The following is a 72089-nucleotide window of genomic DNA, read 5'->3' as shown; positions in this document are numbered from 1 at the left end:
CAAGTTGTCCATAATCCGTTCTGTGGCCTCCAATCAATATTCTGTCACATTCGAGGCTATACCAGACACGCCCCTAAAGATCTCTGCTCCGTTAGCCTGAAGTCGTTCAGAAATAGATCCCCGAACTCCATTGCCCGTACTTGCCCCGGCAACCCTTTCCAGAACATGAAGCATTGTCTGTGACAGGGCATCATCCCCAGTACTGCGGTCATGAGACTCTACCTCTGTTGCAGGTGGTACCGGTGTATCCACCGCCGGTATATGTCTCGAAGACGAAGATCTCGCTCGAGCACTTCCTCAGCTTCGTCCACGGCCTCTTGTACTCATATCGTATTATCTTGATTACGAATCTTTATGCATTAATTAAAACTCCAGTGTTTATTACAGATGTTTTATGAATCGATAAGAGTTCGAGTTTGTTTTCGCAGAATCGAAATCTAGCTACGATTTCATCTCTTATCGATTTTCCTATGGTTTCAGATCATCCTATCTAGAGTATCCTAGCAGATTTCAAGATGATAGATAAGTCAGAAAAATATTCAGAAGAGTTCAGAGTAATACTTACAGGCTTGAGCCGGAGATTCGGAATGCCACCTTCTAAAGATCTAAATTTTGAAAATCGAGTTTTTCGCATTCTTTATAAAATTTTCGTTTTCAAAAATCTTTATTTTTGTAAACCCATTCCAAAGCCAAGTTGTTGCAACCTAGGCTCTGATACCACTAAATGTAACACCCTAAACCCGGCCCAGACGTTATGACCGGATCCGACATGCCACGTCGAAGCGTTCAAAACATTTTATATTGTTGATCTAGAAAAAAATTACTTAGTGTTTTAAAAGATAATTTCATTATAGGTTAAAATGAATGGAAGCTGTGCACCAGGTAGGAAACCGGAAAAGAGGTGGTGAGTCCATCGGACTGCTTAAGTACCAAGCTCCCTTCGGATCCAATCCTAGACATGCATACCGCCATTGCCACACCTTAACGTCATGGATATTTCTAGGAAACCGATTTTGATAAAGTCATTTTTAGGAAAAGTGATTAATTTTGGAAAATACTTTCATTGCAGAAGCTTTGTTTGTTGTTGTATTATTTTGAAATCAATTGTTGTTTTTGAAAACGCGCCCTAAAGCTTTCCAACTTCGACAGTTAAAATAAGTAATACTTATTTTAGTAACACATATTAATACCATAAAAAATAATTAAGCGGCCTTATTACATTTAAAAACCTAAAACTTCAAACGTAAAAAAGGATGTCCAGTTCACGGAAAAAAATCAAACTTTCGAGCAATGTGGCTACTCCGAATTCCTCACGACTCCAAGCCCACTATGGTTGGGGATTTCTGCGTGGATGAAAATAAAAGGGTGAGTTTGGGGAAACTCGGTGTAAGGAAAACCCATTCAAAGCCCAAGTCACTCAAGCCCATTGGGCCTAAGCCCATTCAGTAATAAGTGGTATCGGGCGAGCCCTTTTCAGATTACAATAAACTGGGCCTTAGCCCCTTATTCAGATAACAGTATGGCCCATAGGCCCATAGGCCCATTTAAAAATACATGCAACATCAGTAAACATATGCAAGCCCATTTGGGTAACAGTGGTACTGGGCCAGAGTCCTTTTCAGATTACAATAAACTGGGCCTTAGCCCCTTATTCAGATAATAGTATGGCCCATAGGCCCATTTCAAAATACATGCAACATCAGTAAACATATGCAAGCCCATTTGGGGAGACTACTCAACCCACCAACCACTACACTCCACCCGTACCAGCCATACACTCCATGTGGGGAATAGCTCAACCCACCCAGCCCAACACTCCACATTGCTTGCCTTTGCTTTCTCGATTAACGATAAATTGAGGCAAAGCCTCCAAGACGTGGACAAGCCACTTTCAAGACTTCCTCCGTCAATATCCCAATCCCATGCATCGATAATAACAACATGGCATGTAGTAAATAACAACATCAAACATGCATTTAAGTCAATTTAACCCAGGGGTATTTGGTAATTTATCTCCTAGGGGTAAACGTAAATTTTCCATTTTAAAGGTATTTCAGTAATTTATCTATTTTAGGGTTTTCATGCATATTCCTACCTTTCACGTACTAATGTAATCACGCATCGGGGTTTTTACGAATTGGGCCGTTGGCCTATCATTCCAATTTTGGCCCATTAAGCCCAAAAATATTGAGGACACGTAAATCATGCACTTTGCGGTCCAAATTTTGCAGCTTACCAAAAACATTAATCGATTTACCTCACGAGCATTCGCACACTCGCAAATCTACAAAATACGGTTTTCGGCATTTCGCTTTTCGACTTTTGCCGATCCGGACTAAGAAAGAGGGTGTTAGTTACACACTGCTTATGACGATATCTTGTGAGATCCACACACGAACGCCTACAATTGGATTATTAACACGTTAATCTAACTATTCAAATATGAACTAAGTATTAACCCCTTACAATATTCGGCCAACCACACCTACAGATCATAGTAAGCTTATAAGAAATCAATAAGCAACTCATTAACAAATTTTTGTCAATGTTTACCACATAATCATAATTTCACTGCAAGCTATCTTCCTGAGCAACAGTTACAAAATCATTTATAACTGGAGCTACGAAACTCCAAATCAAGTGCTATTAATTTTCTCTGAAAATAGACTCATATATCTTTTATCCATAAAATTTTCAGAATTTTTGGTATAGCCAATCAATACTAGATTTTTCTTAAAGTTTCTCATGTTTCACTATTTGACTAATCTGACCACTCTTCATTACGAATCAAATTTCTCATTGTACAGAATTCAAAATATGTTCTCGTTTATTCCATTTGAAACTAGACTCATTAAGCTTTAATTACATAATTTATGCAGCTTCTAACTCATCTCCCATAATTTATGGTGATTTTCCAAAGTCACGTTACTGCTGCTGTCCCAAGCAGATTTATTACCAAATCACTCTTTCACACCTAACTTGCATGCTTGTTATTTAAACATGTATATCACCAATCAATCATCACATATCTATGATTTTACTTAAGTATAATCTCCATTTCATCATTTTAAAGCACAACATGTTAGCCGATTTTTCCCTTAGCATCTAAGGCACATGCATGCTCATTTGTTTGGCTCAACTTCACCTATCTTCCATTTTTCATCAAAAGAACATGAAACAACAACCATTTCCTTCATTTTAATTCATGACTAAATGCTCACAACACAACTAAAACCAAAATATGCTTCAAGAGTTAAGGTAGAATCAAGAAGAACTCATGAACATCAAGATAGAAGCAAACTACCATGAACTTACCTTCAATTTTCTTCCCCAAGTGACCGAACATTCAAGAGCTTTCTCCTCTCCTTTCTCTTCTCTAACTTTAGGCTATGATGAACAAAGATGGACAAAACTTTGTTCTTTTCACCCCTTTTTCTTTTAATAAAATTTCATATTTCATCCATTTAATTCTTTAATACAAAAGACATGAAATGTCCATCATGGAACATTTACCTAAACCATTATCATGGAACATTTACCTAACCCATTATCATGGAATATTTACCTAATCCATTATCATAGAATATTTACCTAACCCATTATCACGGAATATTTACCTAATCCATTATCATGGAATATTTACCTAACCCATTATCAATTTGTACCATGAATTATGGATATCAAGTGCTCATATTGTCTACAACAACATGATGGCTGGCCACTTCATATAAAATGGGAGGTTTGTCATGCAAATACTCCTATTTTGCACTCCTATTTATTTGGCCACTTCAATTTAGCCTATAGCATTTTCAAACATTTTCATATAGGTCCTATTTCATAATTTCACTCACAAATGACAAAATTAAAGCATGAAATTTTGCCAACATTCATAGAATTCCCGAAAATTAGGCCGTTACACATTTAATAGAAATATAAGCTTCTCTAACTCTTTTACATATAAAAGCATCTATTCAAAAAACCACTTAATCAAATTTATCATTTGGATCAATTACACGAGTTTAGCCGAATGCAATTAGTGCTCAATACTAAAGTTCATTTCATCTATATTCAATCATTCTATACACATAATCGTTTCATATATATATATATATATATATATATATCAAAGTATCAAACATAATTCATCTTGCATAACTACACTACAAATAACATATATGCATAATACATTGCAACTAGTTTTAACTATTGCATTAATGTACCAACTAAATCCAAAGTGACGAGATACGCAACCAAAACCTATTCAATAACCATCTATCTGGCTAAATACATAAGAACATGTATAATTAGATTCTCGTTTTAAAAATAAGACATAGATTAAACATCCAACTCCAAAATTATAACATCCATAAAAGTGATCAAAACCTGAAATCGCATTTAACTAAATAGACAAGCCATATTCGCATGGCTTTTTACAAGTACTGGAACAAAATATAGCATCTCAAAATGTTATTCAACCTATACATGCCATAAGTTTAGCTTAAAACATAAAATACCAAATTAGTCGATAGTGTGACGAGATGCTGACGATTCCTGAGCTTTCAACTAATTTCAAAAATCTATAAAATAGAGAAACATAAAATTTAAAGTAAGCATTTCATATGCTTAGTAAGTCCTTAAGCTATGTTTTGTACTAAGTTTGAATAAATGATAGATATAAGAATCGAAATTGGATTATTAGAAATTTTTATGTCCTTGTCGAATGTGATTTCCATTCATTTACCCAATTCGTTCTTGCATCTAGAATCTTAGTTCAAAGTCCAACTCTATAATCAATATAATACCGAATAAACAACTCACATAATTTAAATAGAACAAATGTCACAAGTCACATATCTCAATTGGCCGAATATTTTTATAATTCATAACCATTTTCCATCAATGCGAAAGATAACTTAACAAATCACTCCCTTATGCATCTATAGTCAAATATTCAACTCCTAAATTTGTCAATACTTACGCTATGTCACCTTTTGCATACACATAAATAGCCAAATATTAAGAAGAAAGACTTTTGCATCACATACAGATTTTCACCTATACGAGCAAATATACGAATTCAAATAACCATCACATTTTTCATATCATCATGACTAAATGATCCATATCCAAAGTAACACCTTTTATAAACTACAATGTGACCGAACACATATAAAACCATAAGGTTGAATTTTTTTTTACTTACTTAAATTCCTCATCAAATTGAATTTAATTCACAGGCATCAACCTGCTAGGTATAAACCTGAATCTCACACCGGCACAAGGCCTGCTAAACCAAAGTCTGATATATGTTCACCAGCAATATGCTTGCTAGGCATAAGCCCGAATACATTCGATAGTAGTAACTTATTAGGCCATTAGCCTAATTTATTTTTCACCGGCCATAGGCCTGCTAGGCACGAGCCTGTATAGCTCAAACATGTAATTCATACAAACACTTAGATATCACATTATATTACTCCTTTGTTCATGCAAATTTTGATACTCTTACATACCCCAAAACATTAATAAACCACAACCAATATGTTTCCTTAATGTCTTATACATTCGGCTAACATAATTAACATAGATAGAAAGTTCAAAGATTTAAGCCACAATCAACAACTTATAAAACTATCATTTGAACAAATTATCCTTCAATCTTCATTCGGCATTTGCTTATATAACATCATATTTTTTGATTCAACAATTAAATTTATTTCTGCTTATAATCAAGTTCATTTTGTGACTTAAGAACTTACCTCGATAATTTCGTACGATTGTTTTGGCTACTCAACTAGCCTCATTTTTCCCCGATCCGAGTTAGGCCTCTTTTGATCTTGAGCTTAATTTAAAGATAAATTGAACTCATTTAATCAATTTATCCATTTAACTTACTAAACAAATAAAATAATATAATTAAGAAAATTTTACATTAACCCCTCTAAAACAAAATAATTCACAGTTTAGACTTAAATCACAAAAGCAATTAAAATCACAACCTAAAAGACGTTTATCCACCATACATACTTTAAATTTCTAACTTCCAGAACAAAATCTAACAACATCCCTTCATGGTCGAATGAACATATAGCTATCAATTCAAAAATTAACACTTGGGCTTTAAATGTAACTTAACAACCAACTCAAAATCACAAAATTTAATGAAAACTAAGTTGAAAACTCACCTTAATTTGCTTGGGAAATGACAGAGTATATGAAGCTTGTTTCTTTTTTTTTTTTTTCATTTTCTTTGTTAATCACAGCTTGAAGATGAACATGCAAAGTGGCTTTCTATTTTATTTTAATATAAATTCATTTATTTAACTATTAACTAATATTCCATATAAATATCAATTAATTTAATTGTTTTCAATAGCTAATGCCGTCCAACACTAAACTAAATGGCACAATTTCAACTTAACCACTCCCTAAAATTAAACAATCATAATTTGACCATTACACAATCAACCACAAAGTATTCGCTTTACGTGATTAAGTCCTATTTATTGGATCGGATACTCAAACGATGAAGTTTTAAAATGAAATTTTTCACACAACTAATTCACGCATTCAGAACACGAATAATATTTAATTATTTTTCTTACTCGGATTCGTGGTCCCCAAACCACCGTTCCGATTAGGGTCAAAATCAGGTTGTTACAACTCTCCCTTCTTTAGGGATTTTCGTCCCCGAAAATCTTACCGGTAAATAGATTTGGATAACGTTCTTTCATCGTATCCTCGAGTTCCCACGTTACTTCCTCGACTCCATGTTTATGCCAAAGCACTTTCACCAACGAAATTTTCTTAGTTCTCAATTCTTTCACCTCGTGAGCTAGAATACGAATCGGCTCCTCCTCATAACTCAAATCAGACTGAATCTCAATCTTAGACGGACAAATTATGTGTGAAGGGTCGGATCTGTATCGACGAAGCATCGAAACGTGAAAGACATTGTGAATCTTCTCTAGTTTAGGTGGCAACAACAATCTATGCGCAACTGGTCCGATACGTTCAATAACCTCAAATGGTCCGATGAATCTCGGACTTAGTTTGCCTTTACGACCGAAGCTGATCACTTTCTTCCACGGTGAAACCTTTAAAAACACTTTATCACCGATTTGAAATTCTATATCTTTACGTTTCAAATCCGCATACGATTTTTGACGATCTGATGGTGCTTTTAAACTTTCACGAATCACTTCCACTTTCTGCTCCGTTTCCTTGATTAAATCGACCCCGTGAATCTTACTTTCACTGAGCTCATTCCAATACAAAGGTGTACGACATTTATGACCTTACCAATCTTCGTAAGGTGCCATCTTGATACTCGACTGAAAACTATTATTGTAACAGGCCTATTTTGCCCTGCCCGAGCCCAAACCAATAAAAAAACAGAAATATAAAATAAAATCCAAAATTATTAAAGTCCATTTACAACATTAGAAACCCAAATAGCCCAAACTTCATTAAACCCGCTACACTAACCAATCACAACCAAACAGGCCCAACCTACAAATGGCCCAAACTAAACTTTAAATCCCTAACCCACTTGGCCCGATAGGCCCAATGCCCAAATCAGGTTTCAGCTAGCCGAAACCCTAGCTAAACCTAGCGTCGCATCCTCCTTCTGCCACCCACGTGCTCCGTTGACAAGGCCAACGCCCGAGGTTCGGCTTCCCTTTGTCTCGTTGCACCAAGATTGACATCTACGGCCTCGTTGACATTTGTGCACCTACAAAAGAGAGCAAAAAAAGGCAAGCAAAACAGGACTGTAGAGCAAAAGGGCGAAATAGAGCAAAATGAAGCAAAAACAAGCAGAACATAGAATAGCATAGATAAAAATCATTTGTATTTTCGGCTATAAAGCCAAAAAAAACAGAAACCAATTTTTTTTCTACACGAACAGAGCATTAAACAATCAAAAAAGAAAAAGGTTGAACTTCATTCTTTCGTTCTTTAATTTCCGTTTCTTTGTTTTATATCTTCTATTTTTATTTTCTTTTTAATTTTTTTAAATCAGTTTTAAAACAAAAGAGGAAAAGGAGGAAAGAAAGTTGATTACCCAAGCCTTGAACAGTCGGTATCGCCGGAGTTCTTCTCCGTTTGAATCAGATCCGACGAAAAGGGGAGACTTTCTTTTTGATTCTTCATGGAGGAAAATGGAGATCCTTGAATATGGATCTAAACAGGGCTAGAGGAGCCCCTTTTTCTCGCGTTGCCAACCATCGCCTGTGGTGGCTCCGTAGCACCGGCGGCCATGAGGGTTTCCAAACCTTAGCCGCAAGAAAAGAGGAAAGAGGGGAAGGAGGAGCTGTAGTTTTTTTTTCTTTTAAAAATAAAACCTAGGGCTAAATGAAATAAAACAAAAAAGGGACCTTTCATACACTTACTAAAACAACGCTGTTTGGGTAAAGGGAAAGGGACCATGCGCCTAAAATGGATAATTTATGTGGCTAGTCCCTTCCACTTTTCTAGGTTTTCATTCTAATCCCATTTTCCTTTTTATTTTTCTTCAAATTCTCCTCTTTAATTTTATTTCATTTTTAATTTAACCCAGGGCCTTGTTAGCCAAAACACAACGCATAAGGACTAGGGATATTATCTCATTTAGTCCCACTACTTTCAGCGCAACGCAATTCGGTCTTTGGATTTTATTTATTTCTATTTTTACCCCAAAACCCCATTTGACTTTTAAATTAGTCCATTTTGTTGGTTTACTCACTCATTCATCTATTTATTTGTTTATAAATATATTTTTCTATTATTCTTCTGCTTTTACTTGTTCATTTATTTATTGGTGAATATTATTCGCTTACATTATTGGAATCATTAATTCATAATTCTTTTATTTCTTTTCAATTTTATTTACTTTTGTTGTTGCTATTTTGTTATCTTTTATTATTTTATTATTCATTCATCTCACTCATTTTTATATATATTTTCTTTCATTAATTACTCATTTTATTTATTATCATCATCATCATCATCATCATCATTATTATTATTATTATTATTATTATTGTTACTTTTTATCACTATTGTCATTATTATATTATTACTATTAGTATTATATTTATATTCATGTTTATTTTATTTTTCTAACATTATTCTGCTTTCTCGATCTTATTTATTTATTTATGTTTCTATTATATTTCCATTCATGATACTTCTATTTATATTTATATAGTAATATTACGTTTATTTTCATATATACATATTTTATTCTTGCTATTATCATTTCATTTATTTATATCTTTTACATAGTTTTTAAACTTGATTTTTTATTTATATTATTTATGTCAAAATTCTTTTATGTATATTTTCATTCTAAAGTTCTCTTTCCACATATATTGTTTATTTTAAACTACCATACATATTATTATCTTGCGATTTTTATATATCTTTTAGTTTAAGTTATTTTATACATAACACGTATTTTAAAATTCCGTATGCATTATTTTATACTATCTTATACATCAATTGTTTTAAATTCCTTTCATTGTTACTTATTTTGAACTTTCTGTACATTGCTTACTTTAAAATATTTTATATACTCATTATCTTACATACATATCTATATACATAGTTCTGATAAAATCATTTTAATATATATTATTAATTTCACGTTATCTTATATATACGATTTGTTTTTTTCTTTTAAACCAATTTACATATATGTATGTACACATATACATTTCCATTCAAATCTATTATGTATATATTTAAAAGAAATTTTTTATATATTTTATTATTTAAAACTTTTCATATATCATTATCCCTTTCATATATTATTTATATTGGGCCTTTTATTGTATATATCATCTATTTTAAAGTTTCATATGCATTACTTGGTTTAAATTATTTTGTATATTATCCACTTTAAAATTCATTTACATCATTATTTTTATAAAGGAAAATTACTTTATACATTTCTTAACTCCAAATTCCAATTTTGAAATCGGTTAAATCCCAACTCATCATGTTTGGATTTCAAATGATTATACTTTTGTTACATCTGGTCTTATTTGTTCGCTTATCATACCCTTACATGTTTTATTTTCTAAATTCAGTACTTTACATTTTATATTCATTTATTCGCTTTACCATGTTATGTTATTTATCTATTCATTATTCATGTTATTTATATATTATTTCTATTTCGAAATATACATGCTTAATACTATATACGTTTAGCCTGCTCACCCATTCATTGAGTGGTCTATATGTTTCATATATTGATTCGTAAAGCTTTGTCATTCTAATCATGTCCAAACATTTTAACATTATGACCTTTTTATGGTACATTTTTGTTTCATCATTTTAATTATTTATCGTGATTTGTTTCCAAACGTATACCTCTTAAATACTTCACTAAAATTTTTAGATCCAAATTTAAAACAAAAGAAAATCTTGAAAATAAGGCCATGTTTCGCGTTTTAGGAACATCGAGGAACCGTGCCTTAACTTACGGGGTTTCAGTTCTCTCGTTGATTCTACAATAGCTAAATACCCTTTTGATTTTAATACATGGGATTCCAATTTAAATTAAAGGACGACCTTGTGCTTAGGAATTCATGGTATTGTGTCCTAACTTACGGGATGTGATACTCCGATATCTCGAGATAAGGAGATCTTTAAACAATCGATTCGAGCTAATTCAAGAATTTTAAAATCGATATTAACAAAAAGGATCGTATTTTACAATCCATTCCTGATTTTCAACTTTCGACATTAAGACATTAACTAATCAATTCGGTACCAACTTTTGGGCGTGTCGAGGGTGCTAATCCTTCCTCGCACGTAACCGACCCCCGAACCTATTCTCTTGGATTTCGTAGACCAAAATGCCGTTTTAGTAAACTAAAATTGTTTTATTAAAACAAAGGTGATCCGATCACACCAAATCAAGATCGGTGGCGACTCCCGTTTTAATTTTCATTTTCAAACAAAGTCGATTCCCTTTTTTTTCCAAAAAATGGTTTCGACAATTGTTGTGTGCAAATTCCACCAAAGGCAAATATCGATCCCATGAATATTTAAACTCGAGGATACAACACCTCAACATATCCTCAAGTACCTGAATAACACGTTTGGATTGACCGTCTATCTGGGGATGAAAAGCGGTGCAAAAATGTAGTCTAGTACCTAGCGCATCTTGCAGTTTCCTCCAAAACCGCGATGTAAATCTCGGATCCCTATCCGATATAATAAAAACAGGTACTCCATGCAACCGTACAATCTGAGAAATATACAATTCCGCTAGCTTATCGAGTGAGTAATTTGTACGGACCGAAATAAAATGAGCAGATTTTGACAATCTATCAGCAATAACCTAGATTGCATCCTTCTTGCTCGATGTCAACGGTAAACCCGATACAAAGTCCATCGTGACTCGATCCCATTTCCATTCAGGTATCATAATCGGCTGAAGTAATCCAGAAGGCACCTGATGCTCAGCTTTCACTTGTTGACATACTAAGCATTTTGAAACAAAGTCAGAAATGTCTCGTTTCATACCATGCCACCAATAATGCTGTTTCAAGTCATCATACATTTTTGTGCTTCCATGATGGACAGACAAACGACTACTATGTGCTTCTTTCACAATCGTCTAAATCAACTCTGAATTTCTCGGAACACATATTCGGCCTTTAAATTTTAAACAATCATTGGAATCAACTTGAAACACTGAATCAGGTTTTGAATCACATTGAGCTCGTCTTGTTAACATTTCATTATCAACTTTCTGAGCTTCGTAAATCTACTGCATAAACAATGGTCTCAGTTTCAACTTAGCTACAATTAAACCGTCATCAAATAGAGCCAACTGAGTATTTATTGCATGTAAAGTAAACAAAGATTTCTGGCTCAAGGCATCAGCAACAACATTAGCCTTCCCGGGATGATAATCAATCACAAGCTCGTAATATTTAAGTAATTCTAGCCACTGACGCTATCTCAAATTAAGATCCTTTTGAGACATAAAGTATTTGAGACTTTTGTGATCGGTATAGACGTGACATTTTTCACTGAACAAATAATGACACCAAATTTTTATCGCAAACACCATGGCTGCTAACTCTAAATCGTGCGTCGGGTAATTCTTTTTATGTGGCTTCAACTGTCTTAAGGCATAAGCTATATAACTTTGCCTTCTTGCAGCAAAACACAGCCTAGACCATTCAACGATGCATCACTAAAAACTGTGAATTCTTTACCTGACTTAGGCTGAACTAACACTGAAACTTTAATCAATAAAGCTTTTAACTGCTCAAAACTTTTTTGACATTTTTCTGACCATTCAAACTTGACGTCTTTCTGAAGTAACTTTTTCATCGGGTGCCAACTCAGTTAAGAAATTACTGAATATCTAATCATTTTATAAAATAACATATATATATATATATACGCTATTATTTTTTTATACTTTTATATAAAATCTAGAAATATATGCTCATGATGGAATTTGAAAGCCAAGACACCACGGTTTTTGATATTTTAAATTTAAAATTTGAGGCAAAATCTTATTTGGTTTTTATGTAAAATTTTATAAATATATTTGTTAAACAAATTTGTTTCACCTACACATAAATGTGTTATAATCTAGTATCTATAAATACTTAAAATCCTCATGGAAAATGATTAAAATCTGATTTTTTTACAAAGTAAATTATGTTACTTTAGTGTTTTTGTTCTTTTTTTAATTTTTTATACAAAATCAATAAAAACACACATAAGATGAGACTTGAACCTAGGACATAATTTTAAACAATCAATTTTACCATTTCAATCAAAATTTCATTTTATTTTTATATAAAATTTCAACAAACACATTTTTTACCCGAATCTTTTTTTTGAAGTGTAATAAGTACAATACAATTATAAATATAAGTCCGAGTAGCTATAAATATCAATTTGGAACCCGCATCTTGAATGTGTTATAATTTAATTATAATAAAAACCACTTAAAAGGATTATTTTATTGGGATAAATCTCATAGTTCTAGAAACATTTAAAGTAGTTTTTAATATAATATTAAAGCGAAGGATGAATGACTTCATGTCATTTAATTCTTTGGCAAAATTTGTACTTTTTTTTTTAATTATCAAATGGGCTTGAAGGCCATTACCTCATATTAACAAGCATTAACAAGTACAAGCTCATGGATATCGCTCGGATACTCCATGTTAAAAGGAAATGTACAACGCTTATTAACAACAAGTTTACAAAGGCAATCAGCCACTCTAACTCTATTGCTTAAAAGAGCGACCCACTCAATCTTTAAAATCGATGAAAGAATCCAAAAAATTGAAGATTTCGTTTAATCGAAAACTAAAAATCGAAATGTCCTCACGACGAGACTTAAATCAATTGTCTAAATCCATACAGTCGGTCTCGAAAAGAGCCATTGTGATGTTATTACGAGCTTAAATAATCCCTTTCCTCAAAGCTTCCGCTTCAGCCTATTCAACATCCATTTTATGGTCCAAAAAGACCACGCGACCACCTAACACCAAACCATTATGATCCACCGCAATGATCCTAATGCCACCACCGAGTCAAAAACTGCAACATCAACATTAATCTTAATGGCATCATTCGAAGGCTTGACCCACCTATAGGGCCTAGGGGGTCTGAGGTTCATCGGGGCATGCGAAAGATTAAAAATCTTGAAATTGTCCCCCAAAGTTCTCGCTTGTTCCCACATCAACTGAGTATCATCCTCCTTACCCCAAAATAATGCATTGTTACTACTGTTCCATACATTCAATAAAATCGTGATGAGATTCTCAAACACCTTAAGATCCGATAAGCGAGTAGCGTCCTCGAGCCAATCAATATAACTCTCATAAGAAGAATTAAGTAAACGTCTGTCAAGCTCTCTAAAAGAAAGAACTGCTCTGGCCTTAGGACAATCTCTAAAAGCATGGATAATAGTTTTATCCCGAAGCCTGCACCAGTGGCAAACCCAATCGGAGCCCTGAAAAATTGAAGCCATTTTGACATTAGTCGGAAGTAAGTTATGACTAACCTTTCACGCAAAGATACAGATTTTAGAAAGCACATGGTGTTTCCAAATAGTCCTCCAGAATAAACGATGCTGCGCATAACCCATCTTCTTGAGAATGAACCAAGAATAGCCAGATTTTGATAAATAGCACCTAGACTTGTTGTGAAACCAAACAATCCGATCTGGAAGACCATGCTGAACAATCGGTAAGGCACAGATATGATCACTTAGCCTATCCCCATAAAGCTCCTCCACCCAATCTTTATCCCATACATATGAGTTAGGCCTCCATAACTCACTCACCAAACTGTCACGAATGCCATTGAAGGAAGTCCTCAACAAATTGCCATCAAGACCCTCAAAGCCCCATTTATCAACCTTGAACCTAACAGTCATGCCATTACCTATTTTCCATCCAAACCCGGTCTCAAATGCTTTAACCGCATGCAGTATACTCGTCCAAAAGAATGAGAGCTTATCTATCCCCTTAGGCTGGAGCACATTTTCATTCGGAATGTACTTGGAGTATAGAACACGATAACATAAAGTATCATTATTGTTGATAAGCTACCACACTTGTCTCCCGATGAGCGCAATGTTGAAGAGCCTCAAGTACCTAATGTAACACCCTTTACCCGTATTTATCGCCAGAATAGGGTACAAGGCATTATAGGAGTTTACCAAATTAATTTTCCGTTATTACAAGTTAAATACTATTCATTTACTAAAACATGTCATGACGTCCTTTAGATGGGCCTCCAAAGCCCAAAACATACTTCGGGACCAAACCAGAATTAAATCCAAACCATAGGAAATTTTTCGCAAAATCCCAAAGTTTTTATTTTATTTTATTTTATTTATAAGCTCAATATAACCCCTTTATAAATATCTAACCTTCCTTGCAAATTTTAAAACCAAGACCAATCCAACCAACCAATTCATTTCAACCAATTTGATGCCAAATTATACTTCTATTATAATTATACCATTTAACATATTCATCATTCTTTACTTTAATGCATATTCATTAAACAAGTCTTAGCATTTATATAATCATCAAACCTTATACACGCCATATAAATCAAAAAGGAAATTTACAGTAGCTACCGGAGATAATCTGGATAGTATGATCCTCTGTGTTGATCCAATCCTCCGTATACTTCTACGTCAATCTACAAGAGACATTGAATACACTCAAGTAAGCTTATAGAAGCTTAGTAAGTTCATAGGCATAAAACATAAATCTTGCCAAATATTTATACACTTATACAATACACACAATTATTAAGTTCACCTGTCAACCAGTCATTGGTGAGTTCCCTTGTATAAACTTACTACTACTTAGCCATTTCTTTTAATTCTTTTGGGCCCATTTGTCACATATCATTCTTAATGAAATTAGGGAACGGTTACGGAAAATTGAGTACTTCACTTCCACTCTGCCATAGTATAACTATGGTCTTTCGTATGATCACTTATTACTTTTTGAAGTCATAGTCCTGCCACGGTCTTACACTGATCACATTTATCACTTGTCATTTGTCACTGATCAGATATGTGTAGCTAAAGCTATCACTTATCACTTATCACTTGTCACTGATCAGAAGTACTCAAATCTGACGTTCCGCTCAATTTGATCATTTATTCGATTTTCGGGTTATTATTTTATTCTCTATTCATCAATAAATATATCTCATCATACATTATATAATTCATAAAATTAACATTTAATCATTAAATTTCAACTATATGAACTTACCTGGGTCGATTTGCAAAAATTTGTGAAAGTTTAGGAACTAATCAACTACTTTTTCTTTTCGTCGACTTGCTTCGGGTTCTCGATCTATCATTGTAAAATCATTCACTTATCAGTGTTGACTTCATCTTCACTCTATTTCACATTCTTAATGCTTATAACCCGCTTGTAAGTAATATTATCTATAATTTCATTATTTACTTATGTATATTCTAATGCTGTACATCCGTGTCATAGTCACTAAATTATTTTTATCTTGAGCTACAGAACTCCAAATTAGGATTCGCTAATTTTCCCTAAAACTAGACTCACATATATTCTTATCATAAAATTTTCAGAATTTTTGGTTTAGCTAATAAATACATTTTATTCTTTAAAGTCACCCCTGTTCTGCTATCTGACAATTCCGCCCTTCTTCACTAAAAATTAATTATCTCCTCGTACGGAATTCGGATGATGTCTGTGTTTATTTTTCTTGAAAATAGACTCATTAAGGATTTTAAAAATATTAATTTAAGCTCATAATTATTTTTATCCAATTTTTTATGATTTTCCAAAGTCAGAACAGGGGAACCGGAAATCATTCTGACATTGTCTCACAAAATTATTATATCTCATGATCTATAATTCCGTTGCTTACACCGTTTCTTCTATAAGAAACTAGACTCAATAAGCTTTAATTTAATATTTTTTTCATTCTCTAATTAGATTTTTAAAGTTTTTTGTGATTTTTCAAAGTTAGACTACTGCTGCTGCTGTCCAAAACTGTTTTAGTGCAAATGTTAATTTCGATTTTTGCCCCAAATTTCACAGTTCATACAATTCAGTCCTTGCTCAATTAACCCCTCAATTAAGCTAATTTTTCCCAATTAATGCTTTACCTAGACATTATAAGTTATTTCACAATTATTTAAGTTTAGAATTTCCACATAAAACCCTAAGTTCAAACCCTTTCACTATTAGGTCCCAAACATTCACTTTCTATTCAATTCTTTCAATAAAATCAACATATAAACAATTTAAAGCTCTAATTCCATGCTAAATCATATACTTTCAGCACGTATTCATAGCAACTTTCAATTTCTTTCATAGAGTTAAAGACTAATGAATTCAACAAGTGGACCTAGTTGTAAAAGTCACAAAAACACAAAAATTTCAAGAAATAATCAAGAATTGAACTTACTTGCAGTAAAAATATGAAAAACCAGCTTAAGAAAACCCTTCTATGGTGTTTTTTCTGATGAGAATGCAGAAAAATAAAGAGAAATCTCGATAATTCCACTTTAGACCTAGCTTTATTAAGTAAATTTTGTTATATTCCAAATTTACCCTTAATTCTCCTTATTTTCTTGCTGATTTCATGCCTTTGCCGTCTATCCCAAATAGACATTGGGTCCATTTTCCTTTTAAACACTCTTTCTTTTTTCATTTAAGCTATTTAATCATTTTCTAAAATTTTACATTTGTTACAATTTAGTCCTTTTTAGTCCTTTTTATGGCTCAGTTTAAAATTTTCAAAGTCTAGATACCTCGTTTTTTATTATAATTATTTTAATATTTATTTCTAGTCCACTATTCGCTACTTAAAAAATTTTCCTAACTTCATATCTAACTTATATTCACTAAATTAATAATATTTTCTATTCATTTGTCGGATTTAGTGATGTCGAATCACTGTTCCGACACAACTGAAAATTTAGGCTATTACACCTAAAGTTGAGACCACCAATACCCTTAGTATACATGGAGAGCCCTATGCCATCATCGCCCAACCACGATCTTTGTTGTTTTTGCAACAAAATTTGTACTTAGATATATAAGTTGGGGATGTAATTTTTTTCTTATCTATTTTGATTTTTAATAAATGAATGTCTACTTAAAAGTTGGTTGATGTAGTTTATAGTGTTATATTGTCTCATAATTTGGTTTAATTAATAAGTATAAATTAATAGGTATATTGACAACATAAATAGTATACACTTAGTCAAAATTATTCATCAGCAGGTTAATCGGTTGTAATGAAATTTTTAAGTTGGAATGTTCAAAGTTTAGGGAAGCCTCTGACAAGTCATCTTCTCCATCATATACTGCAGGACATAAACCTCTTTGTAGTTTTTTTTTATTGAAACAAAGCTACAGAACTTGAGGATGGCTACTGTTTGAAAGGCGTGTGGGTTACACAATGGTTTAGATATTGTGCAGTTGGGCGTAGTGGTAGACTTTTGATTGGTTGGAAGAATACTTGTATTGCTTCTATTCGGTCATTTTCAGAAAGGCATATTGACTTTTTAATAGTTGATGATTCAAAAGGTAAGATATGGAGGTGTACAGGTTTCTAAGGGGCTTATGAGGAATGTAACAAAGGGGCTTATTGGAACATTCTAAGACAACTAAATGATTGTCCGAATATGGCTTGACTGGTCATTGGAGATTTTAATGAGATTATGTTTTCATCTAAGAAACAATGAGGGTTGTTATGAAGTGATCGGTAAATGGAAATTTTCCAAAATGCATTATCGGATTGTCTTTTAGAGGATCTGGGTTATAGTGGCACATGATTTACCTAGGAGAAGGGTCGTACTAAGGCGACTAACATTTGTGAGCCGCTTGATCATGGAGTTGCAAACAACCTTTGGTGGGACCTGTTTCTGTGTTTCAAAATTAAACATCTTACACACTCGTTCTCTTGCACACTCGTGGCACTTTAAGTTTAAGGCAACATGGTTAATTGAGGGCACCTGTGAGTTTGAGGTAAAACGTTTATAAGACGATTTAAGGGGTTCAATACTAGAAAGAGTAAAATTAGTTTGTTAGGGGATTAAGGTTTGGTTTATGAAAATTAAACGAGAGAAAAATATTATAGAGCATGACCTAAAAATTTACCTCGACTTATAAATTCATTGGCTCCAACAAATGCGATACTAGGAGAGATTGTGGATGCTAAGTTAGTTTTAAATCTGGCGGTCGATAAGGAAGAGTTGTTCTGGGAACAAAAAGTGATGGTGAATTGGATTAAGAGAAGACCAAAATACTACTTGTTTCCATAACTTCACCTTGTAATGACGCTGAACAAACCATATTGATGGATTGGTGGACAGTGATGGCAATTTCTTTGATGATGATGAGGTGTTAAGTCGGATTGTATAAAATTATTTTGTTTCTCTTTTAATGTCACATGGAGTGGGGAACTCAGTTGAATTTTTGAAAGGTATTTACAGTTGCATAACACAAGACATGATTTCTGAATTGATTAAAGACTTTTCCCATGAAAAGGTATATACCACTTTGAAGTCTATGATCCCTTTAAAAGCGCTTGGGGAAGATGGGCTTTGTATAGTCTTTTATTAACAGTTTTGGCATATTATCAACTCAGATGTCTTAGAATTTTGTATTGCTACGTTAAAAGAAGAAGTTCCATTGTCTGAGATTAATCATACTCGTATTATTTTAATTCTAAAGGTTAGTAATCCTAGAAGTACGTCTCAATTTCAACTCATTAGCTTATACAATATGTTATATAAAATTGCATAAAAATGCTAGCAAATATATTTCAATTTTTTCTTTACTTATGTATTGATGAGGCGCAGAGCGTGTTTGTCATTGGAAGACTTATTATCGATAACATACTGGCTACGTATAAAGTGCTTCATTCGTTTTAAAATAGGCGAGTTAGTCACCATGGCTCCTTTGCTCTTAAACTTGATATGAGTAAAGCTTACGATAGGGTGGAATGGCAATTTATTGAGACTTTATTATGAAAAATGAGCTTTTCGAATAGATGGATTCAGTGCATTATAGGGTGTGTTATGTCGGTGTTCTACTTGGTAGTCTTAAATGGGGTGGTAGGTGAAAACTGTCTGCCTTTTCATGGATTACGACGGAGTGACCCCTTAAGTCTATATTTATTTTTGATTTGTAGTGAAGGGCTTTAATCTCTTCTCATATTAGCATCTCTTAGTGAAAGGTTAATGTGAGCTAGAATCGCTAGAGGTGTATTGCTAATCACGCATCTGTTTTTTGTAGATTACAGTATTATCTTTGGTGAGTCTAATTGTAACACTTAATTATTACTACCAACCCAAAATTTAAGGAAGTTAGGGTTAAATTGGAAGGATTAGCAAAATTTTAAACTCTACTAGGGACTTCAAAAAATTCAAGAGTTGAATTGCGAATTGTTTTATTTCAATTTTGGTTCGATTAGAATGGAACTGGCTCATTCCATAGTGGGAGACAAAATGATTAAGGATGAATGGATGTGGGAAATATTGAAGATTGTGCCAAATGAATATATATACATAGGTGTGTGTGAGTATGGAGTAAAATTTCTCAATTTTGCTCGCACATTTTCCTTCTTGTAGCACCACCTTCTCTAATTGCTCTAAAAAATGAGAGGATTTAGCTAAATGTAACTCTGCATACCACAACAGTCTTGTGATAAAAGTCTGGTAGTAGAGAAATTAGGGAATTGGTAAGTTTCCTTACCTCTCTGTACTTATAGATTAAAGAAAGAGATAGGATAAGAACTCTTAAATGCTTTTTACAATAATAAATTTTGGGGTTTTAAGGTTTGAATGCCTTTAAGATAACCGATAAGTGGTTGTTATGTTTAGTTGCCAGGAAAATGGAGGCTCTAGCGTTTGGATAAAACTGAGCTATTAAGAATAAGGAAGCAATGTGAGTTTCTACACTTCTTTTCTGGAATTCTTTGTTTTAACGTTGTGATAAGTGTTGGGATGACAAATGATAAGCTTGTATGAAATTTGTTTGATGAATAGGTATCTGCCAAAGTAGTTCGATATATGTATCATGTTTTAAATGATAGCATACTCTTTGCTGGTATGTAAGTAAAATGCATGTATTGTATGATTAACGATGGAGAATAATGATGGGTTAGACAAAGTTAGGATTGGGACAAGGTGATTTTGTTAGATATCGTTATACGTTGTTGCCGAGTGCACTCATGATGTGCGAAGCTTTGGGCCTTTGGAAGGGGACACTGCAGTGTTTAAGCATTAAGGTTAGGAATGGTGAAATGAAGGAATGAGAGGATGAATAGGAAAATTGGAATTTCGTTAAGATTCCACCATCCAAGATTATAAGGAGCAAACCGCAATGTGCGAAGCTCTAGGCATTGTGAGGAAGATATTTCGGTGTTCGAGCATTAAGGTACATCTGAGATAGATTAATATCGATAGCATAATATTCCATAGAGCATTACTGTGATGATGTTCAGCAGACTCTATGTGGCTACACCGCAAAGGCAGTAGGTCTTTTGGGGCAACACCTCAAATAGTTATAAGGTATAATACCATAGCTCGGTTCTGGCAACCAATATAGTTCGTCGGGAAAATAAACACGTAGTAGTCTCCATGATAGTAAACATGTGATTATACTGGAAAAAATCATGGATCAACACACTAGTAAATAATCCACCAAAGAAGATAACAAGAGTGGATCAGAGAACGTCTTAAATTAACAAAGGTAAAAAAAGGAAGTGACTTCTCAGATAGGAAGGTATACGTATTGTGTTCAGTTTGAGTCCATCAAGAAAGGTGCAAATCCTACATTGTTGAGGGAAATAAGGAATTGGGCTAGATAATAGGTCAACCACCAAGTAAACTTGAGTTTAGGAAAAACCTACCAGAGTCTTCAGGAAAGAAAGTGCCAGCCTAAGGCTAAATGACTAGCGGAGCCTGCCAAAGGCTAGTGATGGGTGAGAGTTCGACAGGACCATGAAAAGTGATAATGATCCTAATGTTCTACCCCAGGCAGGGGCAACAGGTCCACATAAACACCCTTGATAAATGGACTGAAAGAGTGAGTATTGTAGAGGTTACACTACAAGCATCACTGTTCCGAGGAGAAGGGAATGTTATATATAGAGATAGTTTTCTAATAAAGACCCACATTTTAGTTGTAACGGCCCAAATTTCAGTGATATCGGAATAGTAATTTGAGATAACTAAATCCGACATATGAGTCTAGATATTAGTAAGTAATAGTTAAATGTGGTTTTAGAAATATTTTCAAATTAGTGAAATTATGAATTAACGAAAATTTGTAGATTAAATGAGATAAAAATGAGGTATCGAGACTTTGAATTCATAAATCGAGCCATAAATATTTTTAGAAATATTTATGGAGTGTTAATAAGTTAGTATTAAAGGTTCATTAAGAAATTTTAACATTTCGGTTATTAATTAAAGAAAAAAGGACTGAATTGAAAAAAGTACAAAACTATAAAATATGATTAAATAGCTTAAAAGATTATCAAAGAAGGAGTTAAAAGGTAAATAGACCCAAATTACATGGATTGACAGCATGGGTCTGTAGGAAAAATAAAAATCAAGTGTGACCCAGGGCAAAATTGGAAATAGCATAAAGGTTAGTAGTTAAAAATGAATTAATTGAAAATTCTAGATATTTTCTTCATCTTCTCTAGCCAAAAATAGCCATTAAAGAGTTCTTAGAGCTGGTTCTCATATTTACTACATGTAAGCTCAATTCTTGATTATTTCTTGTAATTTTTGTGATTTTGAGACTTTTACAACTAGGTCCTATTATCTAATCCATTAGTTTTTGCTTTTATGAATGATTAAGAAAGTTTCCATGAGTAAGGGATGAAAGTTTATGATGATTTAGTATGGAATTGGGGTTCTAATTTTATTATATGATGATTCTAAGAAGAGATTTTTATAGGAATTTATTTTTAGGACCTAATTGTGAAAGTTGTTGTAATTAGGGTTTTATATTGAAATTTTGTGTGTCAAAGACTGTGAAATAGATTATAATGTTTAAATAAAGTGTTATTTGAGAGAAATTAGTTCAATTGATGAATAAATTGAGTAGTTACTAAATTGTAAAAATTTAAAAAGTTTGGGGTAAAAGTGTAATTTTGATATTAAAGGGTATGAATTGTGAAATAGAATAGAATTGAATTAGATGCTAATGAGGGAATGATTTTATAAATATAGATCAAGAATACGAAGTGAATCGTGGAAAGAAAAAATTACATGAATAACCCTTGAAAATTCTACGACTTTTGCAAATCAGCCTAGGTAAGTTCATATGGCAAAGTTTAATGTTTTATCATGAAAACCTTATGATTACTAAGGTATCTTATTGTAGATGAACACTATCAAATTTTATTAATTACAAATGATATTTAATTAAAAGTGCAAATTAGTTGGAATAATGGTTTTGAGTGCTTTCATTCAATGAACATTATAAATTGACGGAATAGATGTGATAAGTGTACCTGTATAAGACCATAGCTGGGCTATGGCATCGGTGAATTGTGATATGTATTCCCGTATAAGACCATGGCTGGGCTATGGCATCGGTATGATGTGATAATATGCCTCAATATAAGACCATATTTGGGATATGGCATCGGTATGATATATGATCCATGTAAGACCATGGCAAGCTTATGGATTCGATGTGTGATAAGTGACTATGTGCAAGTCCATGGTTTACTATGGCAATGTGATAATGAAGCACTCAATTCCATTATTGTTCCCTAATTTGACAATGGAAGTAAGTGAGAAATGGGCCCAAAGAAGTTAAATCCGTGAATAGCAACATGGAAATTATTCAAATGAGCTTATTAATGAATTTGCGATTTACAGGATAAATTAGTTAAATTAAAAGATAAATGATTGTATACAATGTTCGGTAAGATTTATATTTTATGCCTTTGATCTTACTAAGCTTTTATAAGCTTACTTGTGTGTGTTATTTTTTTTGTAGATTGACTTATATACATACTGAGGATCGGATCTACATCAATGATCACACTATCCAAATTTATTTCGGTAGATTTTGTTAAACAACTTTTTAGTTTATATGGCATGTATAAATATTTGGTTGGATAAAGTTATAGATGGTTAAAGTTTGTAAAAGGGATGGCATATGTGTATGAAACTTAGTTTGATGGTTAAGTAGTAGAGTGTTAATATAAAATGCATATTACGGGCATAAATAGGTTGGTTGATTATAATTTTTACATAATTGTGTTTAAGTGCAGGTAATGGATGAAAATGTGAGAAAAGTGGCCTAAAACGGCCTATTTTTGTCCACATGGTTAGACACACGGGCATGTGTCTAGGCCGTGTATGACAAACGGTAAGCACACGGGCGTGTGATATGACTGTGTGTGCCCTGCATCCTTAAATATGAAATCAGGATAGTACACGGGCCAAAGACACGACCATGTGTCTTGGTCGTGTGAAGGACACGGGTTTCAAGCATGGTCGTGCGTCAAAATCATGTGAAAATGGGTTTAAAATGGTGAAAAATCAGTTTACCACGCGGCCTAGCCACATGGGCGTGTGCCTAGGCCGTGTGGCTCTTTGATACTTAAGAAATTGCAAGTCAGAATTCCACACAGGCTGGCCACAAGGCCATGGGATCTCCACGAGCTGGCCACACGGCCATGTCCTAAGCCACACGGGCGTGTGCCCCTATCTTCAAGATAAAATTTCCAAAGTTACCGATTTAGTCTCAAACCACTTCCAAAGCATGTATTGGGCCCCGTAGGCCCATATTAGGGACTTTATCGTAAAATTTGAAAAGATTTAATTTAGAATGTAAATTTTAGACTTGGTTTTATACGAATGCTAGTGTATAAGTCCGGTAATGCTTCGTAACCCTGTTCTGATAAAGGATACGGGTTAGGGCTATTATATTTAGTGGCATCCTAGCTTCAGTTTAGCCGATTCTCAGAATATGTATAATGTAAAAAGTGTCTAGAATTGCATGCCATATAAATCTGTGATAGTGTGATGTGTATGATCTGATCTAATCCTTGTTTTTTATTATAGATTATCTTCGATTTGAAAAGATGTCAGATAGACCAGAACTAATTGAGTAAGAAGAAGTTAATAGTTGAGTACAAACCTCTGAACAAGGAACAAATAGTGAAGTTCTAATTTCATTGATAAGAGAACAAGAACTCAAAAATATGATTTATGGATTTATAAATCAGTGGTATAATGAGAATATGCAAGAAAGAAATCAGACTCAGCAACCTCCTCTCCCTATTTCAACATCGGTAGTACCCCCAGTTGCTCCTCCACCTCCTCTGACAACAGAATTCAGTAAATGTTCTCTGTTTGAAAAGCTCAGAAAACATGAGGCTGAAGAATTTCGGGGAAGAATAGATGATGACCCTGTCAAAGCTGAGTATTGGTTGTAAAGTATAATGAGGGTTTTTAAGCAAATGGCATGCTCACCAGATGATTACTTAATATGTGTTGTGTCATTATTGAAAGAAGAAGCTTATAACTGGTGGGAAATAATAGAAGCTGTAGTACCGGTTGAGAAAATCACTTGGGAATTTTTCCAAAATGAATTTAAGAAGAAATATGTTGGTAGAAGATATTTAGATAAGAAGAAAAGAGAATTTTTCGACTTTTGGTAGGGAAACAAGTCAGTGGCTGAATATGTGATAAATCGTAATTTATACATATTTTTACCTCATGATTAGTATATTTTTGGATGAATTATCCTTAGATTTGGTGAATTCGATACTCCTAATCCTTTGATTTCATGTTTTATACTTAGGTGAGAAGAGGAGAGTAAAAAAAGTGACAAACAGTCTGAAAACGGAGAAAATGGACCAACATGTGAAATCAACACGGCCTGGACTTCCGTACACGGGCAGACCACACGCCCGTGTCCTTTTAGTAGAATCGAGCACAACTTACACGGGTAGACCACACGCCCGTGTCTATTTAACAGACTCAAACACGATTTGAAGTAATCGCACACAAGCGTGTCACACGGGTATGTCCCTGTCGAGCCCAAGTCTAGTCCTATTCGGAAAAGGCCACTCTTGAGGGTTTAAAAGCATTATAAAGCTTATATAAACACCCCAGGAGGTACCAAAAATGCACACACGAAGTAGGAGGCAAGGAATTACTGGAAGAAAGCTGATTGATCCATCTCAGAAGTCGGATTCACCTTCAAGACTGAAGATCTCCCTTCAATTCCCTTCAAGAGTTCTTGGGTTCTCTTTATGTTTTGTTATCATTATTCTTTTGAGATGTTTTCTTTCATAAATATGAACTATCCCCTAAATACCTAAAGGGAATGAAACCTAAGACGGATCTTGTTATTATGTTCTGAATTATATGATAAATATTTGACTTGTTCTTAATTATGAGTTCTTAATTCTTTCTTTAATATTCCAGGATATTGATTCAAGTATTGACGTGCTTATTCAGAGGAGTAAAAGTCCCTGTTTAAGAGTAGATCTAACATAATTAAGCGGAGTTAATTGCACGCCTAGAGATAGGGTGACAAGATTTTCCGGATTAGGGTGAAACCTAATAAGGGAATCTATAGATCGAGTTAATGTAATACTAGGGAGTCAATTAGAAAGAGATTTCAATTAATCAACCTAGGGTTAAACATTCTTAGTCTCGAGAGAGATAATAATATAAATTAGGAATTTTTACGGATCAAGTCAAGTGAATAAATCGTCTGATTTAGAGTCAATAACAAGTGAAGTCTAGGTGGATTTTTCCCTTAGGTATTTTCCAAATCATTCAGTTTTCCCAAAAAGTTATTTCTCCAATTTACTTTCTGTGCATTCTTAGTTTAGTAATTAGTTTAGATAAAACAAACCCCCTTTATTTTTAGGCTAGATAATAAAAAGAAAGTTAATACTAGTACTTTTAGTTCCTTTGGGTTCGACATCCCGGTCTTGCGATAAGCTATACTACTGTTCGATAAGGTGCGTTTGCCTTTGTCGTGATAATAGTTAGTTTTCAAGAACGGACATTCATAAATTATAAAACTTATCACGATTCACATCACGATCAATATGAAAGAGAATTTGTTTATCTGAGCAAATTTGCACGAGATATTGTACTCAATAAGGAAGAAATGTACATCAGATTCGAAGAAGGGCTAAATGATGAGATCAAAATGATGATAGGGGGCACTGAGATACGATAATTCGTTGTACTATCAGAGCGTGCTCAGAAACTTGAAGAAGTATATAATAGAAAGATGTAACGAGATAGAAGGAGCAAAGAATTTTTCAAAAGAAGTGTATCTAAGTCAGTTTCAGCTTTACCGGTGAAGAAATCTAAATAAGAATTTAGTCGAGCCACTTCAGCACCAGAAAGATCGGTAAAGAGTAGACCAAGACAATCTGAATACAAGGCATCTGATAGACCTGCGGTTAGCGTGGGTAGTGTGCAAAATACCCAAAGGCCTTAATGCCAACATTGTGGAAAAATTCATCTCGGTGAATGTAGAAGTAAGTTAGGGGTTTGTTATAATTGTGGGGCCACTGATCACTTTATTCATGATTGTCCCCAACTACAAGTAGAAGAAGTGGAACAGAAGGAGAAACTAAAAATTTCTTCTCAAAAAGGAAGATGTTCTGGTCAGAGCAGTGCTACAGGGGTTACTCATTCGAGTATGAAAGGTACTGCTAGTTGATCAGAAGTTAGGGCCCCTACTCGTACTTATGCCATTTGAGCAAAGAAGAAACGATAGCTCCAGACGTAATTGCTGGTACTTTCTATCTTTATGATGTTCCTGTGTATGCTTTAATAGACCCTGGGTCTATGCATTCATATATTTGTACTATGTTAGCATCTGAAAAGAATTTATTTGTTGAGCCTATGATGTATAAGTTACAAATCTGTTAGGCCAAAGTGTGGTAGTGATGTACAAGTTACAAATGTGTTAGGCCAAAGTGTGGTAGTTAATCTAATATGTCATAACTATCCACTAAAAGTTAAGGGCTATGATTTTTCCGCTGATTTGATGTTGTTACCCTTTTGAGAATTTGCTATTATCTTGGGTATGGACTGGTTAAAGAAACATGATGCGGTAGTGAATTGTCGAGAAAAATGAATCAGTTTGAAATGTCAGACAGGTGATATTATTTTGGTTGAGTCTGGAAATTTGGGTGATACTGTTAGAATGATTTTATCTATTTCTGCGTAGAAATTGTTGCGTAAAGGAAATGAGACATATTTAGCCTATATTCTTGATACTCGGAGTTCTCAATCAAAGTTAGAACAATTATCTGTTGTGAATGAATTCATGGATGTATTTCCTGAAGAATTACCAGGTTTACCATCTAAAGAGAGGTTGATTTTGTGATAGATGTGCTTCTGGGACAACTCTCATATCAGTAACACCATTTAGAATGGCTCCAGCAAAATTAAAAGAGTTGAAGACACAGTTACAAGAGTTGTTGGACAAAGGGTTTATTAGACCGAGCATGTCGCCATGGGGTGCACCTGTCTTATTTGTGGAAAAGAAGGACAATTCATTAAGGTTGTTTATAGATTACAGGCAGTTGAATAAGTTAATGATTAAAAATAAATATCTTTTGCCTCGTATTGATGATTTATTTGATCAGCTTAAGGTTGCTGCGGTGTTTTCGAAAATAGACCTTAGATCTGGGCATTATCAGTTAAAGGTAAAGGAATGTGATGTACCGAAATTACCTTTTAGAACTCAATATGGTTATTATGAGTTCTTAGTTATGCCATTCGGTTTGACAAATACTCCTACTGCTTTTATGGACTTAATGAATTGAATTTTTCAATCTTACCTGGATAGATTTGTGGTTGTATTTATTGACGATATACTGATATATTCAAAGACAGAATCCGAGCATGCTCAACATTTGAGAATTGTACTACAGATTTTAAGGGAAAATAGTTATATGCAAAATTTAGCAAATGTGAATTTTGGCTTCATGAAGTGGGATTTTTGGGTCACATTGTGTCGGCTGATGGTATACGAGTAGATCCGAATAAGGTGGCAGCGGTGATTAATTGGAAAACTCTGAAGAATGTTACAGAAGTACAAAGTTTTCTAGGGTTAGCCAATTATTACCATCGATTTGTGAAAGACTTTTCAATGATTGCTTCTCTGATGACCCGGTTACTACAGAAGAATGTTGAATTTATATGGTCTGATGAGTGTCAACAAAGTTTTGATTAGTCGAAAAAAATGTTGACAGAGGCTCCAGTGTTAACTCAGCCTGAATCAGGTGTACCGTATATGGTATATAGTGATACATCTTTGAATGGTTTAGGCTGTATATTGATGCAGTCAGGAAAAGTTGTAGCATATGCTTCTCGGCAATTGAAATTACATGAGAAGAACTACCCCACACACGATCTTGAGTTAGCTGCTATTGTATTTGCTTTAAAAATCTGGAGACACTACCTATATGGGGAGAGATGTTATGTATATATAGACCATAAAAGTCTAAAGTATTTAATGTTGCAGAAAGAGCAGAACTTGAGACAGAGACGATGGCTAGAGCTATTGAAAGATTACGATCTTGTCATTGACTACCATCCGGAAAAGGCAAATGTAGTGGCAGATGCACTTAGTCAAAAATCGTCATTATTGACTCTTCAAGCGTTGAATGCTCATTTTTCTGTTAATGAAGATGGTTCTGTGTTAGCTGAATTAAAGGCAAAACCAGTATTCTTTCCACAAATTCGGGAGTTGCAAGATGAAGATCCGAAGTTAGTGTTGAAACGACAGATGGTTCAAGACAACTTGAACTTAGAATACTCTATTGATGATAGTAGTATGTTATACTATCACAATAGAATTTGTGTTCCGAATAATTCAGATTTGAAAAATGACATTTTATCAGAAGCTCATAGTAGCATGTATTCGATTCATCCGGGTACTACAAAGATGCATTGTGATTTGAAGCAAATGTATTGGTGGCCTGGTATGAAGTGAGAAATTTGTGAATTTGTAGTAAAATGCTTGATTTGTCAGCAGATAAAAGCAGAACATTAAGTGCCTACGAGTTTGTTACAACCTGTAATGATTCCAGAATGGAAGTGGGAACATGTGACGATAGATTTTGTATCTGGGTTACCTGTGACTCCAAAGAAGAAAGATTCAATTTGGGTGATAGCGGACAGATTGACTAAGTCAGCGCATTTTATTCCGGTTAGAACAGATTTTCCATGTGAAAAATTAGCGAAATTATATGTGTCAGAAATTGTAAGATTACATGGAGTGCCAACGTCAATTATTTCTGATCGAGATCTGAGGTTTACTTCGAGATTTTGGAGTAAACTACAGGAAGCTTTAGGTACTAAGTTAAAATTTAGTACAACTTTTCATCCTCAGACCGACGGGCAATCAGAGCGAGTGATTCAAATCTTGGAAGATATGTTAAGATGTTGCATACTTGAGTTTGGCGGTAGCTGGGAAATGTATTTACCTTTAGTTGAATTTGCTTATAATAATAGCTATCAAGCTAGTATCAAAATGGCACCGTTTGAAGCTCTGTATGGGAGAAAATGTAAAACCCCGTTGTATTGGTCAGAATTAAGTAAATAGAAATTAGTGGGAGTGGATTTAATTCTGGAAACTGAAGAGAAAGTTCGGATTATTCGAGAAAGTTTGAAAGCTACTTCCGATCGTCAGAAGTCATATACAGATTTGAAAAGAAGAGATATAGAGTTTAATGTGGGTGATTGTGTGTTCTTGAAAGTTTCCTCTGGAAGAAAGTTCTACAGTGTGGTAGAAAGAGAAAGCTTAGTCTACGATTTATAGGGCCGTATGAGGTCATTGAGAGGATTGGTCCAGTAACTTATAGATTGGCCTTGACTCCGGAACTTGAGAAAATCCATAATGTATTTCATGTATCTATATTGAGACGGTACAGATCAGACCCTTCACATGTGATTCCTCATACTAAGATAGAGCTACAATTAGATATGACTTATTCAAAGGAACCGATAAAAATATTAGCTAGGGAAGTTAAAGAGCTACGGAATAAACGAGTACCATTAGTAAAAGTGTTATGGCATCGACATGGATTGGAGGAGGCAACCTGGGAGACGGAAGAAGCAATGAGATCACAGTATCCGCATTTGTTTTCAAATACGAAATTTCGAGGACGAAATTTCCTGAGAGGGGAGAGTTGTAACGGCCAAAATTTCAGTGATATCGGAATAGTGATTTGAGATAACTAAAGCCGACATATGAGTCTAGATATTAGTAAGTAATAGTTAAATGTGCTTTTAGAAATATTTTCGAATTAGTGAAATTATGAATTAAAGGAAATTTGTAAATTAAATGAGATAAAAATGAGGTTTTGAGACCTCAAATTCATAAATCGAGCCATAAATATTTTTAAAAATATTTATGGAGTGTTAATAAGTTAGTATTAAAGTTTCGTTAAGAAATTTTAACATTTCGGTTATTAACTGAAGAAAAAGGACTGAATTGAATAAACTACAAAACTATAAAATATGATTAAATAGCTTAAGAGATTATCAAAGAAGGAATTAAAAGGTAAATAGACCCAAATTAGATGGGTTGACAGCATGAGTGTGCAGGAAAAATAAAAATCAAGTGTGAACAAAGGGCAAAATTGGAAATAGCATAAATGTTAGTAGTTAAAAATGATGTAATTGAAAAATCTAGATATTTTCTTCATCTTCTACAGAAAAAAACAGCCATTAAAGATTTCTTAGAGATGGTTCTCGTATTTACTACATGTAAGCTCAATTCTTGATTATTTCTTGTAATTTTTGTGATTTTGAGACTTTTACAACTAGGTCCTATTATCTAATCCATTAGTTTTTGCTTTTATGAATGATTAAGAAAGTTTCCATGAGTAAGGGCTAAAATTTTATGATGATTTAGTATGGATTTGGGGTTCTAATTTTATTCTATGATGATTTGAAGAAGAGATTTCTATAGGAATTGATTTTTAGGACCCAATTGTAAAGTTGTTGTAATTAGGGTTTTATATTGAAATTTTGTGTTTCAAAGACTGTGAAATAGATTATAATGTTTAAATAAAGTGTTATTTGAGAAAAATTAGTTCAATTGATGAATAAATTGAGCAAAGACTAAATTGTAATAATTTAGAAAGTTTGGGGTAAAAGTATAATTTTGATATTAAAGGGCATAAATTGTGAAATAGAATATAATTGAATCAGACGATAGTGAGGGAATGATTTTATAATTATAGATCAAGAATACGAAGTGAATCGTGGAAAGGAGAAATTACAATAATAGTCCTTGAAAATTCTACAACTTTTGCAAATCAGCCCAGGTAAGTTCGTATGGAAAAGTTTAATGTTTTATCATGAAAACCTTATAATTACTAAGGTATCTTACTGTAGATGAACACTATCAAATTGTATTAATTACCAAATGATATTTAATGAAAAGTGTAAATTAGTTGGAACAATGGTTTTGAGTGCTTTCATTCAATGAACATTATAAATTGACAGAATAGATGTGAGAAGTGTGCTCGTATAAGACCATAGTTGGGCTATGGCATCAATGAAGTGTGATATGTACTCCTGTATATGACCATGGCTGGGCTATGGCATCTGTATGATGTGATAATGTGCTCCATATAAGACCATATATGAGATATGGCATCGGTATGATATGTGATCCGTGTAAGATCTTGGCAGGGCTATGGCTTTAGTGTGTCATATGTGACTATGTGCAAGTCCATGGTTTACTATGGCAATGTGATAATGAAACACTCAATTCTATTATTGTTCCCTAATTTGACAATGGAAGCAAATGAGAAATGGGCCCAAAGAAGTTAAATCCGTGAATAGCAACATGGAAATTATTCAAATGAGCTTATTAATGAATTTGTGATTTACAGGATAAATTAGTTAAATTAAAAGATATATGATTGTATACAATGTTAGGTAAGATTTATATTTTATGCTTATGAGCTTACTAAGCTTCTATAAGCTTACTTGTACGTTATTTTTTTTGTAGATTGACTACATACGGAGGATCGGATCTACATCAATGATCACACTATCCAGATTTATTCCGGTAGATTTTGTTAAACAACTTTTTGATTTATATGGCATGTATAAGTATTTGGTTGGATAAAGTTATAGATGGTTAAAGTTTGTAAAAGGGATGGCATATGTGTATGAAACTTAGTTTAATGGTTAAGTAGTAGAGTGTTAATATAAAATGCATATTATGGGCATAAATTGGTTGGTTGATTGTAATTTATATATAACTGTGTTTAAGTGCAGGTAATGGATGAAAGGGTGAGAAAAGTGGCCTAAAACGACCTATTTTCATCCACATGGTTAGACACACGGGTGTGTGTCTAGGCTGTGTGTGACACATAGTAAGCCCACGGGTGTGTGATATGACCGTGTGTCCCCTGCATCCTTAAATATGAAGTCAGGATAGTACACAGGCCAAAGACAGGGCTGTGTGTCTTGGTCGTGTGAATGACACAGGTTTCAAGCATGGTCGTTGTAACGGCCTAGTTTTCAGTGGTGTCGGAAATGGTGATTTGAGATCACTAAATTCGACAAATAAGATTGAACAAGATAGTAATTTAATATTTATGAGTCAAGTAAGAATTTAGAAGAATTTGTGAAATGGTGAAATTAGTGAATTAAAAGAATTTATTAGGTCAAACGGGTCAAAAATGAGGTATCGAGACCTCAAAGTTGAAAATCGAGCTATAAATATTTTTATAAATATTTATAGAGTGTCATTGAGTTAGTATTAAAGTTTCGCTAGAAAATTTTAACGTTTGGATGGCTAATTAATTAAAAAGGACTAAATTGAAAATAGCGCAAAATTTGTTAAATTGTGAGTAAATAGCTTAAGTATTTAAAAAGATGGATTTAAAGAGCAATTAGACCCAAAGGTTAATGGCTGGACGGTTTGGGTATGAAATAAGCAAGAAAACAATGTGAACAAGGGGCAAAATTGGAAATAGCATAAAAGTTAATAGTTAAATAATGATGTAATTGAAAAATCTAGACATTTCTTCATATTTTCTCAGCTAAAACGCCATAGAAGGTCTGGAGAAAGCTGGTTTTCATATTTTACATCATGTGAGTTTAATTCTTACTTTTCTTGATAATTTTATGTTTTTATGACTTTTACAATTAGGTCCACTTGTAGAATTCATTAGTTTTTGATTTTATGGGTGAAATTGGAAGTTACCCTGGATGGATAAGGGAATTTTATGATGAATTATTATGAAATTTAAGTTCTAATTTTATATTAAGGTGGTTTTATTAAGTGATTTTGATAGGAAATGATATTTAGGACCTAATTGTGAAAAAGTTGTGAATTGAAGGTTTCTGTTGAAATTAAGAATATAAAAGGTTTTGAAATAGTTTATAATGATAAAATAAAGTGTTAATTGAGAAAAATTAGTTCAATTGATGGGTGAATTGAGAAGGACTAAATTGTGAAAATTGTAAATTTTGGGGTAAAAGTGCAATTTCGAAATTTGAACAGCATAAATTGTGAAGTGAAATAGAATTGAAATGGATGCTAATGAAGGAATGATTTTATAATTATAGATCAAGAAAACGAATCGAATCGTGGAAAGGAGAAAATTCAAGAATAGTCCCTAATTTCTCGACTTTTACAAATTAGTCCGTAAGTTCATATGGCAAAGTTCAATGTTTTGATATGAAAATATTATGATTGTTAAAGTATTTTATTGTTGATGAATACTATCAATTTGCATTAACTAATGAATAATGTGTAACTAAAAGTACAAATTAGTAGGAACAATGGATTTGAGTGCTTCTATTCGTGACCTCGATGAGTTGATTGAAACATATGTGACAAGTGTGTTTGTTTAAGACCATAGCTGGGCTATGGCATCGGTGCAATGTGATAATGTGACTCAGATAAGACCATAGTCGGGCTATGGCATCGGATAATGTGATAATGTGATTCCGTATAAGACCATGTCCGGATATGGCTTCAGTATGATATGTGAACCGTGTAAGACCATGGCAAGGCTATGGCTTCGTGTGTGATGCGATCAATGTGAAAGTCCATGGTTTACTATGGCAATGTGATAATGAAGCACTCAATTCCTTATTGTTCCCTACTTTGACAATGAAGTAAATGAGAAATGGGCCTAAGGGAGTTAAATTGTGAGTTGCCATATGGAAATTATTCCAATGAGTTATTAATGAAATTGTGATTTGGAGGATGAAATAGTTAAACTAATAGATATATGATTGTGTATGATATTTGATATGATTTGTGTTTATATGCCTATGAGCTTACTAAGCTTCAATAAGCTTACTTGTGTGTGTTTAATATTTTTATGTAGATTGACTTGAAGTGAAGTGGGTAGATCGGATCAACACAACAGGGCACACTATTCAGATCAATTCCGGTAGTTTTTGTTTTATGTTTAAAGATTTATATGGCATGTATAGAGTTTGAATGAATTGAAGTAAAGATGTTATAAACTAGTTAACAATATTTGTACTAAAACAGTTTTCGGTAAGTAGCAGTAGTTTGACTTTGAAAAATCACTAAAAATAGTAGAAATGGAATTAAATAATGAATAAATTATGGAATCGAATATTGATGAGTCTATTTTCATATGGAAGAAGCAAAATAGGTATATGAGCTATATTTTATGAGATGTTTAAATTTTTGTGAAACAGGGCCAGAGCGATTTCTGGATCCCCTGTTCTGACTTTGGAAATTCACCATAAATTTTACAAAGATAATTAGAAGTCATAATTTATATTTACAGATTCCTTATTGAGTCTAGTTTTATTAGAGACAAATGGCATAGTCATTTAAGCTCTGTACAGAGAGATATCTGATTCGTAATACACAAAGGTCAGAGTAGTCAAACCCTGAAACAGGGGAGATTTTAAATAATAAACTGTACTAATTGGCTTGACCAAAAATTCTAGAAAAAAATTGTAAGTAGATATATGAGTATAAATTCAGAGAAAATTTACGGATTTGGATTTCAAGTTTTATAACTCGAGATATGAATTATTTAGCAACTATGACACAGTTGGACAGCTTGTCTGAAAAGTATTATATAAATTATCTAAATTTGGTTAAGTGCTCAAATAAGTTTAGTAGTGCCTTGTGCTCGACTCCGGCAACGGTCTCGGGTAAGGGGCGTTACAGTCGTGTATCAAAATTGTGTGAAAATGGCTTAAAAATGGTGAAAAATCAGTTTACCACACGGCCTAGTCAGATGGGCGTGTGCCCAGGCCGTGTGCCCCTTTGATACTTAAGAAATTGCAAGTCAGAATTCCACACGGGCTGGCCACACAGCCATGAGATCTCTACGGGCTGGCCACACGGCCATGTCCTTGGCCACACAGGCGTGTGCCGCTATCTTCAAGATAAAATTTCCAAAGTTGCCAATTTAGTCCCGAACCACTTCCAAAGCACTTATTGGGCCCCGTAGGCCCATATTAGGGACTTTATCATAAAATTTGAAAATATTTAATTTAGAATGTAAATTTTAGACTTGGTTGTATACGAATGCTAGTGTATAAGTTCGGTAATGCCTCGTAACCCTGTTTCGGTAACGGATACGGGTTAGGGGTGCTACATTAGTAGTTATCGAAAAAGAAAGCTGAGCATCGCTAGCCTAGAATATTAAATATGAGTATCAAGGATCCTATTCGCCAATGAATGGCTTAGGGTAGTGAAGGCATTAGTTTTGCCAACTGAGTTGTCAAATTCTCTTACAAAAATAGAGAGTTTGACTTTAAGCAAGATGCCTTATTTTTACAAGATCTATGCAGATATATATACAAGTTATGTGTTGATCTCACTGAGTTCATTTGAACTTATGAAATTATTTTTTGAATGTAGGATTAGGTAAAGATATGGGTATCACGAGGGACCAAGCAAGTTTTTACCGGAACAAGTGTCGCGTTGTAGCTGTTCACGTATATACAGAGGCATTCATAGCAGCCTTGCCTCAGGATTCAAGCTGATTAGGTTCATATTTGAGTATAACTCCAAAGTTTCTAATTAGATGTTAGAATTAAGGTCATAAGGATTACCCATTAGTTGAGAGTGAGATTTGTATTATTTAGACTCCCTAAAAAATAAAATAAAATAACATTTGAGTTATTAAAGTATGTAATTAAATATAAAACAGAATTACCATTTAAGTTATTCGGTTTGGTGTATCATCTAGTGCCTAGATCTGGCGATCGGGTTGGGTATAGGGTGTTACATTAATGCTTTGGGTACGGCTAATTTGAAGAGTTTGTTGGGAAAATATGTAGAGTCTCTGAGTAATTTCAACAAGGCTGGAGTGTTTTTCAATTCAAATTGGATTAAAGTAAATAGAATGGATATGTGTCAGATTCTAAGGGTGGTTAGTAACAATAATCCAAAAAAATATTTGGGTTTTCCAGCTATAGTAAAGTGCTATAAAAATTGGGCTTTCTTGAATCTTCGGGACAAATATAATAAACAAACCTACATTTGGAGCTCGAAACTATTGTCTTTGGGTGGTAGGGAGGTTTATCAAATTGATTTTCTAGGCAATTCTGATGCATGCAATGTCATGTTTTCTCTTACCTAATACCTTTTGTAAAAAACTTGATGCTTTAACTGTACGATATTGGCGGAAAAAATCTGCTAGGAAGAGGGGCATTCACTGGTGCTCTTGGTCGAATCTTTGTTGTTTTAAAGAAGACAGAGGACTAGATTTTTGGGATTTAGCAAAATTTAACATTGCGTTATTAGCTAAACAAGGATGATGTTTACTTGTTAATCCTGGATTGTTAATTGCTCAAGTGCTACAAGACAAATATTACCCAAACTCTAATTTTCTTAAGGCATTAATTGGCTCTAATACATTTCTAACATGGGTAGCATTTAGTGCTCTAGAGGGTTGTTGGAATCTGGTTTACAATAGAGAATTGGGTCGGGTTCATTAATTTCTATATGGAATGATTTTTGGTTGCCTAAGGTTCCTTTGCGCATGGTGGAATAACTGAGAAGTGATGGACTTGATTTGGTTTCGGATTTAATTATTCCGGGTACAAATAAATGGAACTTGGAGCTTATAGTTTCAATTTTTACTAAAGATGAAGCTAATTGCATCATGAATATTCCTTTGCGGTGGAGATGACTGACTGGTTTAGAGTGGTGAACATTCCGGCTTATACACCGTTAGAAACAGATATCGCTTGCTAATCAATCCCCCTGTCTTAAACTTGACTATGCGTAACGTTTACAAACAACTTTGGCAATTGCAGTGCCCGTCCAAGGTAAAAATGTTAGTTTGGAAGTTTATGTGTAATTATGTCCCTACAAAGCACAATTTATTTATAAAGAGAGTTGCTACAGATGCCTTATGTCCTCAGTTTTTTTTTTTTAATATCGAAACTTTTAATCATGTAAGTAGAGACTATGTGTGTGCATGTGGAGTTTGGGATAAATTGGGAATTAAATGGCCATCGGGTATATCACAACTAGACTTTACCGACTGGATAACATGACTCTATGTATAATTTACAGGTGCAAAGAAAATTGAGATCGCAATAACAGTGTGGGCAATTAGGAATGCAAGAACTAAATTTCATATGGAAGGTTCCAATCAAAAGGTTGAGGAACTTATCACCTTTTTTCGAGGGTATTGTACTTAGTTGGATGTTATAGCGTTGCAAATGAAGTATCCAAAGCCACAGGTTGAGGTCCTCTAGTCTCCATTGATATCATCGTATGTCAAAGTTAATGTAGATACAAGCTTTGCCCCTAGAAACAAACATTTATGCTTAGAAGTGAATACTCAAGATAATAAGGGCTAAATTTTAGGCTTTTGCTAGAGAAACAACTATTGTATTTGTTCCACCTTTGTAGTAGAGGCATTAGCAATGGTGCATTGGCTACAGTTTACAACTGACTTAGGCTTTCGACATGTGATAATAGAAAGTGATCCATTATCAGTAATTTTGAAGCTAAACTAGTAGGAAATTGACTTATCGGAGATAAACTTGTTTACCTGAGATGCGAAAAACTCTTGTAAAGCTTCATTTCCTGTTGATTTGCGTTCATCACCAGAAATGGTAACCAAATTACACACGCAATGGCATTAGAGGGGATGCTTAGGCAAGGGGAGGCTTTTTGCGTAGAAGATGCACCACCACCGGCCTTGACTCGTGCTGCAACCGATCGTCGATGTATGGACCCACCTTGACGATCAATGGTGCATACGAAGTTTTTGGGGAATCATATTTAATCTGTTTTTCCCGTTTCTTTTTTGGTTTTCTTCAACGTTTTATGATGCTTTGTTAAGGAGATTAGTGTCGGTTGAGCTCAAGTTTTGTTAAAGAAAGGGGATGGTTGGTTCATTTCTTTAATATTTTCTTCTGTTCTTGAATGTTGTTTTACTTTTCGGTCTTTTAAGGATATGTTTCCAAAGACTTTAAATTTGTTTTGTACCCCTCTCTTTTCATCAATAAATTCAGTCAGCTATTATTATTAAAAAGACTTATACGAAAATAAATCTAGATAGATTTTGCCTATAATAAAACTTAAACCAGAATAAATATAAAGCGAACTCAAGCATAGTTTCACTTATCATTAAGCCAGACCTCATTACTTTAGATAACGCCATCAATCTTGTCTCAAATTTGAAAATCCTATTCGATTAACTTGAATTTAAATAGGATCCAATCTTATTTTATAAAAGGTCAGTACTTTGAATTTGCTCAATTCGAACTTGAAATCACAAATACGGATTAGATCAAATCAAGATATCTATTAAATTATAAAAATATTTTTTTTCATTTACAATTCAACTCCAAACAAAATTTTTAACCTACATAATCATAAAAAGCTTTCAAAATATAACTTTGTTAAATAATAAAGGTTAACACTGTTAAAATTTGACTTTATTTTATTATCTTTAATAATATAATAATTAAATTGATCTATTTAATAATAGAGAAATTTGATCCAATATCTATAACGACCAACCTATCAAATACTTTTACAAATACTTTTACAAATACTTATTACATCCCTATTTCATTTTTACTTAATAACTATTTCATTTTAGCTAACCAAACGTACGATTGATCAAATCCAAACCCAATTTTATCATACTCAAGTGAGAAGCAAAAGAGTGAGTAGATCCCACATTCTATATGAAACGTGTAATCCACGGTATGAGCAAGAGCGTGGGATAAGTAATTTATTGCTTATTTAAGTAGTGGCGAAAAGGTTGCTCAAGTGAAAATTGCTTGGGAAGATTGGAAGAGGGAAAGGCCGAGAAAGCAGGGAGCATATGACATGTAATTATTTTTGTTTATTTATTTAATTGTATTAATTTTACGAAAATATCATATTTTTAAATAATTTTGTTATTTTAATAACTAAAAAATTATAATAAAAAAAGTATATTTTGATAAAATGCTTTTCCATCATTCTCCTCTTTGTCTTTCGGTCTACTTTTAATTTCATCCTTACACTTTACAAAAATTAAGAAATTAGTCCTTATATTTTAACTGGTTAGAATCTAGTTCTTATAAAAAATTGAGAAGTTAATCAAGTTATTGGTAAACACATGAATTTGAAATATCGATATCTATTAATTTATTGCATATGTATTATCAAACTTATTTTGTTGCTAATTCCTCACATATAAATTATTAATTTATTAATTTTTAGATTAAAATTTTAACAATGTTATCCAATTTGACTAGCTTTTCAATTTTTATGAAGTACTATTATGATCAATTTTAAGAAATTAAAATAAATGAATTAACATATCAATTTTCGTGAAGTGTAATTCATTTATTAAATCTAAATATACAAAATGATTTATTATTAGACAAATTATGGATTTTTTTCTCTTTACTTTAGTGTTTTAATATTTATAATTTAATATTTCTAATATTATTACTAATCAGTAAAGATTTTGTGAATTAATTATTGCAATTTTCTTTTTTACCTAAAACTTAAATTTCTTTATCTAATTAAAAGGTGAGATTATGATTATCAAAATATTCTATTTTTCATTCCAACAATTTTAGTTCAATCTCTTAATTAAAATTTACCTTTTTAATAAAGATGTTAATGTGTTCAACTATTACTATTACAACTAATAATAAAACCAAATTACAAGAAATTAAAATATAAAATTAAATGAATAAAATATATGTGGTTAATGTTTGTGTTTTTTTTTACATTTGTTAGGTCTTCTATTTTTATTTATATAATTTAGTAATTGTATTTTTTAAATTTAAAATTTAAGTTTAATTATTAATATAATTTAAAATTTTATGTAAATTTTTAATATAATATTTTAAAATAAAAATTCACTTGATAATGATGAAATATAAGAAGATTGTTGCAATGAACTTGAATTCAACATAAGAATTTTAGCGGTGTTAATAATTGTACTTGCATCTTAACCAAATTAAATCCCTAAGTTGAATTAGCAATAACGCAATATTTAGCCCATGAACTCAACAACTTCTCACAATTTAGTCTTTAAAATTTTTTTGTTCATATTAGTCTAAAAATTAGCAACTTTTTCAAGTTTTGATCCATATGCTCACGCGAGGTGATGACATGTCATAATCTTAAAATGTAATGTTATCACATAGACCAAAAATAAGGAAAGTTGTGAGTTCCAAAATTAATGTGGACAAAAAAAAATTTAGGGATTAAGTCGAAAAATTTTGTAAAGCTCGGGGCTAAATGTTGCCTTATTCCTTGAATATAGTACAAGGACTAAAACCAAAATTTCACCGTTTTATTATTTAATACACAGTAAACTTTATATTATAACTGTCGAGGGTGTCGGAGCAAAATATAAATAGCGTTTGTTTTGGTTCTTCTCCATAGCCCCAGCTTTAATGGCGTGAAGAGAGTAGAAAGGGGGAGTGTATGTATATAAATTTCTACGGTTCTTAAAAAGTAACCGTATGTGATGTGATCTCCTTCAATCTTTGCATGCTTCACCAACTCTTCAAACAAAGAGAAAACCCAAAAATTAAATTCATTTTTCATATCACTGAAACTGCAATTCGTGTAATTCATATTGTTCTTCACTCAAAGAAAACCAACCCCAATTTTTTTTTTTTTTCTTTCGAAATCTGAGCAAAACCCGGACGATAAGAAGTGGTAATTGATTCTGGGTATTTGTTATTTAAGTCTTTTTCGATTTGTATCTGATGTGGGTATTTTGATTTTCTTTTTTGTTTTTCTGTTGTTGTTGGAAGCCATAGCTGAGATTTTGGTGAAGAAGCAGAAGAAGAAAGATAGAGGAAACATGAAGGATGATGAGGAGTTTGAAATGTTGTTAGATGAGATCCCTCATGCAACATCACATCATCATCACCATCATCTTCATCTGCAAAAAAAACATGATGATAATAATATTCATCACCATGTGAATGGGTCATTTCATGGCATGTATGGTCTTATGTATGATGGTACATCAAGTCATTATCATAAGCATACATGTGTTTCTCCTGTAAGCGGTTTCTCTTTACACTCAGATGGTTCTTCCTCGAGTCTGTTTTCTAATGATGGACAGCAGTCTTTGTCTGAAAATGGATCACCAACTCCACCGGCATTAGAAGACCTTAAGCCACACTTGCCTAATGCACTGCTGATGGATTCAGCTGTTAGGAACAAGGGTGGCAGTGAGGGTGGCTTGATTGGTGAATTGGGTCTTTGTAGAAACCGTAGTAAAATGTATATTAGCAACGATCAAGAAAAAGTTGATCCCAGTTTTAGAGATTTTGTGGGAATTCAACCCACTGTTCCAATGAGTGTTCCATTGAATTTCAATTGTGGGTTTAATATGGCATTTTCCAACGATGCTTTGGGTCCTCACCAGGGAATGAGTTGTTTGAATGGTGCAATGAGATCTCCATGGCAGAAAGGTGATTCTGTATTGAATTTAAGCACTTCTTTGAGTAAACTTTCAGTGAATGATGCTTTGGTCCATGGTTCTCCCAGGTTGATTCAAGCAACCCCTCATGTAAGTGTTGAAAATCTGCTACATCATGGGCTACCATCACCATCCAATGGGATGGTTAGAGCACATTCTCATGCTAGAATCCCACAAGAAGGTCTTGAGGCTTTTGCTACTGAGGATAGTTTCATTATCCAAGGAAAGGGTTTAAATTACATGATCAATAAGGGAATTGATTGTTGTTCAAGGGAGCAAAACAAAGGTTCTCTGCAGGAGGTTGGTGCGAATAAGCATCAAGAAAGAAGGTCATTATCGTCACAGCTCGATGGTTGGTCTCAAATTGCAGCCGTTTGTGGAAATGTTAAGAATGCTAAGTTATATAGCCATTTCTCTTTGCCACCTAAGTGTAACTCTTTGGCAGAAGCTCGCGGATACATATACTTAATAGCGAAAGACCAACATGGCTGTAGGTTCTTACAACGGGTATTCGATGAGGGTTCCCAACTGGATGTGCAAATAATATTTAAGGAGATCATTGATCATGTGGTTGAACTTATGATGAACCCTTTTGGGAATTACCTCATGCAGAAGTTATTGGAAGTGTGTAATGAAGAACAGAGAATGCAGATTCTGTTAATGGTTACAGAAGAACCAGGGCAACTTGTTAGAATATCTCTCAACACTCATGGGTATTTCTGACACCCTGCAATATATTTATGTATGCATTCTTATCTGCAGGTTCTAACATAGTTTTTCATTCTTCCAGCACTCGTGTAGTTCAAAAGTTGATCGAGACTCTCAAAACCAGGCAGCAAATTTCACTGGTTATATCAGTACTTGAGCCTGGGTTTCTATCTCTCATCAAGGACCTGAACGGAAATCATGTCGTGCAGCGTTGCTTGCAATGTCTTAGCAGTGAAGATAACAAGGTAAGCCTTCCATCTGCTGAATTGTTGTGCATTAACATATGAAATGTTATTTTTTTGTATAAGCTATGGACCATGACATCTTTTTTCGGGGTCTACATAAGGACAAGAGGTAAATGATATTTGATAGTATCCCTTTAGTCCCTAATAGATTGAGCCTTTAGTCACATTCCATGTGCTTCATAACTGCAAGCCATATGAGCTGTTCAGTGGATGTCATATTCTTTGGTTAATCATCAATTGGTGTCTGAACTCCAAAGTCCAAACATGATGCGTCTTTTATAATACCAGAGTATGCTTTTTCTTTTTCTGATAAAGGGTTAGATGTCTTAAGTTTAAGCAGGCAGAAAATTAATCAGCCATATAATGACCTAGTATCTCTTTGGAACTATGAAAAGTAGTGTAAACTTGATGCAAAATAGTGCTGTGTTTAACCACATCTTTGCTGTCAATATACGACATGCTGTCTGTTAGCTATTTTGTGCAGATGTTGCAGTTGGCAGTGAACTACTTGATTTAGTAGGGTGGCATTTTACGTATCTCGATGGTTTTATTTAAAATTCTGTTAAGATAACGAATGCATAAGTACTTGTCGAATATCATTCAGCTTTTTTCCTGAGTCATTATTCTCCTCCATAGATATCTCACATTTTTATTTTCAAACCGCTTTACAGTTTATCTTTGTAGCTGCCGCAAAGTATTGCGTTGATATTGCAACTCATCAGCACGGCTGTTGCGTTTTGCAACGATGTATTAGCCATTCAACTGGTGAGTATCGAGAAAAGTTGGTTGAAGAAATATCCACCAATGGGCTTCTACTAGCACAGGATGCATATGGGTAAGTATTGATACGATATTATTAGTCTATAATTGATTAATTGTTAACCACCACTCGGCCTTTTTTTTTTTTTGGGGGGGCGGGGGGGTGGAGCTTTGTTATAAGAGAAATGTAGTTTTACCAATGACTTAGCTCTCATCTTGAATTTTTCTAGAAAAAAGAAAAAGAAAATCTCGAAGTACATAACTTGATATATAGAAGTGTATGTAATTATAAGAATTTCGAATTTGCTGAATAGCCTAACTTCTTGGTCGACTGGAAATACAGAAGGCATGGGAAGCAGAAAATCTTCTTGGCATATGGGGATGGTATTAGACCCTCGGTGTTTAGTCCTTATGTGATACTAGTGATACTAGAATGTGGTGACAATTGCATGAAGTAAATTAATGGCTTGTTATGCGTTATGTATTCAATTCTGGCATGAAACATGCTGAATATCCTCATACCTGTCTACTCAGTTGTTCCTGTTGGAAAATAACTGTTTGTCTTCACTAGGTCCTTCAATGTTCATAAGGCTGAATTTACAGCCAGGTCTCTGAGACTGATCTCTTATCAATTCTTACATGAAAACTTCATGAAGTTTGCTTAACATATGACCTCTTATACACATGATCATGCTGGGAAATTCAAATATAACTTCTTTCTTTCCTTCTCTTTTAGACATCCAGTGGCCCAAACTGTTTGTTTGGTATACTGGAGTCATCTTTTGCCTCTTTACGTTAGAAAAAAATGGCAAAAAGAAGTCTTTGAAATGGTGAAAGCTTTGTATATTTGGAATACTTTGTCATGAGACCGGTTAGTCCATTCTCTCCAATTGGGGACCAGTGGACCCTGCAATGAAGTTAATGATAGATACTCTTTTCTTTTATGATATAAAATTAATTATATTCTTGTTCACTGCAGATTTTTGTTTTTTCATTTTGCAGAAATTATGTTGTTCAGTTTATCTTGGAGTTAAAAATCCCATCTGCCACTTCAACTTTGGTTTCTCAATTTCAAGGGAACTATGTACACCTCTCATCGCAAAAGTTCAGCAGTCATGTGGTTGAAAAGTGTCTCGCGGTATTAAATGACGAGAGCCGGTCAAGAATCATCCGTGAATTGCTCTCTGCAACTCACTTCGAACGGTTGCTACAAGATCCTCATGCAAACTATGTTGTGCAAACTGCTCTCCGTGTTTCTGAGGTTCTAAAGTCAATTACTTTCCTTTTATCAATGAAGCCCCCAATCCCTTAACAAACACTCTCCCTCATGTCTCTGGTTCAAAAAGCACAGATATAATACCTACTACATGTATGGCCCATAGTTTTGGTCGAAAATACATGCTAATACGAGAAGGAAAACTTAATGATCTCACGTTAGGATCAAATTGTTTGGACCAAAACCCTCTTTCTCATCCGAATTACACACTCTGGTTTCTTACTAATTTATTTACATTTTACAATATTGCCATCGGTTTCTTGTGGCTTCTTTGTTGATGTTTGTGGTTCTTGTTTTCTATGTCAGGGACCTCTGCACAACTCTCTCATCGAAGCAATCGAGTCCCGTAAGGCAATCTCGCGCAACAGCCCATATTCCAAGAGGATTTTCTCTCAGAAGCTTCTGAAGAAGTAATGTAAATTCTCCTTGTCTATGCAAGAAGCAATGTTCTGTTTTTTTGTTTTTTTGTCCTACTGGATTTAACCATAAAAGGCTCATCATTGCCTATAACTAAAGCAAGAGTTTTTATCTTCTCAAAGTTCATGGAATTGCCTTTCCATGCACTCTGGAAAGAGTGTAACAAATAAAGCAATTTTCGCTTCAAAAAGTTGCTTTAAATTTTGAACATTGTATTATCCTGTTGTCTTTTGGTTATCTCTATGCATTGCATATCAAATATCTTTGTTTACTTTGCAATTCTCACTGTATGAAATTGTACACTGTTTACAAGCCTTGGGGATTTTTATGGTTCCTCATATGTGAATGCTGCCATTTTGAATTATATGCAGAAGGATAGACGATGCATTAGATTTTACTCTTAATTCTTTTTGGGGTTAATTGCATGAGGGATCTCGAATTATAGATGTTAGCTTAGGTCGATGCCATCTTTAATAACATGCACGAGGATAGATGATCCATTAGAGTTTACTGTTCATTTTTTGGGGGTTAATTCAAAAGTGGTGCTCGAATTATAGTCCAGATTCTAAATTAGTCTTTAAACTTTTAAACATTCTAATTAAGTTCTCAAAGTATCTAACATGTACTTCTACCAATTTAATGTCAACTTAATGCTAGCTTGGGCGTTAAATGTCATGTCGACGTTTTAGGGTTTTTATGGTTTATTCATTGGATGCCATTTTTAATAATGTACATGAGGATAGACTTAATTTTTAGGGGTTAATTGCCCAAGAGGTCCTTGGGCACAGATGTGGATGTCATTTTTATAATATGCAGGAGCACAAATGCTGCATTTGATTTTACTCCCATCTTTTTTGGGAGTTAATTGCACGAGAGGTTCTCGAGCTATAATCCAGATTTTAAATTAGTCTTTAAGCTTTTAAATATTTTAATTGAGTTTTCAAACTTCTAATTTTAATTTAAGCGTTAAATGTGGGGTCGACTATGATGCATAGCATATTTAAAACTTGTTGAAATATGGGTATACCAAGTCAAGTTTTTCATGCCTAAATACAATTGTGTTTAAAATTAATCCATGTGCTTTAAATTTGTTTTATGTTCAATCCAAGCTAACATTTGACTAAATTGACAGAAGGACTTAATAGTAGTTAAGTAAAATATTTTAAACTTTGAAGTTAAATTTAAATTTTAAATAATAATTGAACAATGTTTAATTAATTCGGTCCAGTTCAAACAATAATTAAGTTGTTTCGAAGTAGTAACTTTAGAGCTTAATTTAAAATTTAAATAATAATTTAACAACGTTTAATCAATTCTTGATCTGATTGATCAATTCGGTCTAGTTCAAACAATAATTAATATGTTCCCAAGTGGTAAGACGTTGTCAACAATGTAGCTTAAGAACGACACTCTTCGGAAGTCCTATGCTGGGAATACAACTACCTTGCAGTATGACTGTCAAAATAATTTGTAACAAAAAAAAAAAGAAAAAAAAAACAAGTGTCTATAGTTGTTGATATCAATATCGATTTATATAGAAAGAACGATTTAAAATTTTGATATTTAAATTAATTTTAGTGTTTTTAAATAATTTTAATTTTTTATAATTACATTAGAAAATATATAATCATCAAATTAAGTTATTGAACTTAAATAATAATTTTAAAATTTACATTTGTATTAAATGTATTTTTAGGCATATCTTTTATTAATAAACTAGAAATTATATTATAAATATATATTAAAAGTATTGATAAATCAAATTTCATTCATATATGATTGATAATTTTACTATGGACCAAATTAATTTGAGTTCTAGACTTTGACTTAAATAACAAAATAAATTAATTTAGAATAAATTTAAAATATATAAATAAATAAAACTTTTAGATCGAGTCATATCAATTTTGAATTTAGATTTAGAGATGTTAAATGAAATTGTGGATTTAGATAATATTCAGATTCATATTTTAAAATTACTATCTTGAATATGTGATGCGGATAAACATCCTGAATATTCATTATTAAATTTGTATTATTTATTCAAATAATGATATAGATTTGAATTTCAAATCCACTAATTTCAAAATTCTATAAATTTTGATTATATATATAATGAATTTTATAGGATTCAAATTTAGATTTTGTGGATTTAAATATCCCAAAAGTAATTGAAAATTTTGAGTCTAATTATTTTCTATTTTAGACATCTTTTAGATAATAATATTTAATTTAAATTTAAATTTAGATAATAATATTTGGATAAATTATAAATAATAAATAAGTTATATTTTTAGAAAAATTTATGATTTAGAAGGTTAAATTAGTCATATATGTAAAAAAAGTTTATTGACTAAATAAGTCGATTTTTGAATATTTGAGGAAACAATTCTTTTTTGAAGAGAGAGTGGAAAAACATGCCGAGCTAGACACGCTTGTCCTTCAAGTTGTATTTTCTAACTTTTTAATATAATTAGTTTGTTTGGTCATATAATTAAATGTTAGTGATTTTGTTTCAAGCTTTTTTAATTAGTAATTATTTTTAAAAATATTTTATTTTTAATTAATTTTTAATTAACAACTCTTTTATTCATAAAATCAAATAATTATTAAAAATATGATAATTTTAGTAAATATAATTTTTATATGCGTAATATTTATTTTTCAATCCATATCATGAGTGTAGTAAATTTTAGTATTATATATTTAGAATATTTCACATATAAACATAATGATATTTGAAATAATTAATTGAAATATTTCACATATAAATATATTTGAAATATCATGTCCACAATGTAGATGAAAAATAATTATCTTTGAAATATTTTACATATAAAATATTAATGACATTTGAAATAATTATTTCATTTAATAATTTTAGAAACCACCATACGCACAATATATGTGAAGAAAATAAAATTATACATAAAGAAAAATATATTAAAAAATTAGTTGATGTTTATATTAAATATAAATGAGTTAGTAATTTTAAATACTTTTAACATAATGGTATATGTAAAAAATATATTTGTATTATATAATTACATATTTATTATTTAATTTATCAATAAAATAGTTATTAATTAAAAGATGAATTAAAAATAAAAAATTGAAACCAATATATTTATTAATTAAAAATAAAAAAGCTTGAAACAACATGAAACAAAAATTACAAATCAAACCTAGAACTTAAAGATAAAATTACTAACATTTAACCATTTAACTAAACAAACTTATTATATTAAAAAAATAAAAAATAAAACTTAAAAGAAAAGTGCATAGCTGGATGCGTTTTTCCACAGACTTTCAAAAATGACTTATTTTCCTTAAATTTTAAAAATATTAACCTATTTAATCAATAAACTTTATTTTTAACATATATATGAATAATTTAACGGGTTTAGAATTATGATTATTTAAAAAACTAGAGATATCCACTTAGGCGTCCTTTGGATCCAATCGGGTCTCAGTGCGTTAGCCTTTTTAGGCTAAAAAAAATTGCAACTGAAATGTTAGTAAACACAAGGCTATTTGGAAAGCATTCTTCAGTACGTTGAGAATGCATTTCACCTCACGGGAGGCTTAAATCCAGACTGGAGCCTTTTGGTCCAGTAAAAATTTAACAACTTCAGTTGTTTTTTCTTTTCCTCTTTTACCCATATATTATTTATTTTTTCTTATTCTAGAGTTGCTTCATTATTTTATCAATAATGTTTTATTTTTCTAAAGGCTCAATAATTTGAATAATTTTCAATAATGAATTGAGCCCTATAATTAAATATATGATTAATTTTGAAATATTAAATAAAATAAATATTTGAATTTTTCTAGAGTTTTAATTATTTATTATTAAAATTATTATTAAAAATAAATATAATTGAAATAATTTTTAATCATTTATTAATTTTGTAATTGTTAAATAATTTTAAAACTTCTATTATATATAAATTTTAATCGATGTCCTTAATAGTCATTTTTATTTTCACATCATCACTTACAATTGCGTTTGAATCCAAACACACACTCCACCATTGTTTCTAATCTCACTGCTACATTATCTAATCTCACCGCTACAATAATTAATCTCACTGCCACCACTATTTTTAACCTTACTGAAGTTAAACACACCACCTATCCAAACTAAGCCTTAGACTTAAAGCCTTCCTCCAAATATAAAAAAGAAAAAAGGATCCACTATAAAGCAACCTTTAATTAATTAATGAGTTTTTTTAATTAAAAAAGGAAGGGGCGGTGAACTAATAAATAATTAATAAAAGAATTTAAAAGGGTAAACTACACATTAGTCACCCAATTATCTAAAATTTTTATTTTAGGTATTTAAAATAAAAGTTTGCTATTTAGGCATGACATTACATAGTTCGGTCATTTTAGTCACTGCCATTAAAAAATAATATAATAACAAATTTAGTCCTCAACTTTCATGTATTATATCAATTTAGTCATAATTTTAAAAATTATCTCTCAAAATTTACAAATATAATAAAATAAAATTCAAAGAAATATTTAAAATACATAAATATTTTAAAATATATAATAATAAATTTAAATTATATTAATATAAAATAAAATAAAACCTCTACCACCCTGTACCCATCCTCTCCTCCTCCCCACTAGAGCTCCCCACCCCCCTCCAAAAAAAAAAAAAAACCGGGCCATAGGTACCAGTTCTGCAATGAAAGTTAAATTAACGTAAAAACTAGCCTCAGTGTATACTCTTGCAAATCCACTCGAAAGGGCCATCACTTATAAAGCATAAATATATGAATTATAAGAATTTATCATAAGTCAAAACTTAAATTTGTTGTTATATTTTAAGAAAATATTTATGTACTTTTTATATATTTTTAAAATTTTTAGGATTAGGATCAAATTGAGAATATTTATAAATTTTGAGGGTTAATTTTAAAATTATGACTAAATCGATATAATATGTAAAAATTGAGGGATAAATTTGTTATTATACTATTTTTTAACTGCCACATCATCTTGTTAACGAGAGTGACCAAAATAACATAATTATATAACATGAGTGCTTAAATTATAATTTTTATTTTAAATACTTAAAATAAAAATTTTTATAGTTAGATGACTATTTATGTAATTTACTCTTTTAAAAATTATCAAAACCGTCACCACCCGGTAACGCTAAAAAGTTTAAACGCCATGCTTTCGAAAATTTTCGGGACACGTGTCGGCTTTTTGAGAGATTAAAGGAGGTGGACCAATCATGTTAAAGAAACTGATCGGATCTCATCGCCCAACTCTCATCCACTAATTCTGATATCAAACCCCTTTTAGCTACGCCGTTGTTTTTCATATCCTCGCCACGTGTTATCTTATAGTCAACTTGCTTCACGTTTTAACCTTTTAAAAATTAAGAAAATATTTAATCACAAAAAAAAAGCCATAATTATTTTAAAAAAATTCAGTCTTCTATTTGTTCTCTAGAACCTCCCAGAAATCTCTCATATTTTGAATTTACGGTAAAAAAAGAAGCTGTTTCGGTTAATTGGTGAATCACTTTGTACTGCGGATTTTGGAGCTTTGGTTTTTTGGTGAAGTTGTGCGTTTACTGGAAAAAAATCTGTTCTTTTTTTCTTTGGAGTATTTGATTTTCCGGTGAAATTTGTCTGTTTCAGGTAAGATTTTGTTATTATATCGCTTTTTTTTGTGCGGAACTTTTCTTTTAGTTGATCTGTTTAGATTTAGGTTGGTTTTTGATTTTTGATTTATTTATTTTTTGTTTAGTTTATGAGAAATGCTTGAAATGGAACGTTAGTTTTTGTTTTTTATTTTTGACATTTTTATAAGCAACTTACTAGAAGTTAAGTTAAATCTGATACTATTTGCGGTTATAATATTATTTTTTTGCCGTTATTAGGATTTGAGGTTTTAGTTTTAAAGAATTATTCCGCTGTTTGTTTGATGAGAAAAAAATGATTTGCACAAGAAAAAAACCCTGAATTTTCACTATTTGTTTACTGCTAACTAAGATATGGATTGAGTTTGGTGCTTTGTGCTGAAAGGTAATATAATTTTTGTTTGATCTGTATTCATAGCTTTTAGTTTTAGGTTTTAGATTTGATTACTGCTCAAAACTGAGGATTTTTTTTAATAAAGGATTTTTCTAATTTGTGAATTATTCTGTTTTTCCCGTTTGAAAGCTTAACCGGAAAATAATTGTCTTCCATAAACTTGGCAGCTGATAAAAAGATGGAATTTATGTTTAGTGGTGGATAAGGATCTAGGAGGAATGTCTGACTTTTTGTATGAGGTAAGTTTCTTGTTTACCTTTTACTTTTACTTTTTCTTTTTCTTTTCAGTTTATTTCCAATTTCTAGTAATCTAGTGCTGCAGTGTTAAAAAAGTTAGTGTAGGATGCTATAATTTCGTCTTAATAATTCAACGTGAGATTGGTTTTGCTTTCAGTCGTTCATTAGTTTTTTCATGTAAATAGAACTTAAAGTTGTATAGCATCGAATAGAACCTCTCTTGTTATGATATTAATGGAGGGACTATTGAGTATTTAAGGGTGATGGATTTGTTCTGAAGAAAATCTCAAGTACTTTAGTCTGAAGCTTGTTGTTTCCTTGATTTGTGGGTTTTGTGTTGCCTGTTGGACTTTGTTGGCAAGTTAGGATTTCAGGGTTTAGTTTGTTCATTCTCTTCTTCTTTCCAAGTTACATTATGTTATATTATATATCATTATTATGTTCTTGGAATGGTTGTTCAATTTTGCTCTTTTATTAGAGACTGGACGTCCTGATAAGTGCCAGTGAATTTAACCCAAAAATTGATTTTATTATTTAAGTTGTTTCAATAATTTAACCTAAGCTTGTTTGCAGGTGACTGATATCATTGCACCGAATAACAATTCCTTTGTACTAATGTCTTCTTCTTGGTGTGTTGTTTTAAATAGGATTTTAATCAGTTTAAGGACTTGAAATGCCAATGTTAGATTTGCTTACTAATGCCAATTTTTGGTACACAATAGAGCTGTTATCTAGTGCAATGGTAAAAATCCTTGGGGTTGAAAGTGTGCAAGAGCATGGGCGCAGGCAGAGGCACGAGATGATTGCTTTATAAAAAAAATTACATATTAATAGTATTTATGCTGGTGGGATCATAATTGGATGGCTATTCTTTTGAAGATTGCTCTTCAGATTCGCCTTGAGCCACCTTAGTGACCACCTTGTTTTTGGTTGCATTACCATTTTATGAAATGCCTTGTGCTAGATAAGGGATGTAACTCAATTCATCCTTCTAAAATTATCTTTAATTTCACCTACTCTATTTTCATTTCCTTTGACAATGAATGACTGATTATGTCTGAACTTACGTAATTGATGTTACAGCTTGAAGATAATGTTTGGGATGAATTTGGTGCTAGTGCTATCGATGATCATATAGTTCCTCGTACTGTTGATGAATATGGGGCTCAATTCAAAATTCAAGGGGATTGTCGAACAAAACCACAACATGAAGTGATTGGAGTTGCTAGGAATGCAGATAATACGGCTAAATATGGTATTTTGGGCAAGAAGAAAAAAGGCATTCATACTTTGACCAAGAACAAAATGTTGGAAAAATACCCTTGGTCTCACAGTTCTGATGGCATATTTCCCACTTCAGGTGATAATGACTCACTCAAAGAAGTTACGGGCATGGTTTCTGGTGATCCAATGATGTCCAGCCAGGGTCTCAAAACTGGTGATATAGATTCAGTTAGCAGTGATTTCTGTGCTGAAGATCCTGTCTTGGTTGACAACTGTGCTACAGAGGACAATAACATCTACCGTTTTCCGCTAAATCACACGTCTGATACTAATGATGATCTCAGATTTTTTAATAATAACCATGAAGACAAAGAAAACAGCGATCTCCTATGTTATGCCTGGGGAGATATTGGAAATTTTGAGGATGTTGACCAGATGTTCAGGTAGTTCTTGAAATCCTATTATTAATAAGTTTCTCGTTTTGCTTTACTAGGTAAAACCCAAGGTTCAGTAGGATTTGTGCTTTGAGTATAACATAAAAGCATCTATGTTTGAACATCCGTAAATATCCACATACATGTACCTGCACCATATTTGTACGCATGCATGTATTTGGGTTTACATAGTACTTATCAGTACTTAACCTTTCATATTAATCTTACAGAAGTTGTGATTCAACGTTTGGGTTGGGGAGTCTCAGTAATGAAGATGATTTGTGCTGGGTTTCATCTTCACATGCTACTGAAGGATCTCAAGATGTGTTGAAGGCTGATGCTAAGTTGAATGGTTTACCAGAGCATTGTGCAACTTCCAGGCCAGACAATGCCGGTCCTTCAACTATTGATTCTTACAAGAAAAATGTACTTCTAAGTGACAAAATAAGTTCCCTTGATACGAGTGGTGATAATCCTGGTCTTGCTGACATGTCTTCTTTGGATGTATCCAATAAAGAATCTGAAATTAAGGATGACTTGACACCCACTGAGCAGGTTAGGAAAATCTTTCCTTTTTCTGAACTTTATCTGTCTCTCCCTATTGATCTTTTTAATTTTATATTTTGTTTAGGAATATCTGAATATCTAACTTTGTCAGCTAGAAGTTGTCATCCTCCAAAAATCTTTTAGCCACTTATTCTTTCTGAAGATGAATTTCAAGCTACAGTAAATTAGGATGATAAATAGAAATATTACTAATAAGGTACTTTGAAGGAAACCGCAGCCTACTATTGGCAAGAATTATGCCATTTTTATAGTCCTTGTTCATAATGTATATAAATCTTCAATCTAAAGTCGGATAATAAATGCTATGATCTACGCATAAGCTGGTTTCAGATGAAAGAGTTGATTGTAAATTTTACATATTATTGCCATGTGGAATCTTTACTATGTTGTCTAAGTTGTATCGTTAAATTACAGATCAGCCCACAAAAAAGGCAGTCCAAGCAACTGAGAGCATCTGGAGAAGAAACAGATCATCTCCTCGAAAATGGTGGCTCTTTTCACCATTATGGTAATATCAAGCAGTTTGCAGATGTGAAGCATCCCTTTACTGATTCATCATGTCAACTCTTTTCCCCACTGGACCTTCAACAGCACAAGCAAAACAGGGGCCCTGGTTCTGTAAGCTATGGGCAGGCCAGTGTTCACTATATGCATCTCAATAACAGCGGTCCTTCAAACCAAATTTCAAGATTTCCAACTCTAACTAGTGCCAAATCTGAAAATAATGGGCATCCTTCGACAAACGAGTCATCTTGTGCATCGAATCAGGCACAGTCCATAGAGAGCTCTCGGGGTCTTTCATTTGAGGTTCCTGACATTATAACGAATGAGAAGATGGGAAAGCCATTTCATCAACAAGAAACAAAAGCCCCAGTCAACGGGAATATCAACCAGGCAAGAGTGGAAAGTCAGATTGCATTTTATGATCCAGTCACTGTTCAAAAGCAGGTCTGTCAGTCTGAACAGGACGAAGGTCATAGTGAAGTTGAAGGATTTAGTGTAGGGAAGCAAGCAGAATCAGGTTTTTCAAACAGGCAGAAAAGCTCTTGTGTAGGTTCATTGTTGGGTGAAGTCTCACTAGAAGCAACCAGTTTTCGGCAGCTTCAACAAGTCATGGAAAAGGTATAACCGATGGAAAGGTTTTATGATGTGCACATATTTGCGTCTCTTGTGGGTAATTGGTAAAACAGTAATTGATTGAGTTAAAACTGCTTGAATTTTCAGTTGGATATCAGGACAAAACTGTGCATACGGGATAGTCTGTATCGCTTGGCTAGGAGTGCTGAACAAAGGCATAACTGCACAGATACGAAAAATGGCATTAGAGATGATGAAGATGCAAGTGGTCCATTGGTGGCCGAAGAAACAAACAAGTATGTTTTGTTGCTTTGAACATGAATTTCTTAATACTTTTGATCTTGTCACTGTTTGACCACATAAGGCAAATGATGTGAAAATCTGGACATTAATGATAATCACACATAAGATGTGAACTTGGCAAGTATCGATTTCTAAGGAACTATGAACAGTTACATCTTGAGTACAGTGTGCTTCTTTTGTCTCATTCTTTCTTGTAATTCTAAATGCTGCGTTTATTCGTTTTGTTTTCCAGGTGCACTAGATTTATGGACATAGAAACTGACACAAACCCGATAGATAGATCCATAGCACACTTACTATTCCACAGGCCTTCGGATCCGTCTATAAGGCCTGCTACTGATACCACTTCTCTAAAGTCTCATGGCATGGTAAAGCACTTGTTCATTTTCTGTTTTGAAGAAAACTCATGTTTCCCCTAAGCTCACAAAGCATTATGCTGCGGATTTGAAATGGCAGATTCTTGGCTCCCCCACTGCTCGACCTGCCTCCGCTGAAAAGCAAATCGATCATGAAGAAAACAGTGCTGTTTCAGATAACAACAGGTAACTTTGTGAATTTGATAAAATAACAGAGTTCAGCACTTTGTAAATTGTTATCTTATTTATGATCATGTGAAATGATTGTGGGTGAGGCTCAGAAAATACGAAGATGATGCAAAGGGTTGATTCTGCATTTTTTTTTTAGGCTTTGATTTTTTAGATAATGTTTTGTTATAACTACTTATAAGCTATTTGTCCACTTATTTGTCACTAATACTTCAAAAAAATTTCTATTTGTTTTTCACAAACTATATGGACTTTTGTGGAACCATATAAGACCAATTTTTTCTTTGAAGAGTACTTATATTAAGGAACTAATTTGTGGACATTTATAGTGTTGAAGATGAATTTTAGTTGTTGGAAACATTAATTAAAGGTTTAAAAATTGTTTCTGCAACTTAGGTTTCAAGACTTGCCAAAATATCTCAAAATATGGGTGAAAAATATAGCTTTTGGCAGGTTATATCTCGAGACATACAATCTTTGAAGTAGATTTTTGTATTTGAACATTTGTGTATCTAGGCATATGGTCTTATGTTTTAAGACTCGACTACCAAAGTGTCTTAAAATTATTTTAAATATCTTAGAACATTTTGGTATTTACTAAAAAAATGATAAATTAGTGTATATTTAAAACATGTTTTTGAGTATTTCTATTTTTGAAAATGTTTGATAAAATTTTCAATTATATTTTCATCAAATGACTTGGAAAATATAATATAGATATAATTTAAGAAAAATGACTTGAAAAATATAATATATATAATTGAAGAAAAATTCACATCTTGAAAACGCCTAGACCATTTAGTCAATTACAATGAGAGATATAACAACTAAGCATGAGAGAAATTCAATAAAATTCAAAAATTTAAAAGAACTATATGCATGTACTCAAAATAAAACATGAATAACATGCACCAACTACCAATAGCATGCATTTAAACAATGTATCAATAAAACATACATGTATAGATATTAATGTATTCGTATAAGCATATGAAAAATACATTCAAAGTAAAGTGGATAAGCAAATTTCATTTCTCTCTCTTTTTGGTATACTAAAAGGTATTTAAAACAATGAATCATGATTTTAATTTTAAAGATGTTTTAAAAATCAAAGTTTAAAGAGAATAATAATTAATGTAAGTACACAGTGTCATAATATATTAATGATTAAATTGTCCTTTTCTGGACAAATATCTCGAGACATTGTTGCAGTAAAACAAAAAATATAATTTAAACAGGTCAAAACTTATATACGTAAAACCTATACAAAATATTTTAGCACGTTTATTATTATAAAACATGTGCAAAAACGAACCATAACAATATGAGCATACTTGAATCAAAAATTACTAGGTGACGTCTTTTATAAACATAAAACACCTCAAGCCAAGATATGAAATAATTTAAAATTTTCAGAAAAGGCATATAAATTTAGTACAAGGGATATTAAGTATTTGTCATATATTTCAAACATACTCCGAATACAAATGTACCAATATGCAACTTATATGAACTTGGATCTATTTATTAGTGATAAATATATTCTAAAACTTACACTATTTACATGGATCAAATAAAACTTGACTTTAAATTTTTAAAATTTTCTTTCAAAATGGCTATTAAAGTAGTAATAAAATCATAAATACATTTTTAACCAGTTTGAATTTTTCAACAATTATAAAACAAACTTATTTAATTGATCAAATGACATTGTTAACAAATCACATCTTAATTTTTTTTTTTAATTTGGACTCTTGATGGAGAAATATGTAAAAATATCACCATAAATTGTTTTGAAGCATTTACTAAAACTTTTTTTGATAAAAATAACATCTCTAAATGATTATTACATTAAAAAAATATTAAAAACATGTCTAAATGATTTTAATGTTCATAATTTCTCATAATCAATATTTGCATTTAAGCTGTAGGAGTCCTACAAACTAGCATCAAAACTCAAATTGTTGCAAGTTGCAATATTTTTTGTCAAAGCAAAATATAGAAGTAAATTCTAAAAATGTTAATTCATTTTTCCCGAACTTTACTTGTTTAGAAGAATTTTTTTAAAAAATGCTTTTTTTTTCGTAAAAATTATTTTCAAAAGTAAACTTAAAATCATTAAAAAAAAATCTAGTTCTGTTTTCTCCTAGAATGTGCATGTGAAAATTCATAAATGTAATGTCTTAACATGCAGGCATCCTAAGGATAAATTTAAGCATGATTTCAACAAAATAAATCAATAAATTACAATTCATGCTCAAGCAACCAATAACACAAGATATAATTTGAAGCATAAAAGTTATCCATCCTTCTTTGTGTGTCAAAAGCATCCGAAATGTTATGCTTTGCTTCTTAATGTTTCAACATACCTGCAAGAGACACTTGGATTTTGGTACTCAATTTGCTTTGGGTCCTTGGAAATTGGTTACATGCATCTAGTTCATTTTGAAATCTATACTTGTTTTTTTATTAATTTTTTTATTGGATAAGTATGTAATATATGATCATAAAAATGACTGTTCATGCTTTATCATTTTTGATGAATTTTCTAAAGGTAATCAATCCTTACATACTCAATGTAATCTTGAACGATTTTATGGAACAATTATTCTTCACATACTTATCATAACCTTAACTGGTCTCATTGAACAATGGCTCACTTTATTACATCAATGTAATCTCAGATAGTTGCTTTGCCTTCGAGGCAAACTTAATTCCGAACGGTTATTTTATCTTTCCTATGAACATAATTTTTAATTCTTACCAATAGTCTCAATGCTTATGATGTTGGCGTAATTCGAAAGACTTTTGGATTACCACAAATTTTGTAAGAAAAAGTAAGTAAATTTCTCTTAATCAAGTTGACCTCATCCATAAGGCAAAACTCTTACTGCTGCTTTTGTGTTAAAGAAAAGTTACTTTATAATATTTTCTTAAATTGGAGGGAATTGTTATCATAAATATCTTGATCACATTGTGAGTCTCATCAAAGACCTCTTTATTACATTTTTCGAGATTAGGCAAAGGGAATTCAATTACTATACACGTATTTGGACTTTTTCTTTCACTAAGGGAGCTCTTCATTACTTCTCTCCCTCATTTCAGTCACGGATGGATCTACGTCTTATACTGGTGAATCGTTCTAAAATTTCACCACCTTCTCCACCTTGTTGAAACTTTACATCAACAATAGGCTTAATCCACGTCAAACTTAGTTAACTAAATCGTATTTTTGCGTAAACAAAATTATTTTATTCAAATTGATTTGTAAATAATAATATTTAATATTAATTAAGAGAAGATATTTTATCCATTATCTATATAAAAGTTTTATGTACTATTAGTGAATAATAACTTGATATTTCATCATCAAATGAAACAAAAAGTAAAATTTATAAAAAATACTAATAAATTTATTTAAATGTAATTAAATATTAATTTATTATAAATAAATACAAAAATAATCCTAAATTCAAGACCCTAGAATTTAAATTTAACATCTTAAATTTTCTTTAAACATGAGAGTTATTAGTGATTATATATAGTAGTTATAATTAATATTTAAATAAAATTATTAATATTTAATTATAAATTTATTTTTATTTTAAAGTGTTATGTTATTAATCATTAACAATGCATGAGACTCATGCATAGAGGATGCATGAAACATTATTCAAATTTTAATTTATATAGTATTTTATTTATAAATTATTTAGGTTAATATGTGCTTCAAGTCTATATATATATTTTTGTACATTTAGTATTTAATCACTCTATTCTTATTTTTAAAAATTTAGTTCATCTATTTCTTGAACTTCAAAATTTAAGTCCAATTATTAATATAGTTAAAATTCTTCTATTAAAATTTTTTGTATGGTATTTAAATTTAAAAAGAGATTCACTTGATAACAATATATCAAAAAAAAAAAAGGTAATGAATCCGAATGTAATAGAAGAATTTTAATAGTTTCAATAATTTTATTTGTATTTTAAATTTGAAAAATAGAGCAACTAAATTTTGAATCAACGATTTATTACAAATAAATTTTTTTTGAAAGCACATCCTTAATGCCTTTAATTTTAAAGTTTTGCTTTATCTGAGTCAACTTTTTTTTTTTAAATTTGAGTTTTACGTATATATAAAATTTTGAGCTGAATTTTACAATAAAAATATGTTGTCTAAGATTTATTACGTTAAAATTAATAATTCAAATTCAAATTTTATATACTAATAAATTATCACACGTGTAACGTGGAAAACATATTTATAAAACACATGTGGATGTGAAAATTACAATATATATATATATATATATATATATATATATATATATATAAAATGCAACTAATAAGAATACAGCAAACGCATATATATTCAGAATTGTAAGAAAAACAAATTAGTTTAAAATTTGTAAGTTGAAAGAAAGAGTATTGCCAAATACATCTAATAAATAATATTAGATGCTCTGCAAAATGTTATGTGTTCTATATAATTGAATGGTATATACCGTATCATAATTTTACACAATTCTTAATTTTATTTACCTATATATTAATTAACTTATATTTAATTTTTTTTATAATTTTTATAAATTTTGTAACGTTTCATTAATAATGGTTATGAAATTAAATCATATTAATATATAAATTTATTTTTAAAAACATAATAATTGATATTAGATTAAATTTATTGCAACGTTTTTATATTAGTATCCAAAATTGTCCGAATCTATTTATAAGCATTATTGGCCATTATCAAGATTAATTTTGTTTAATTATAAATTTTAGCTTTTTGCTTTATTAAAATTGAGAGGCTAGTCTTTATATTTTAATTTTTCAAATTTTAGTTTTATATTTCTTGTATACTTATTATTATCCTAAATGATTTCATTGGACAATGGTTCGCCTTACTTACATTAATGTAGTTTTTAATGGTTGCTTCGCCTTCAAGACAAATTTAATTGTTAATATTTAAATTTATCATATTTTATTAAAATAAATAATAAATTTAAAGTTTAAAACATTCATTTTGTTGAGAATATTTTAATTTTTATTGTTTTAATTATAAAATTTATCAATATAAAAGTAAAAAAAAAAAGAAGAAGTTATTTTGTTGGATGATTTAGTTGGATTTCATTAGAGTTACGAAATTAACTGAAAATAGACAATAGGTTTTGTTAGAATGATACTAAATTGATTAAGTAATTTTCAATCAAAACAAAAAAACTTTAATTGATATTTTTTTCTAATTTCTTTTTATTAATTTAAAATTAATATATAATAAAATGAGATATTTCAGTGTGAAAACCTTTATATTGTTCAATTTAATTTGTAATAATAATATTTAATATTAATTTTTGATTTATATATAAATTATTTTTTATTATTTTGTGGTTTTATAAATTAGTTCATTAATCTTTTTTTTTAAAAAATCATTAACACCTCTAAATTTAATTTTAATTTATTTTTATGAGTTAACTTTAAGTTTTAAGCTTCGATAATGATATGCATAAATTTATGAGTTGGATTTTGCCATAAAAATTGTGTTGTCTATTTATTATGTTAAAATTAGTAATTAAACTTTGACATAAGTTATTATTTTGGCACGATAACTTATTTAGCACTTAAACAAATTATTTTAACTCTTAATTTAAAGTTTCAAATAATTTAAATTTGCGATAAAAAATTCATTTTGGCGCAATTAAATATTTTTAAAATTTTAAAATATTCAAAAAATATAAAAATATTTTTATATATAAATTGTTTTTATTATTCAGGGCTTTCTATAAATTAATTCATTAATTTTGAAGAAAAAATCATTAACACCTCTAATTTTAATTTTAATTTATTTTTAAGAGTTAACTTTAAATTTTTAAGCTTCGATAATGATGTGCATAAACTTATGAGTTGGATTTTGCCATAAAAGTTTGTGTTGTCTATTTATTATGTTAAATTTAGTAATTAAACTTTGACATAAGTTATTATTTTGGCACAATAACTTATTTAGCTCTTAAATAAATTATTTTAACTCTTCATTCAAAATTTCAAATCATTTAGATTTGCGATAAAAATTCATTTTGGCACAATTAAATATTTTTAAAATTTTAAAATTCATAAAATATATAAAATATATATTTTTAAATTTTTAATTTTAAAAAATTAATTAATTCCTAACGGGTATACTCATGGACTATTTTTTTTTGTTTTACAAAAATACTAACAGATAAACGATATTACCAAAAGAATTAATAGTTAATAGTTAATAGTTAAATGTAAAAGGATAAAATTTTGATAGATTTTTTGTGTTGGTTTTAAGAGAAAAATATGTTATTAGTGTTTAATATTGAACTAACAATAGAAGTTAAGTTAAATTTAACTACATAAACTAAATAAAATATGAGACAGAGACTAAAATTATAACTTTACCATTTATGTAAAACAATAGAGAGAGCAGCAAAGGTTTATGTAAAACAATAGAGAGAGCAACAAAGGTAGTTTTCCACGGGCCTCTCTCTAGTAAGCCCTGCCGTGGCACCATCATAATAAAAAACAAAAGCATTCGGTAAGCTGGGTATATACTTAATCAATGACGTGACCATCTTCTCTGTCTATAACTTTGATCAAGGCAAAACCGAGCACTAAATTTGATTGGACACAAAACGACCAAATCTGAACCACCGTGTTTGGCTTCAAGCTATCCTTATTGTTCTTCAACACCTTACTATAATCTCCATTTATGATATATGACAGGCTCGATCCGATGCTCCACTTGGTCAAGTTTACCGTGTTGGAGATTTGAGTGGAGACGATAGAATTAGAGACTTATATGGAAATAAACAATACACTCCGAGGCGCGGATGACACTTTCCAAAGAGAACTATTTGCCTCCACACAAAGTTGCTAGAAGGTTAAGAAAAACGTCCTTCTGGGATACAACAAAGTTTTGAATTTCCTTTGATTAGCAAAATCAAGGAATTCCCTAACTTTTACTCTAGTTTTTGAAAATAAGATTGATTGTAATTGTATATTTTTTGAGCACCATAATGCCTCTATTTATATGCACTCAATGAATGCAAATTTGAAAGCCACAACCCTTCATATTGGATATACATCTTGAGAGAAACATGTCCTATGGAAATGTATCCATTGGATGATAAATCATCAATTTTAATTTGAATAGTACATATGAATAATTAAATTTGTAAGATGATATATCATCACTTTTAATTTGAATAGTGCTCATGATTAATTAATTTACAATCTATAATTTCCAATAATCCCCCACTAGATTGCTAGTTCTAGAAAATAAGTACACAACGATTATGCATAAAGAAGGGTGTACAAAGGTTTAACCTTCCTTTAGTGCAAACTCTCAGAGTATCAACAAAGTGAATGGTGGCTAGTCGCTTGAACAATCACTCTTAAAGTCAATACTGGAAAAATTTCACACATAAAAAGTTTAATTTGCTTTAGCACCATTATGGCCATGTGCTTGTCCTGTTTCATGAATGTAACACCCCTTACTCGTATTCAACGCTAGAATAGGGTTAAAGAGCATTATCAAACTTACAACACAATTATACATAGTTTTAGCATAGATAACATCATTTCATACATTCATCATTCAAAATCAATCAATTTGTCTCTAATACGAGCCTACGAGGCCCTAAACATGCTTTAGGAATGGTTTGAAACTAAACCGATAACTTTTAAAACATTTGGAACACATAGAAAAATTTTCTCAAAACAAGGGACACACACCCATATGGCCAGGCCGTGTGTCTCACATGGCCACCAGACAAGCCCGTGCCACAGGCCGTGTGGACATTCAAAATGGGAGCACATGGACGTGTCCCAGCCCGTGTTCTACCCCGTGTAACTCTCTGACTTAGGTCTCACGGCCAATACACAAGCCCGTATGCCCTAAAAATGGCCAAACACACCCGTGTGCCAGGCCGTGCCAAACCTGTAGGGTATACTGACTTATGCCACACGGCCAAGTCACACACCCGTGTGTAAGGCCGTGTGGAGCATACTTGTAACATCCCGATTTTGGGCCTAGTCAAAACAGTGGTTTCAGGACCACAAATATGAGGCCATAAAATTTATTTTAATATTATTTTGAGGTCAATAGTATGATAATATGATTGTGTAAAAGTTTTGTTAAGAAATTTTACCATTTGAATGCTTAATTTGTGAAAAAAGACCAAATCGTGTTAAGTGCAAAAATTGTGTTCCATTAGCTAAAGGTGTTAAATAGCTATAGAAATTAAAAGTTGAGGTCCTTAATGAGTAATTAGGCCATTATACATGTGTATAGCTGCACATGAAGTGTAATAAATGAAAAGTCAAAAAGTCAAAAAAATGGGCATGGGTTGGTATTTGATGACATAAGCAAAAACTAATAAAATAAAACAAGTGGCCATCTTCTTCTTCATCCATTCTCAACCAAAAATTTGAAGGAGAAAACCCCATGGAAGCTTGAAATTTTTAGCAAAGTAAACCCTCTACATGTAAGTCATTTTGGTGTTAGTTTTTTATGTTTTTGAGATTATTGAAGCATGATACAACTATTTCTACCATTATTTTGAGCTAGGGTTTATGTTAAAAAATTTACCCATGTGTGTCATGCATGTATTTTGATGATTAATGGAGGAATATGGAAGTTTGGTGTTAGATGAACATCTTTTTCTAAGAGAATTTTTCATGAAATCACCTAAAAGGACTTGTTTGTAAAACATATAAAAATAGGTGTTAAAAATGTGATTTGATGAAAAATTTGGGTTGTTATAAGAGGGAATATGAATCGGCTATGCTTGGGTAACAAAGAAATTGGCTCCATTTCATTTTACGAGCCTAGGGGCTAAATTATAATTATGTAAAAGTTTAGGGGTAAAACTATATTTTTTCCAAAATATGATTTATGGGCTGTTTTGAATAATGTGGTAATTAAATAAGTGAAATTTTCTATTATAGATTACGAAAAATGGTGTCTGGGCCTGGACTGGGGAAAGAGCAAGATCTTGGACTAAATCAATAAATTGTCCATATTTTTGTACCGAGGTAAGTTTGTGTGTGGTTGATACAACTTTTTATTATGAATTTGCACTTAATGTTATATGAATTGTATAATTGTCTCGTGAATATTATTGATGTTGTTCGATAAAGATTTGAGGTGATAAAAGCTGCTTGAACCTTAGGAATACTTAAGCTACAAATATTATGACATTAGGTTGATGAGATCCCATATATGACCATATCTGGGATATGGCGTTGATATAAGATTTTGTGTAAGTCCACGTCTGGGACATGGCGTCGAAATGAGAATTCGTATAAGACCATATTTGGGATATGGCATCGATGTGAGATCCCATGTAAGACCATGTCTGGGACATGGCATTGGAATCTTATTGTGTGTATGATAATCCCGAGTATCCTTAGTATTCCAAATGGTTCAATGGGTAGTCCAAGGATTTGTCAAAGATTTGTCGAGGTATGAGGGTACAGGTATGTATACCAAGCTTGTAGTTATTGAGATTACAAAATGATGAAACTTTGGTCAGATGAGAATAAAGATATTATGATCTCGAGTTCTATTGATCATTATGTAAATTGAATGAGGTAGGATATGATTACAAAGATTACTGAAAATGAGATGAGTCAGATTATGTTATGTATGTGTGCGATAATGCATATTATTATTGCTTATTAATTACATGTAAGCTTACTAAGTTTTATGCTTACTCCCTCTCTCTTCCATTCCCTTGTAGTATGGCCAAGCTAGCTCAAGGATTAAAGGACGTCGGAGGCTCATTCACACTATTATTGGATCTTTTGGGTATAGTTAGTCTCAACATTTTGAGTATGGCATGTATAAGGACTTGGTCTTTGGTTATATGTCATATTAGTCTAGCCAAATGTGTTGGCTTATAATGATAGTTGATTCATTTTGTGTACGTCCATGAGATATGGCTCATAATAATTATTAGGTTGTAAACCTATTCATCCATGTATGTATGTGCCAATTCTATTATGATATGGCATACAAGTTTAAGTAATATTGCTTATTCGTATATGCGTGTTGGTAAGATTTGATTTTTCATATTAGGGAGTTCTAAACAAGTATAATGTGATGGGAAGTTGTCATGCGTAGGCTATGTTATGAGTGTTAAGGTATCATTGCAGCCATAGAGGTGTTTGTACAAATAAAGGTGACAAGTGGCTTGGAAAATAGCCTTAAAGTCGCCCACACGGGTAGACACATGGGCGTGTGTCTAGACCGAGTGTGACACACGGCTTGCCCCATGGGCATGTGATCCAGTCGTGTGTCCCTTGCACCCTAATTAATGCAAAACAGAATGCCTAGTAGTAAACATACGGGCAGAAACACGACCAAGTGTCTCGGCCGTGTGAGAGACACGGCTTCAGAACATGGGCGTGTGCCCAGGCCGTGTGAAGTTTGCACCTGATTTTGGAATTTAATTCGCCACACAGCCTAAGGACACGGGTGTGTGCCTTGGCTGTGTGACCTTATTTGGTTGATGAAACCATAGTCAAAGAGTTACATGGGTTGAGGACACGGGCGTGTCCCAAGCCACACGGGCATGTGTGACCACACGGCTTGCCAACACGGGCGTGTGACTCTCGAAAACAGGAAAATTTTCTAAGTGTCATAAAAGTTCCTAAAGTTCCCGGTTTAGTCCCAAATCTTTTTCGATGCATGTTTAGGGCCTCGTAGGCCTGTATAAGGGATGTTAAGTATATGTTTGAATGCCCTTAATTGGAACAAAATTTTATGGTTTGGTTTTCGTGCGTTTGATTGCGTTAGAGTACAGTAATGCCTCGTACCCTGTTTCGGCGTTGAGTACGGGTAAGGGGTGTTACAATACTGACTTGATTTTAATTTCAACACTAGGGGACACACGGCTGTGCAACATGATCTTTGGTCACGCACGGCTGAGACACATGCCCGTGTCGCTGCCCGTGTGGACAAAAATAGGCTATTTACCAAGTCAATTTGCCACCCAAATTTGCATATACCTAGACAACTAAATTGACACCAATTCAAATGCCTAAATAAACATCCAATTTAGCCACAATTAATTCTAATTCATACCATAACCAATACCAATATTCCAACATACTTATAACTTCAAATCTTACTCTATCAAAACATACCAAAGTAAATATATAAATCAACTAGTTGAACCTTTACTTAACATGCATCATATTGTACCAATTCACAAGCATGATACTAATTCCACAAACCTCATAAAACAAGTCATTCCCACATCCATTGATGAACTCAACTATTAACCATATATGAACATATATGCACATAACCAAATACACCAAATTAAGCCAAATCTCATGGCTATATATACAACCAAAACATGACCCTTCACAAGTTATTTCAAATGTCAAAACTCAATACCAAAATACATATAAAAAACAACCATAATCCTATACATGCCATATGACCAAACCAAAAGCTCAAAAGTACCAAAGTGATAGTAGATAGTGTGACGTAGCCTTCGACAATCCACGAATCTAAGCTAGCTTTGAATCTCTATAAAATATAACAAAATAAACAATGTAAGTTATACAGCTTAGTAAGTTCATATGAAAAACGATAAGCAAATCTCATAAATTGTTTACCAATCAAATGTTTGAAATCAATGAACAACAATTCAATTAAGCTTCAAAACTATCAATACCTCATTCACATAACTTACCAAAGAATTCATCAACTACATAATTTCAATATCCGAATAGTATTCCGTACATACCTGTACCAATATGTAACAAACTCATGTTCAAACAGAAAATGTTGAATACTCAAATTCTCGCACACTAAGTGCCAAAACATAGCCGAAGCTATTTTAATCTCACACACTAAGTTCCTTTCATAGCCAAAGCTATCACGATCTAGCACACTAAGTGCCATATATAGCCGAAGCTATTTCGAATCGCACACTAAGTGCCATATATAGCCGAAGCTATCTCAAATCTTACACTAAGTGCCATATATATATCCGAATCATCGTCAAACATGACTATAATCTCATATACACAATTTATACAATATCACAACATTTAAAGCATAATTGTAACAATGCTTATCACAAACGAACTTACCTCAGATATTAAAATAGCGAATCAAGTCGATTAGTCGATAACTTTCGTTTTTCCCCGATCCTGGTCCGAATTCCTTTTTTCTTGATCTAAATATATTAAAAATTAACTCATTTAATCAAATATTTATTCAATTCAATCCAAAATATACATTAGGGATATTTTACACAATTGTCCCTAAACTTTTACATTTTTTACAATTTAGTCCTTATTTCATAAAATTGCAAATTCGTGCAATTTAGTACAAACTCATGATTAGCCGAATTTAATACATGTTACTAGCAGCCCATATTTTCAATTTATTCACACTTTTAACCACCACATTTCACATTTCTCAATTTAATCCCCTATTTTGCATTTTCACTAAAAATCACTTAACAAAACTTGTTTAACTAACATCAAATATTCAAAATCTAGCATAAAACATTAAAAATCATACATATTCATCAATGGAATCATTAAAAATCTTTAACAGTTTTGCAAAATAGTCCCTGGGCTAGCTAGTACTAGATGCAACGATTACAAAAACATAAAAATCGTTAAAAACAGATCAAAAACGAGCTTACATGTAAGGATGAACCCTAGCCAAAAATTCAAGCTTCAAATATGGTGTTTATTTAGTTTATTTTCGCTGGATGATGATAATTAGGAAGACAACCATTTGTTTTCATTATTTTAGTTAGGTTACTTAATAATTTACCATTTTAAACTTGGTTTAAAACCTTAAAATTCACTTGTTTTATGCCCATAAATATCCATTACCTATAGTAATGGTTTAATAACAACATAAGGACTTTCATTTATATAATCCATAGCTAACAGATACTTTAATCTATTAGAACAACACTTTTTCACCTTATGCAATTTAGTCCTTTTTATCAAATTGACCAATCAAACGATAAAATTTCTTAACAAAATTTTCACACAAACATATTATTATGCTGTAGAAATTAAAATAATAATAAAATAAATATTTTGACCTCAAATTTGTGGTCCCAAAACCAGTATTCTGATTTGACTAAAAATGGGATGTTACAATGAACATGTATGAGAGAAAACCATAAAGAAAATCTCGTTGAAGAGGCACCATTTCATGTTCATATAAGTGGATTTCATGACAATTAATGTCCATCCATTAAGAGTAAAACTCATCCTCCTAAATTTAAACATTAAATCCTAATCCTTTGTGTTCGTTGTCATTCGATAACTTGTTATTACCTTTTGAAACTTGAAACTAACTTTTGACTATAACAAGGTAGGGTTTCCATTATCAATGACATGATCAGAATGGTTTTAATCTCATCTTAGTGGTCGTACTCTTAACCAAATCTCTTGACAAACCTTTTGTCAATGGATCCGCTAAATTGTCAATTGACTTAATGTAACAACCCGATGGTTGGGGGTGTCAGAAAGTGCATTTCTGGGACTTTGTTTCTGTAAATTGGACTCGTAAATAATAAATATTTATGAAGCTAGTTTGTAATTAATTAGGTTTCGGTTAAGTGAATTTGCTCGAATTAAGAGTAATTAGGTATAAGGACTAAATTGCATATAAAGTAAAAGTTGAATTATAGATTAAAGAATAATTAAAGGGACTAAAGAGGAAATTATACCATTTTTTATTTAGTAGGACGGCATTAGGTATAAATTAGGTGTAAATTTATTATATATATTATAATAACTAAAGTTAAAATATATATTATAATATGTTTACTTAATATTTAAGTAAATATATATTATATAATGATAAAACAAATAAGTTAAAGAAAAAGAAATAGAAAGTTAAACAAAAGAAAGAAAGAAAAAAGAAAGAAAAGGGAAAGAAACAGACGCAAGGCTTAGGGGTTTCAAAGTTTCCAAGTTCAATTGGTTAGTCAATTTAGTCCCTTTTTCTTGTAATCTTTACGTTTTTGAAATCCCGATGTTAAGTATTACCCGATCCATGTTGAAATTTTAGCAATTATTAAGTTCTTAAGTGTTGTTAATGTTGAATAATTTTAATATTAGGGATTAAATTGATAGAATTTTAAGCTAGAAGTGAAAAATGATCAAATTGTAGAATAAATTGTAAATTTTGAGTTATAAGGACTAAATTGTAAAAATTTTAAAATTTAGGGGTTTAAGTGAAAATAGGAAGTTAAATTTAGTTTAAAGAAGAATTTTTATGTGTAACAACCTGCTTTCAGTGAAATCGGAACAGTGGTTTCGAGACCACAAATCTGAGGTTAGAAGAAAATTTATTTTGATATTATTTTATGGTCTATGGTATGATAGAAATATCGTATGAAAATTCCGTTAAGAAATTTTATTGCTTACATGTCTAATTTGATAAAAAGGACTAAATTGCAAAAAGTGCAAAAGTTGAATTCTAGTAGCTAAAGGCATCAAATAGCTATGGAATTTAAAATTTGAAGTCCTTATATGACAAATAGACCATTTAGAGGAGTTAGTAGATAATGATGATTATTCATCATTGGAAATTAAGAAATTATTAAGGTTAATTTTGGAAAAATGATAAAATAATGATGATAAATGAAATAAATAATTAAATTATTATCATTTTCATCATATTTCCTAAAAAAAAACATGAAAACCCTAACCATGGAAGTTGAGTTCAAGGAAGCCTATTTAGCTTAAATAGGTGAGTATTCTTATCATGTTTTTAATGATTTTTATGTTTCCGAGATCGTAATAGCTTAATCTAACTATCTCGGGGATTAATTTGCAAAGTTATTAAAGTATTAGGGTTTTTCCATAGATGAGTATAGTTGAATTTTGAAGTTTTATGGTAGAAAATGAAAGGTTGTTATTGGAAACACAAAAATTTATATACTTTTTCATACCCAATTTTACTTAAATCCATGCAAATCCAGTTAAATTCTTGTTGAAAAATAATTAAATATTATAAAATAATTAAATCATGTTAAAAATATGAACATGGTGAATTTATTTAATTTTATACTTAATTTTGATTAATTTTGACTATTTTCGACAGATTCGCGCAAAGGGCGAAAATTGGCTCGGCTGACACTACTGAAAGCACAAAACCGAGAAGCAATTTGAAGTATCGAGGCACTTTAATTTCCAGCCTAAGACGGTCCAGAAATGTGTATTAATTCATAATTTAATTAATTTTAATTTATTCCCCATTTAATGTGGGTTAAATAAATTATTTTTAATTAATTATGGAGAAAGGGTCCAGTTGAACCACACTGGTCGAGCCAAATTGAGTGAACCAAACCAGCCATTAAATGGGCAGCCCAGAACCTTCCATATGCTGACCCAAATCAGCATTTTAGCTGATTAAATATGCTTGCAAAAAAGCCCTCAAAAGACTTCTAAATTGCATTCAAACCCCACTTTAAATTATGGCTTTGTATATTTGCCTCAAGCTTAAAATAGCAAAGTTGAAACTGTCACTTTGCCATGTGTGTGGCCGGCCAAGGGAGGTCTCTTTGGCTGCTGGAATTTGCTATTTTTAGCAGCCAAAATCAGCTATAAAAGCCACCCCTTGCTGATCATTCAAAGCATCACTCACTTCATATCATTCTCTCATTCCCTCTCTCACTTTTCTCTCATTTTTTTCCATTCCATTCCCTCTTGTTCAAGTGATGATTTCTTCTCTTGGGAAAGAG

The 72089-nt window shown here is 32.0% G+C and overlaps 2 protein-coding genes across 3 annotated transcripts; both read left to right on the top strand.

Annotated features, from left to right (window-relative positions):
- Positions 1–41365: 41365 nt before the first annotated feature.
- Positions 41366–46132, top strand: LOC108461093 (putative pumilio homolog 7, chloroplastic). 2 transcript variants are annotated; one of them, XM_017760787.2, is made up of 6 exons: positions 41366–41693; positions 41792–43181; positions 43259–43421; positions 44093–44256; positions 45183–45441; positions 45763–46132. In XM_017760787.2, the coding sequence occupies exons 2-6, from the start codon at positions 41842–41844 to the stop codon at positions 45868–45870; spliced, it is 2034 nt and encodes a 677-aa protein (XP_017616276.1). In that variant the 5' UTR covers positions 41366–41693; positions 41792–41841; the 3' UTR covers positions 45871–46132. The 2 variants fall into 2 exon arrangements, with proteins under 2 accessions (XP_017616276.1, XP_052879825.1); XM_053023865.1 differs by having other exon boundaries at positions 41366–43181.
- A 5026-nt stretch (positions 46133–51158) lies between these two features.
- LOC108464406 (protein LNK1-like) lies at positions 51159–56561 on the top strand. Its single transcript, XM_053024297.1, has 8 exons — positions 51159–51536; positions 52100–52171; positions 53253–53836; positions 54058–54382; positions 54809–55516; positions 55619–55767; positions 56007–56142; positions 56231–56561. Exons 2-8 carry the CDS (start codon positions 52151–52153, stop codon positions 56318–56320), a joined length of 2013 nt encoding a protein of 670 aa, XP_052880257.1. The 5' UTR covers positions 51159–51536; positions 52100–52150; the 3' UTR covers positions 56321–56561.
- Positions 56562–72089: the final 15528 nt, after the last annotated feature.

Source organism: Gossypium arboreum, chromosome 13, assembly GCF_025698485.1.
Source record: "Gossypium arboreum isolate Shixiya-1 chromosome 13, ASM2569848v2, whole genome shotgun sequence".
In the NCBI taxonomy this organism is placed as follows: Eukaryota; Viridiplantae; Streptophyta; class Magnoliopsida; order Malvales; family Malvaceae; genus Gossypium; species Gossypium arboreum.
Note: the sequence above shows the minus strand (reverse complement) of the source record. Positions and strands in the feature narration are given on the sequence as shown.

Excerpts from the sequence above, each read along its gene's own strand:
- LOC108464406 (XM_053024297.1), top strand. The coding sequence starts at position 52,151 with ATGTCTGACTTTTTGTATGAG. Across the intron at positions 52,172-53,252 it reads TGTCTGACTTTTTGTATGAG|CTTGAAGATAATGTTTGGGA; the intron begins GTAAGTTTCTTG and ends TTGATGTTACAG. Across the intron at positions 53,837-54,057 it reads GATGTTGACCAGATGTTCAG|AAGTTGTGATTCAACGTTTG; the intron begins GTAGTTCTTGAA and ends TTAATCTTACAG.
- LOC108461093 (XM_017760787.2), top strand. The coding sequence starts at position 41,842 with ATGAAGGATGATGAGGAGTTTGAAATGTTGTTAGATGAGATCCCTCAT. Across the intron at positions 43,182-43,258 it reads ATATCTCTCAACACTCATGG|CACTCGTGTAGTTCAAAAGT; the intron begins GTATTTCTGACA and ends TCATTCTTCCAG. Across the intron at positions 43,422-44,092 it reads TTAGCAGTGAAGATAACAAG|TTTATCTTTGTAGCTGCCGC; the intron begins GTAAGCCTTCCA and ends ACCGCTTTACAG.